Here is a 60948-nt window from a genome sequence, read left to right on the forward strand (position 1 = left end):
CTGGGAAAGAGAGGATGCCATCAACTGTTTCGTAAGAGATTTAAACTTAGCAGTCATTAACTTCTGACTTGCCATTAAAGCACTTTGATTATCTAACACCGGAGGTTCCTTATTCTTCATACCCTTGTCAATATTGGCATGGTACTCATTTTGAGTCTTATTTTCAACAAGATTTTTTACTTATGTTTGATACTTGTTCTTAAAAGTCCCTCCAACTGAAACATATAAGAACATTCTTATAGTTAGCGTTATCAACCCATCAATTCCATGTCTTGGACACCCCTTCAACCATAAGTTGAATCTTTCCTAGTAGTCATAACGAGACTTTAAATCACTTTGCTCAAAACTTGTAATATCAACCTTTTGCAATAAAAAATTGCGATTTGAAAGAAACACTCCAGGAATTTGTCTTCAAGCTTATCCCAAGTTTGAACAGTTCCACCTTAGAGAGCCATCAGCCCATCAGCCCGTTAAGTATTTGCAATTGTTATTGTCTTGTTGTAACTAATCAACAATCCCTAACAGCGATGCTGAAATATTGAAGGATAATTTAGCAAGTGTACTAAAATCGTCAAGTAAAAATATTTATAAATATCGTATCCACATGGACTATGAATTTCCTACTCCACAATGTCAATTGTAAATAGGTTGTTAAGTTGGGGCGATGCACAAGGCATACATTTGGTTTGCAAGAAGGTAATAAAAAGTGATAAAATCAAGTTTTAAAAAGGATTAGGTCATTTTTGATTTACTTTTATTTTTTCGTGGTCATTAAAGGTTTGATTGTACGTACATTAAAACTAGTATCGTAAAAGATGTTTAAAGTTATTACAGTTTGAACAACTAATTTAGATCGAGTCTCAAAAGTTATGGTTAACAGTCATTCGAGACCTCGGTTAATCCATAAATATCCATAGACATACAAAAAGCATTAAGAATAAATATTAATAGAATAAAGAATAAGAATTGCAATAGTATCCAATGGTTCAAAGAAGTTACATAGTTCAACCATCTACAGAAAAATCCTCGACTTGACCTAATATAGGAATCTGATGATAAAATTAACATATACTGTGATCTTATGAAGAATAATACAAGAATAAATAATGACTCAGATGATGGAATCTTGTTTCAAAGTCTTTCCACCAGCCTTTAGGAACCACTTTTTTCAGCTTTATATGGTCCAAAATCAAAAGAATGTGAAGAATGGGATAATGCCTTTTATAGATTTGTGTTTTCCATTGATTCAGTAACGAGCAATATGCGCAGTGCTCTATGTGTGATTTCTAACTTGACGTAGATGGTCTTGGATTTTTCTTCATCCTGCACGATCGTGCATGAGGTAGTTGGTTGTTCAATTCTTTTCTTCATTCCTTGTTAATTTTGGTGATTTAGACATGTTTCAAAGGATTTTTTCACACTTTAATCTCTTCATAGACGATTCTTCAGTTTGTTACAAAACCCTACTAAAACAATCATAAACTCACCTAAAGACTCACAAAATGACCTACGGAAGACTTTAAAAACTAGGGGTGGGCATTGATCGGTCACAGTCAGATTTTGAGTGAAAAACACCAATCGAACGTAAACCGTGGGTGAGAATATCCCACCCATTTCCTTCCATTTAGACATTTGGAGTTGGTTTATTTGGATGAAGATTTATGTATATGATTTATATCGGTTCCATTTGCATCAAAGATATTTATAAAAGAAGAAGATGAAAACAGAGACAAAGATGAAATCTCATGATTAGTTTTGATTAGTTGGGATCTTTCCTTTACCATGAATTCACCATTTAATCCCATTTAGAAAATTCATGAAAAAAGTCAAATAGAGATGAAAAAAATAGACATGGAGAAAGCTAGAAGGGAGAAGAACAACACACTAACGAGAGAATGAGAAGCGGTAGTTTGAACAAAATGTGTTTAATATTACCCTTCGAGTTTTGATGATAACAAGGTATTAAAAATTGTCAATTGGATATGCTAATATTTGTTCAAGTGTGCAGGACCATAGGCAAAAAATTTAGTGTCTCTTTAAAGCACAGAAACTGAAGAACAAATGAGAGCAATGGAATCAACAAGAAGGAAGCTTGAAGCATCTGAAGAAAATAGGTTCTAAAGACAAAAGGTTATGAAGACAAGAGGTTCTGAAGAAGCTGACGTCATCAGAGGTTCTGAAGATCATCAGGAGTTGAAGATCATCAGAAGCTGAAAGAATTGAAGCTTCAAAGTTTGTTCAAATGTTTTAATCACGCCTATCATTCCAGAAGACTAGAAGAATGAAGCAACGGCTAATTCAAAAGAATTTGAAGGCATTGGATGCTCATTCTTTGGAGAACGTTGGAAAATGACAATTGTACAAAGTGTACAACCACTATCTTCACTACTCTGTTTTGTGTCTGCAATAGGACAAACAGCAGATGTGTCTGCACCGGTGTTCCTCCATACTTGGAATGGATTTGAAATTGATCTTTCATAGGACAATAACCAAATCAGGGAACAGATCATTGGAGATTTGATCAAGCTTCAAACGACTCTTTTTGATGTGTTGGCAATCGACAACGTCTCTTTCACACCTTTATATAAAGGAGTGAAGATTTAGAGAATGGCAACACTCATACAACAATTTTACAGGTGTCAAAACTCTGCTGAAATTATTCCACATCAAAGTTCACATAGAATTTCTTAACAAAGTTCATATCTTAGAAATTCTAGAGTCTTAAAGAGTCTGTATCTGATTTGTATTGTGAACACCACTGATTGTATATTAGGTGTTCAACCTCAAACATATTTCTTTGTAATTTTGTTTGAATAGAAGTCTCTTGCAGTTGTGCTTGAGCATAGGAAGTCTCTTGATTTATTTCTTGAGCATAGGAAATCTCTTGCAGTTGTGCTTGAGTAGATTGAAGTCTCTTGCTAGTTTTAGCAGTGAGCAGTTGTAATCAGATATTACATTTTTAGTGAACTCTACTTGGAAGTGCAAGGGGCACAGGACTACTTCCGGTTTGTGGAAGGAACCTGTATAATTGCTTTGTGTCTTTCTTTTCTCTCTCTCTCTCTCTCTCTCTCTCTCTCTCTCTCTCTCTCTCTCTCTACGTGTGTGTTTTTATCCGCTGCATTTAGATTATGAACATCACTTCAGAAGTTCAACTCTATCTGCTTTTTAACAGTGACTTCAGTAGGAGAAAACGAAGAAAAAGCAAACACAATTCAACCCCCCCCCCCCCCCCCTTGTGTTTTTATGACCTTCAGTGGTGACAATGTATGAGGAAGTAAAATAAGGTTAGGGTTTTAGTCATGCCCGGCCTTGGGAGAGTGAAAACAGCTCAACCAAGTCAGACCTCCAAAATACATGGACCTCAGAAGAAAAAATTATAGTCTAATACCCACATTTGAATCTTTTTAGTGAGAAATCATGTAAATCGGAAAAATAAGACATCGCATGAAGGATCAAGGATATGAAGATTAAAGATTGATGGTTCTTAGAAGGTTTTTAAAGAAAATACAAATTGGGGAAAATTCATCCCATGTTGCAAGGCATTTCAAGATGGAAGAACAATTGGAAAAAGGACAAAAAAAAACTACAAAAATTTGCATTGGAGTTGTTTCCCCATGCACCCTTGCGCATGATCCATTCACCCTTGCACATGAGACGACCCTGGAGGTTGTCACATGCACATGTGCCTCAGTTTGTGCACCCCTTTGCACGAGTACGGTAAAATTGCAGTTTCTAAGCTGGATTGGAGGAAAAATCACAGATCTCATCTCTTAATCATTACGCAATGATGCACTATAAATAGAGACCCTTTTACACTATTATATTCATTCAGAAAGATAGCGGTACATGAATGGTTCAGGCATCAGAGCTTCAAGGTAAAGGATCTTCATTCTCCTCTTGTTTTCATTAGGGTATGTTTTTCTATTGTTTTGTAATGATGTTGGTTGCCATGTGCAACTAAACATCTTTGTATTACGGTTCCACGATGAACCCCTTCTTATTTGTTGGATTCAATTAAAAAAGTTTTCATTCAGTTTACGATTCGATTGTCAGATTTAATTTGTATATGTATGTTATGTAATGCATTTTGAAATCAACAAGGAAACTCATCTCTAGGTGGATTATAAGATTGACAACCCTACTTCCGTCTGACCCTGGCAGTAGTAAATTGCTTAATTTCTCAATTAAATTCTTTTAATCGAATCTAAGTATGAATTTAGGGTTTTGACTTGTATTAAGGGAATGTCGCAATTGTAACTTGTTGAATTGTGGTGATATATAAATAAAACTTCCACTTCTATATCATGTGGTCATGATCTAACTCTCTTGAATCAAAAGATAGGTCATCAACTAATGATTATTCGCGTTAATTCCAACAAAGACAAAAGAGGGATTCAAGGATTCCCTGATCGCTATTACACATCTGAATAGAAACAACATAATCTCGCATTGGGTCGAACAATTAAAACACTACAACCACGTTCATCTTTTCTATTTCTATTTACTTCTAATAAATTCCGTCAATTGCTAAGTTGAACAACAGTCTTTGTGGAGACACGATAACTTACTATTTTATTACTTGTTACGATTTGATTCACTTGCCAATTCTCATCATGACCAAAATAAACACATAAAATTGAGTTTCTAAAACTGTGCGGGTTCTCGCTCTGTAACTGATAGTTAACTGTCTTTCTGGGACGACAATTAACTCTTGTTGCAAGGAACTATAACTAACGATTGTTCTAAGGTTTTTTGTGTGATTCAGGTTGCATCGACCATTTTGTGAGGTCCCCTCCCCAACGGCGTTTCGATATCCCCGTCCCCATTTAGGAGGAGGGTTCACCATCACTCTCTTTACGAGTGTTACATGTCATGGTCTTCCTTCCTACCCTGCGTCTCTGTGGGTTGCTAGCCATCCACATAACCTGTGAACATGAATAAATATCAATGAACAACTCATTCAAATATTTAATCACACACTTGAAGTGTAAAATATATATTTTTGGTTGATTGTGTTATTTCAATTTTTAAACCACCACATTGCACTAAAATCTGGTCTAAGCAACGTTCCTCGTGCAAATATGCAAGCATTTGATCATTAACTACCAAAACCAAAAAAAGTCAAAAATTTCATAAACCCTAACCACTAACATATGGCCAATTTAAACTAAAAAAATGTAACATATAAAACTAATAATATGAATGGTAATGGATTATGAACACTTACTTTTTATTTGATTGATTAGTAGTTTGACTTTAAAGAAATTTGATGTTGATTGATTTGGTAGAGTTTGGAGGGAGAGAGGTTTGTGTATTTGTGTTTTGAACAATAAGGAGGTTGTTGTTGTTGTTGTGATATAAGACCAAAATGCAATGGCAGTTACCTGCTGTAGCGACAATTAGCAACAGTTGTTGTCTTTCCTATGTGGCTCGTTACTTATATCTTCCTTGTCTAATTTGATTGCTTCCTTCGAGCTTTGATATTTGTATTTCCTAATTAGTTTCATTCCTTTTTCTTTTGAGTTATTTTTGTTGCACAAGAGTTTTCCAAGGTGATTTCATAAAGAAGAAAAAAAATTAAATCAACGTCATTTTTTTTGCTTAGTAGGGAGAAAGATGAACATCAGGAGATAACACCGACATCCCAACTATATTGACACCCCCGGGAAGCCTCCATCTTATGTCTGCCAAACTCTAAATTTAATAAAAAAAGGGAAGAAAAAAATATGTACAGAGAAAGAGGGAGAACTAGGTCAAAACTCTCAAAAAAGAAAAGAAACAAAACAAAATAAATAAAAGACTAAGGAAATCTATAATTGGGTAGACCAATTCTATCTCGAAAGAAATCCATATGCAACTCAGCTTGAAGCGTGTCTAACCAAATAAAACCTTAAATCTCATGACCCATATTCACCAAATTATTCGCACAGTTGTTACCTTCACGAAATATATGAGAAGAAATAACATGAACACCTAGTTCTCAGGCGTTATGCCATCTATTCCGAAGTAACCACGGAACTAAGGAAGAGTTCAAAAAGATCATCAAACCACTAGTTGAACCTAGGTATACATCATTTGGATTATTTATTTAGACGAGGTCTACATTACCAAGGTGACTTGATTAATCAATCGATATTCGTATGAGGGCAATGTTTTAAAAATTGCCATGGATGTTGAATTGGTGAGACCTTTGTGTCAAGGTTCAATTAGTTAAACTGCAATTGAATTAAATAATTAATTATTTAATATGGTTATAAATATAGATTTTTTTAAATGTGTTATAAACAAAGTTATAAATATAGGCCCAAATAATAAATAAATCTAAAAATAAAAAGATTATTATTGACTGCACACCAAGTGTTATTGGGTCAAGCTATTATGGGAGATTTATATATAATTTTCTTTTTGGTATGCTTAAGATGTGGTAAAAGTTTGATTTTTGAGGGGTAACAGTTTGATTTTTCAAGAAAAAAATTTCAAATCTTACTTGAATCAATTGTAAAATTGGTTACAAAGTTACTTTATTACCACTGAGTTGACACCACTAGGACATTTGAACTACAAAGTTATAAAGTTTGTGTTGAGTAAAACAATATCAATATAATTTGTAAAAACAACTAAATATAAATAAATGCATAAAAAAATTAATCAATAAAATCATTAAAATTTTATTTAATCTTTCAATAGTGTGTAATAATTAAGAATTTAATAATTTTATTGTAATTACTATTATTATTATATCATTATCAAGTTTCAAAAATTAAGAAACATTTAGCTCAAACAAACAATTAATATTAAGAAAATATCAATAATTTTCAGCTGCTGATTAGACTATATAGCTCATGTGTCTCATGTGTTCATATCAAGAGTACCAGTCAAATTCATATTACAAAGAAGTTCATGAGGTGTTAACTCGGTTGTAAGAGCCTAACATTGACATAAAAAATTTGAATTATTATTACACATTTAAGAAATAAAACCTTTCAAAAAATCATTATCACAAATATTAAAGAAATTATTTTTCAAGAAAATATGAAAATATTAGTATATACTTTTTTTTTTAATTAAATATTAGTGTATATACATTATATCAATAAACAGTAAATTCCTTCAAAAAAAAAAAGTAAATTCCTTCACAAAAATCAAATGGTAGATAAAATAGATTGACTTAGTCTCCGTGACCTCCTCCTCGAGGTCTCGGATTCGATTTTCTATAGTGTCAATTTGAGTGAGCTAGTTTACCTTAAGAAAAATAAAATGTTCTCATATTAATATTTCAGTGCACTGCCCAGGTGTACAATGTATTAAGGAATATATTTAAAAAATATTAATAAATGTGATATTTATGGATAATTTTTTTAAAGAGGGTCATATAATTAGCAGCAATTGTTCTAATGGTATATTATTGATAATTTTTCCTAAAATTAAAAGGGAAAAAGGAGGGATATAATGGGTAACAAAATGTGTTTTGCTTAGCATATAAAAATACAACATCTTGTACGCCTTATAAATATATGAGAAGAGAGTGTAAGGTTTGATTGTGAAGCAGTGGTTGGTGAGTAGAATTTTTCTTTTTTACATACAATTCAAATATCCAAGTCTCTTTTATTTTTTTATTTTTTTTATTAGAAGTCTTTTGTTTTATTGAATAATTTTTATTGTGTATGGATATCCATGTCCTTATGCAGGAGCAGCACACTTAGAGAACATCATGGGTGATATAGAGGGAAATTACAACCATGTCCCTTTCCAAACAAAACCACCTTTGTGTCCTCCAACAAGTGGTTCGGTTTGGGGTGCTACCTTTAACCATTCTGCTGCAAACTTAAGAGCTAATTTGGGTCTTAATAGTGACCAAAACATGAATCCTAAGAGGATCAGACGGAGCTACATGTAATTTGGTTTGATTATCATGAATTGATTTAAATCACAACTGCAATCACCGTGCGATATTTGACATTTTAAATAATTGTTGTCACATTATTATTATTCACATATTATTGATTAGTCTCAATTTCAATGAAAAATCAATTTGATTAGTCTCAATATCAATGAAAAGATATATTCACTAATGTTTGTACCAAAAAAAAAAAGATATATTCACTAGTGTTACATTTACATAATCAACAATTTACACACTCATGCATTCACCAAAGTCGATGGTCGTAGATCGACATCAAACGGTTCAGCTTTTAAGTTAAAACTTCAATTTTATTTTTAAATCTAAATATGCTATGAAATTTAGATTATATGATTTAGATCTAATAGACATTGGCGTCTCGAAATGCGTAAAATGTTTAAATATGTCTTGATGTGGTTTTTTTTTTTAGAGACACCTTTACTCAAGATTACTCAGCTCATAGATCAAGACGGAAGGAAGATCAGTATTTTACCTATTTGAGTAAAAAAGTTAAAGATATTGAGGTAGTTAATGTCGTTCATATTTTATAATAAAATTTAATTTTCGTGATTTTGTGTTTATCAAACATATCTAACAAAATATTAGACATTTTAATTATTGCACTCATCATAATTATATGCAGGCTCAAGTAACTGATCTTCGCTCACAAGTTGAATCAAAACAAAACCAAAAGCACTCTTTGATGTTGGAGCGTGAGAGATTGATGGATCAAGTGGCGATTCATCATAAAAAAGCACTTCACAAAGATGGTATTCACTCTTTGTTTGTTTGTAGTTTTGATAGAATTTTAAATGAAAATGTTTATGTGAGTATAACTCAACCTAAATAAAAAGTAGAGAAAATTTTATTAATTTTCAATCTCATGAATTATCAGCTGAAAGTGAAGAACTGAAAATCCAAGTGAAGAAATTGAGGGAACTCTACGTCAATCAAAAAGCTGAGGAACTAGCACAGCTGATTAATGGGAATTATACTAATGTTCAACCAATGTCCAATGAACAAGGTAAGAACAATGTTTCTATGTTGTGTTAGATATTGAGCTCATTAATATATTTTTCCTTTTCAAAAACAAAAATATTGTTATTTTTTCTTCAAAAATTTTCTTTCTGTTATTTTATCATCACTATGTTAATTTATTCTGTTATTATCAACGATAAACACAAATTTTATGCATACATACATATATATATATATACTCATCATTTTATTTTATTTTAAAATAACATAGGACCATTACAAAGCCAAATGTGGACACCAGCTGTGTCGGATGAGCACGAAACAGAACCCAGCAGCATGGAATTATGGGTCATGGAATTGATGGATCAAAACCCTAATATAGACGATCTATTTTTATGAAACCGAAGATTTTGATGATCTATCGTCTCATATTATATGTGTTTGATTTATATTTTGTTTCTGGACAATTAAGTGATGTGCATGCTCTAAAACATTTCAGCTATCATTTTTTTTTCTTTTGTTTTTATTTTGAGATTTTATATTGCTTGAATATGTGACTTGGAGTTCACCTTGTTTTCATCTTTATAAACATTGTGGGTTTGTGTGGAGGATTCAAAATTAATGGTCTAGTTTGAATGAAGATTTTCAAAATATTTTCATTTTAATTTGATTATGAAATACTTTTACATAGGTTTGATTGATTTATTTATGTATGGGTATTCTCGTTTTTTTTTTTTTTTAAGGAGGGTATTCTCGTTCTAGTTTTTCCTTCCTTTTGCGGAATATTAAGCCATGGTATACTTTGGTGCCATTAACTATCGGTTTCAATTAGAAAATATGCTTTGCAAAATAAAGAGTACCTTAATTGGATCAATTTAACATGATTTTTTTTTTTTGAGCAAATTTAACATGATATATGTTCGAATATTTTGCTTGAAACTTAAGAAAAAATAAAAGTTATTTGGATCAATTTAAATGATGAAGAAATACCTAAGTGAAACATAAGTTACATATTATTTGGTGGGCACGGAACTTGTTGCGCTTCTCATCAAATTCGGCCTCCATTCATTTAGCCAAAATCCGTATTCATTTTTTGGTGGTAATGTTCGGGAATGTCTCTAACGGTAAGTGCTTGCCCTCGGACTTTGCCTTTCTTGATTCATTTGCGGTTTCTTATCATTGTCACAGAGTCAAAGATATTTCAACTGTTTTTTGGAAACCCTCAACTGCTCCTTGGTTGAAGGTTAACACGGATGGTTCAATTATCGGGGGCTATGCGGCCTGTGGGGGTATGTTCAAAGATCACTTAGGTACGTTCCTTGGTGCCTTTCATGCTGAGATTCTTGGATTTATTTATGATATTGACTATGTTGCACATAATGGGTGGAGAAACAATTGGCTAGAGAGCGATTCCTCCAGTGTTCTTATGATTTTTTCAAACGCTTCGTTAGTTCCGGTTTTGTTTCGTAACAAATGGCATAATGCTCGCAGTTTTGGGGTTCAGGTTATATCATTTTTTCCGCGTAGGTAACTGTTATACCCTGTTTTTGGACCTAAAAATACTGGGCCCAATTTCATTTCAAACTTTGTCAATTATCAAATTTCAACTGCACAGTTCAAATTGTCTCTGCCTCGCAGTATTTTCAATCACAATTTTACCTATGTTTTTCTTGCATAAAACTTTTCGAAATGTCTTTACTTGTCTTGTAAGTCATTCAAAAGTGTCTCTGAATCATTACATTGCTTTTTCTACAGTTTATTTCAAAATTTGCAAAAAGTCGTACAGAAGGGTATTTTGGTCATTTCCTGCAGTGGGACCTATTTTCATCCTTGTGACTGTCTCTGAGTCTTTTCAGATTGATTTTTAACATTTCATCAGTAAACCTTGTTAAATTCATTTCAAACTTGCATCTGAGTCAGTGTCAAGTCAATTTGAATCTGTTTAGGTCATTTTTAGCCCTAGGGGCATTTTGGTCATTTCACACAAAATTTTGGCATAGAGAGGTTACTTTGAAGTACCTCATTTAGGCCATTGGTTCGTTTTAGTCCGTTTTGTCAATTTTATTTTAGTTTCACTTTACGTTTTGTCAGGTTACCAATTTTATTCCAATTTTTTTTTTTTTATTATTTTACATTTTGGTCCCCAAAGAGGTCCAAAATTGCATTCCAGTCCAATTTTCTTTCCAATTTACATTTCAGTCCTTTTTGGTTAATTACAGTTTAGTCCTTAAAGTTCTTATTTTTGCAGAAAGGTCCAAGTTTCATTTTTTTGTCCAAGGCCGTGCCATTTTTTTTTTTCAGGTCCAGGTGTCACTTTCTCATTTGTTCAGAAGCACACATGTCAAGCTATAAAAGGTGTACAGTGCCACGCAAAGCCATAATCACACGCCAACTCATAAACACAATCAGATTCTCTCTCTCCATTCAGTTAGATCAGAAACAGAAAATTTCTCGGAATCATCAAGAACGCTGAACAATCACAAACCCTAACCGTTTTCCAGAAATCAAAATTCATCAGAATCAATAATTTTTGGATCAATTCTCAGAGATTCTGTGGAATCTTCATCATTGAATTAATCGTTTCTCTGCAATTCCAAACGCGAGCTCGCATTGAAGCAAGCTCAAGCGTTGATCACAGAGAAAGAAGAAGAGAGAAAGAAGCAAGGTTTACACCGGCAAAGAAGATGAAGAAGCAGAATCAGTGAAATCACCGGTTTATTTCCGGTCCAGCAGCCAAATCAACAACACAGAAAACACAGAATCAAGTTTTTTCCAAAGATTTCCTCCATTAAAGGTTTCAACCAAAACCTTAGGTAAAACTCAGAATCTCTTCTCAGAAAATAATATCATAGTTTAACCCTGTAAAAAATCACGCAAGCAAGCATATCAAAAAATTTCCAGAATTCAAAGAAAACCGTAACCGTAAGCACGAAACCTAGATCCATAAGGATCTAAGTTTTGAAAACAAGAACGAATACCAGAAGAGTAATCAAACGACGAAACGATGTAGATCTTTAAAGATCTAAACGTTTTTGTTCAAAAATCAAAAAATCATTTCAAAACCGTATAAAGTTTTTTCCAAGATCTACGTCGTTTCAAGCTGTGTTTGGAAAAATAATTGCTGGATTCGTGTTTAGGGTTAAAGGACGAATCAAAAGATGCAAGAATCTTTGAAATCTGGAAAATTAGGTCACCGGAAACTGCATGAACTCGCCGGAGAAGATGAAGTTTCCGGCGGACCTTCAAGGTCTCCGCCGTAGCTTCATCCTCGCCGGCGGCGAGGTTAGAGAGAGGTGAGAGATGAGAGAAGAGAGAAGAACTTAGAGAGAGAAAGGAGAGTGGAAAATGGAAAAAACCGGTGCTCCTTCACTTTTATAGCCAGTGAATCGGACCGGTCCAGGACCGGTCCATTCTCCTTTGATTCCTGGCCGTTTGATCTAGGGTTTCAGAATCCTGGATCAATCGTGTGGTTCCTGTGCATCCGGATCTTTTAAGGATTGGGCTTTGGTTTGGGCTTAGTTTTTTTACGTTTTTTTGTTATTTTCCTGCTATCTGCACCATATGTCTTTGCTATCTGCACCTGTTGCTTGCTCACTTTTTTTACAAAAAATTCCTAAAAAATCCTAGTTGTTTCTTGATATATTTTTGGTATTTCTATGGTGTTTTCTTGCATGTAAAAAATGTTAAAATGGCATGAACTAACTTCCATGTGTTTTTACACTTTTGGTATATTTTTTGCTATGTTTTTGTTCTTGATACTTTGATGTGTGTTATGAATAAATGATACCCTATCTTGTGATGAATATGCCTCTGGACATGTGCTTCTTCTTGCTGTTTTGAACATGATTTTATGGATTTCTTGTTCTACAAGCAACAAGTGTTTGTTTTAAAGAATAAAGTGTCAAAATTCTCTATGAATTTGGTGTGATACTTTGCTTGCATGTATCTCCATTAATTTCATGTCATGGCTTGAAACAAAATCTCTTTCAAAGTTGCTATGATGTGATGATTATGGGTTACAAGTACCTTTAAGTATCATATCAAATTTTTTAGGTTTATTACCACTTTATAACTTTCTCTTGCTTTTCCTATGCAATTTCTTTTTGTTTATTTCCTACTATTTTGTGCTTTGTGATTACTAACCATTTCATCTCATGTGTCATACATTTCATAGCATTCCACCACCCCCTTCACTTTCTTTAGCCTAGCATTTATTTTTTTTGCAAGTTTTAATTCATTTTGGGGTGTAATTTGTTATCATTGGTTTGTAGCTTGGCAAAGAGGCCATAGAATGTATTTAGGCGATTTTTGTAATATGGACTATGGACACTATGACGCACCGACACGCACACACTCACCCTAGATGTATGCTTAGGATTGTATGCATAGATGTATGGCTAGGATTGCATGATTAGATGAACGTTTAGTTTTGAACACTTAGAGAAAATCCAACTTTTTCCAAAATATGCAAATAACCTCACTTGAAAACATTTTTGCAAAAGAATAAAATAGGAGTCAAAACTCCTTATTTCCCTTTTATTTTCTTAAGTAAAATTTCTAACAAATCTTAACTATACTTGGACTTCATTTTGAAAAAGCTAATTCCACCTCACTTTTTTTCCAAATTTCATGCCCTTGAGGCCTCTCATCTCTATTCTTCAAAATCTCTTTTCAAACTTAAAATCAACCAACAAAAACAAAAACCATTTTTTGAGAATGAACTACGATCGGTTTTGATCCCTTAAAAGGGTACGTAGGCAATGAGTCAAAACTCCTCCAAGCCGAAATAAAATCAAATTCTACTTCTTCTCACCCCCATTCTTCACTAATCATACCTTCTTTTTTTACAAATAAGCAATAAAACTGAAGCGTAGAAATAAACTTAGGAGAACGGTTCTTATGGAATACCATAATCGCTCCGGGTGCCTAACACCTTCCCGTAGTGAAAACGACCCCCGAATCTAGAACTTTTTAAGGGTTTTTCTCCTTTTACCCTTCCCAAGAAAAAAGAGAGATATCAACGGTCGAAAGGTTCAAGTCCAATTAATGGCTTGGCACCCAAAAACCATGATAACAGTAACTGTTAGAAATTTAGGTCTTAATTAAAAATGGATTTCATAATACATGTTCAACAATCGTAAATCAATAGCGGAAGCAAACAAAACATTGAACATGATTATGATCGGATCTACAACATGTTTGATTTATCAAGATATTAAGAATTAGGGTATTAAGAATACATGGATAAAGCTTTTGTAGCAGCCCTCTCATCAACAACGATAACCAAAGAGAGGAGATGATCTGAAATACACAATAGAGTTAGCGGCGGCTGATTTGGTTCTTCCTCAACCGGTACCTTTATGCCTCAAGTTCTCTTCAGATGGGGAGAAGAGAGAGTATTGCCGTGTACGGTATATTGGGGACCATAGCCTCTTTTATACTGGATGACCATTAGGGTTTCCCATTATTCCGTTAATGGGCCATCCGGACATCCACTCATGTTGAGCCCATATCAACTAATTAAATAATTAATTATCCAAAATAGAAATCTAAAGCCTTATTACTTAATTTGATCACTAATCAATTAAGGCTCACAATTGATAAATAGCTAATATAATTATTATTACGATATTTGCCCACATAATGATATTAGAATATTATTAAATAATAAAACATTCCAACAGTAACTGCTGTGCGAATAAATTAGCAAACATAGGTCATTCAGTTCTGGGTTCGGTTTGGCTATCTTCTCTTCCTGCTGAGTTGAATGTAGATTTCTTTAGGGACAGATGTGGTTTACCCAATTATAGATTTCCATAGTCTATTTTTTGTTGTTTTTGTATATTGTTTGTGTATCTTTCTACTTTTCTTCTGAGGGTTTTGGCCTAGTCCCCCTTCCTTTGTAATTATTTTTCCACTTTTTCAATAATTTTTTAGAGTTTGGCGGCATAGGATGGAGGTATTACGGGGTGCCAACCTAGTTAGGATGTCGATGATGCCTCTTGATGTATGTCCTCTCTCCTTGTTTATAAAAAAAAACATACCTTAATTGTGTATTCATCAAAAAGAGTATAAGTTTTTTTTACTATAATATAAATATTCTATTTACATTACTTTATTTAAAATAAAAATTTATTACTGGAACAATAATTTTCAATAATAAGTAAACATTAAGAGAACTTTTTTTTCGGTTACAGAGCTAACAAAAAGGAAACAAAAACAGAAAAACAGAAAAAAAAAAAAAAAAAAAAAAAAAAAACAGGCCTAAGCTCTAGGGAACGCAGTTCCCATGGCGTCGAGCCGTATCAAAGGAAGAAGTTCTTGAGGAGGAGATGTATGTCTTGAAAATTCTGTGTTCGAATTTGCACCTAGCTTTGCCATGAAATCAGCACATTGATTCCCTTCTCGAAGACAATGATGGATGGAGAAGTTTGTTGACGAGAGTATGTCATGAATGTCTTGGATTAATACAGCGTAAGCATGAAAGCGTGAGGTATTGTTGGTGAGCAACGTGACTGATTGGAGTGAGTCTGTATAGCAGACCAGAGTTTCAACACCGTCTTCGATTGCCATGAGGAGGCCTCGGTGAATTGCCATTAGCTCTGCGAACAAGATGTCTGTTGTTGCCGCGATAAAGCCGGAAAATCCTTGAAGGAAAAACCCGGCTGAATTACGTAGTATGCCTCCATAACCAGCTCGAATTGGAGAACCCATGCAGCTGCCATCTACATTCAATACAGCACAATTGCTATCGTGATTATTCCAACGAACCAATCTTTCTGCTTGCTGGACCGGCGATGATTGGAAAGCTGAACTAATAGCAAGCATTGAACTATGTAGATTAAACATAACCCGAGGGAGAGACCAAAATTCATTGCTTAGGCACATTAAATTGCGGTGCCTCCACGTCCACCAGAGTCCGGCGAGGAAGGTTGAAGAAAGAGTGCCAGCCGAGTGCTTTTTAATCCAGTTATGCGGAATAAATTCGTTGAAATAATCATGTTCAACAAAGCCAAGCTGCTGCCAAATGATGGAAGAGAAACGACAGTCCCGAAGGCAATGCATAATGGTTTCTTCGTCTTCGCCACATCGCGAACAGGTTGAGGAAGGAGCCATCTGACGGTGGTGGAGAAGTGATAAAGTCGGGATCGCATTGTGGCAAGCCAACCAAATCAACAGATTGAATTTTTCTGCGGTCTTTAGCTTCCATATCCAAGACCAGGTGTAGGTAGATGGTGGGGGGATAGCATTATCCGAGTTGGAAAGTAACCAAGAGTAACCGCTGGTTGCTGTGTAAACCCCATTGACATTGTGGCTCCATATGATGGTGTCCTCCACTCTGTCATTAAACCTGATGTGGGTGTTGTTTATGTAATCTGCAATTGTCGGGGGCAGATTAGTGTAGAGAGCCTGTGAGTGTTGTCCGTTATAGGAGAGAACCTCTTTAACAGTGAGGTGAATATCATGTATGTCAATGATGGGAACCAAGGAACCAATCAGTCCGTGTGGGCTCCAATTATGAAACCAAAAGGAGGAGGAACCCGAGCCAGCACGCCATAGATATCCATTACAAAGAATATTTTTTGCTTTGATGATGGAAGACCAAACGGGGGAGCTGATACTATTGTTGGTGGCATGTAGGATGTTTGAACCTGAAGCATATTTGTTGGAAAGAATGTTGACCCATAATTTATTTGTTGATTGTGTCATATCCCAAACAAGTTTTCCAAGGAGACAAGTGTTGGCATCTCTAGCTTTCCTAATGCCTAGTCCGCCTAACTGTTTCGGACTAGTTACTTTCTGCCAATTTACCAAGTGAATTCCTTTATTGCTTGTGCCTTTCTAAAGGAATTGCCTGGTTGTTTGATCAATACTATCACAAATACTCTGAGGGAGCCAATTAATCTGCATATAGTAAGTGGCTATGGAGGATAATACAGATGTTGCTAAAGTCAATCTACCTGCCTTATTGAGAAGCTTGTTCTTCCAAGTTGCCAAGCGAGTTGTCATTTTTTCAATGATGAAATTGAAATCGGTCTTCTTTGGGCGTCCATGAAGCATAGGGAATCCCAAGTACTTACCAAGAGAGGTTGTGCTTTGGATTCCGGATATGGCTGTGAGGCTGATGATTTTTCCATGAGGAGTGCCTGAGGAATAATATGCTCTTGATTTAGCAATGTTGATTTTCAGCCCCGAAGCTCGACTGAATCTCTCAAACAAATCGTGAATAAAATGGAACTGAGAGCTCTTCGCTCTAGTAAAGAGTAGGACATCATTTGCAAAAAGGAGGTGGGATAAATGCGGCCCCGTAGGAGTGATTTGAATCGGTTCCCATCTTCCTTGGGTGACGGCGGAGTTGATAGCAGCGGATAGCTTTTCCATGCAAATGATGAAGAGATAAGGGGACAATGGATCACCTTGTCGGAGACCATGAGAAGGTTTGAAAGACGGCAACTTGTTCCCATTCCAAAGTATAGAGTAGTTTGATGAAGAGACACAATGCATGATGAGTTTGATGGTGATGTCTGGAAACCCAAAATCATGGAGGCAGTTGCTTAGAAATTCCCAGTTGACGTTGTCAAAAGCTTTCTCTAGATCAAGCTTGAAAGCTACGAAACCCTTTTTCCTCTTCGATCTCTTCATGAAATGAAAAATTTCCTGCAAAACAATAGAGTTATCTGCGGTACCCCTACCAGGCAGGAAACTGCTTTGATAGGGGCCAATAATGTTAGAAAGAATAGGCCGAAGTCTGTGAACTAGAACCTTAGTAATAATTTTGTAAATAATATTACAAAGGCTGATAGGCCTAAAGTCTTTGTAAGTGGTTGGGGGGTCAATTTTTGGGATAAGTGCAATGAGAGTGTTAGAAATCTCTGGATCAAAGTGACCTGTTTGGAAAGCTGTTTGGACCATGCGGAAGATGTCGTTACCGACAATATGCCAGTACTGTTTGAAGAAGATGCAATGGAAACCATCAGGACCAGGGGCTTTGTAAGGCTTCATGGAGTTAAGGGCAGCATAAACTTCATTTTTAGTGATTGGGGCGGTTAGGGAAAATTTCCCGTGGTCATCAATGGAAAGGTGGTTACCTTCAGTAAAGGATCGGTCACGTGGTGTTTGGCTTCCAGTGAATAAGAGTTTGAAATAGTTTTGTGCTTCTTGCTGGAGAGTATCACTATCTGAGGACCAATTTCCACATGGTAGCTGAAGTCTGTGAATCCGACTTCTCTTTCTTCTAATTATGGTTTGAGTATGGAAGAAAGCGGTGTTTTTATCCCCAAACTTCACCCATTTTTCTCGAGATTTTTGATACCAAAGCATTTCTTCTTGGAAGAGAATATGGTTATATTCTTTTTGAAGCTCTTTTTCAAGTAGAGAGTGCCGGATGGAATCAACTCTTTCAAGATAAATTTGAATGCCTTTGAGCCGGTTTTCAATATGCTTCTTTCTTTGGAAAATATTGCCGAATACTTCATGATTGAAAGTGGTAGAATTTTCTTTGACATTGTTCAAGGCCGATGTGATGTTAAGGGTGGGTAGTTGCCATGAATTTTTTACCAAATTCTCGTAGTCAACATGATCTATCCATGCTGCCTCAAAACGAAAAGGTCGTTGCCCTCTTGCTAATGGGAGGCCCCCAAAACGAAGGAGAAGAGGATTGTGGTCAGAATGAAACCTACAAAGAACCTCAACGAAAGCTTCCGGGAAGCTCATGCGCCAGTTTACATTGGCCAAACCTCTATCAAGTTTTTTGGAGAGTATGCGGATGCCATTGTTGTTTCTATGCCAAGTAAATTTGCCGCCCGTGGTTGTGAGGTCAAGAAGGTTGCAAGAATTCATAAAATTTGAGAAGGAAGCGGATCGGTTATGGTGGAAGACGCCACCTCTTTGTTCACTAGGGAGGAGAGTTTCGTTGAAATCCCCTATGATCATCCAGGGTGCATCCAAAGAGTGACTGATATTGATTAGATGGTTCCAAAGGTTGGGGCGTTGGGTTGGGTTAGGGCTTGCATAAATGCAAGTGCACACAGAGGAGGCACTGCCACGGTTGATGGTGAAGGTTATAGAGTGGTGGTTGAAATCAATGACAGTAGTTGTAATGTTTGTAGCAGAATGTTTCAGAAGCCAAATACCTCCGGAATGGCCATTAGCTTCTATAATGTGAATAGGGACGTAATCAGTGTTAGCCCAGAAAGAAGACAATCTGTGGTAAGGGACATGAGTTTCATAAATTGCCATGAAGGTTGGGTTATGTTTTCTCATCAAATCTTTAAGGTTTCTTCTAGCATTGTTATTGTGAGCCCCTCTAATATTCCAAGAGAGGATGGTAATATCTAGGAGTGCTTCCATAACAACGTAGGCAGGAAGGAACAAACGAGAGATGTTGCTAAGTAACCATGTCTTCATCATGAGCTTCCTCATTATCTTGGTTCTGTTGAACAACATTTTGATTATGAACTTCTTCCCTGGTTTCACACGTTGGGTCTATTTTGGAATTGTTAGCTTCATGTTCGGTTTGTAGTGAGGGGGTTGTAAGCATGGAACTTGAATTGGAATTAGGCTTAATTAGTGGAGTGTTGTTATCAGGGGGGATAATGCTTTGAGCCTCATTAGTGGAAACGAGACTTTAAAAAGGAAAGAAACAAAACCCACTCAAGAAACAAGAAAAAAAACCTGTCAGCATATTTTTTGTTTTTGTTTTTAAGATACTTGTAATAATTGTTATATTATCTACTTTTATAATTAATTTTTTTCCCTGGTGAAATTTTTAATTGTAAATTATTGTATGAGAATTATTTTGTCCTATTTGCCCTTCATACTTTATTTCGAATGATATTTTAGATTTAAATAATTTTAATAATTGTAATTATATTATATATATTTATGAGATTCATTTTACTCAATTAAAATTGTCTCTAAGAAAAATACTATTTTCTATTTTTTAATGATAAATCAATTATAATAGGAAAATTCGAAACACAAGAATAAAAGGAATACCAGAAATACTCTACAAAATATAAAATGACAACAAAACAAAAAATGCCAAAAATAATGATCAAAAGAAAGAAGCCAAAAATTACATTCAACAAAGCAAACCCTCCAAAGGGATAACCGCTCCTTATACAAGGCCTAAAATCAGCCAAAGTTAGAAGATCCAGCGGCACCCAACTCCAAAAAGGAGTAAATAAACAAGTGACAACTACCCAAAGAAATATGCAAGAAATTTGGCTTTATCAACCACACAAATCGCTACCGACCATAGCAAAGGACGACTTCCACTAATCGCTCATAATGAGCACGAAGAATGCAATGCGCTTACTTCAAACACCACTTTCAGGTGGAGAAAATTATCTTCTTGGCTACTCAACATTATTTGTTTTCTTGTAGATATCAAATCAATATTGTGATACTTCCAAAAATAGCAAAGAGACTTTTTAGGTATAGAGGCAGAACCATCTCTAAACATAACCACCAACAAACACTATACCATATCGAGAAGCAAAGACACAAGATCTGACACCCTCATTCAATTGAACCTCACATAAAACACATAATGTACCATTAGGGTCAGCGGTAAACTTACGCCTAAAGAGATTTTATAGGTAGACTGAAGAAACTACCCAAATAAGACAACAACATTAGAAAGGGCCCATACGAAATGCCCCAAACTACTTTAATGATTGTTGACTGACCCAACAAACAACAAGAGTCTTTTCAACGTACTTTGTCACTACTCGTACACTTTTTAGGAAACTTCCTGGAAGGTCACCCATCCAAATACTACTCTAATTCAAGAACACTTAACTATGAAGTTCTTATTGATTGGGCTACCATCTTATTTTTGGTAGCCCATACCATAAGAAATTCACACTTAAGCGTCCTTAACTTTGATAAATTTTCAGATGGGTTACATTTAGGAAAGTTTTCTAGAAAACGTGTGATTGAGAACAAAACATGCTGAAAAGACTCGTGTTGGTTTTTGGGGCAGTCGGCAAAGTTGAAAGAACTTTATGTCTTTTAAACCTTGTCCAGAAGATGGAATTGGTCCTCAAAACGATTTCCCTCCATATCAGGAGCAATCGAAATGTATATGTTCGTCAAACTAACCGTATAGACCCCATCGTGTCAAATCTTCCACGACTAAAAATCACCCTCATAGAAAAGCCTCCGGTCATCCAATTCCATCACAAGGCTTTCCAAAAACTCATGTCTCCAAACAAACATATTCTTCTTAAGCAAAACTCCAAACCTAGGCTCCATATACAAAGAGGTCTGATGATAAATTAACTTTGCAATAAGAATATCCTGCCAAAGACCACGACTGATAGATAATCCCCCAACACGACTTATCCAAGAAGGGAAAAATATTTAAGACACAAATCTCTAAAATGAAGATCTCCTATACATTCGACTTACCAACCTCCGACCTCCTGACCCATAAAATTTTACTCTTCCCTTTGGAACATCCATATAAGAAGTGCATAAAAAAAAGTGATAGAGTTTAATATTGAGTTTATGAGGAGCATCGTCTTCTCAGGCTAGCAAACTTATTTCTTCGGGAAATTAATTAAATGAAGAGTGTGTAAAGATGGATGATATAACTCTTCAACCTTTAATTTTATCACCTTTGTAGGCATATTTCCGTTTTATTCTATTATCTTCATTGTTGTGATTTTGATAGAAAATTCATCCTTTTCAATTTGAAGATGTTGAATTTGTGTTGTATTCAATGTATTTTATCAATTTAAATGAATAAATATCTTTTTATTATAGTAACAAAGTAAAATAGCATATATATATATATAAAATTTCATTTTTTATCCTGGTAAAAGATACCATCATAATAAGAGCAAACTTAAACATAAAAAATAAAAAAATAAAAAAATCAGATATGTCGTAATTCATATAGTAATAGAAAAAACATTGTTGACAATTAATATATTTTTTTTGTAACTTATGTTGTACTATTAGCTTTTTTATTCTCATACGTTTCCTTTTAATGATGCATGACCACAAAAAGAGATGTTACATCTCTACTAAAAAACTTAAGGTACTGGAAATATGATCACTTCTCTTATAAAGCAAACATTGAACTCATACATAGTCGATATGGAACTTACTATTCACATCTGAATCGAAAAATTCAAACATGCTCGACAATTCATCAGATTCTATCCCCTTCCTAATTAAAAATATACTTCTCTATATTTCTTATTTAAAAAAAAGTGTTGTTTACTGTTTAAATACAATTAGTATGATGTCATATATTTTGTTCCAATAACATTTTTGGTGGATGATGTGTAAATATTTATATTAACCGTTCGTTCAACATTGAGTTTTATCTTGACTCTGGTGAGGCCTAACTCATCTAAAAAAATTATAAAATTCTTTATCCGGGGCCTAACTCATCTAAACTTTTACCTGTAAAAAATAAATAAATGCAAAGTAAATTCATTGGTTAAAAATTTAAAAAGAAATACGGTTCAATAAAGAAAATTACAAAAAAAAAATATATATTGTGGCGTAACATTTCATAAATTAGTTGGATTCATGAATAAAGATTTATCACCAAGCAGGCTAGGATTAGTTGGATTAATTTGAGGTATTTTAGTTATATTATTTTTATAACTAATTAATATTTTTTATTTAAAAACAAATTAGTTTGTCATTTACAATAAATTTTTTATGAGTTAAGGGGAGAATTGTGTAAACTTGCAATTTATGTATTTGTCATATTGTGAAACTATGTAAAATAATTGATTAACGCCTTGCATTTTGTTGGTTAACTAAAAATTTATGTTTGTAAAAGTGGTTTTTACATCATATTTTTTCGTGGTTAATTAAGTTGTGAAATTGGTTTATGACAACTCAGTTTTTTCCTTACGAAATTCATCCTCTATAACAAAACAAAAATAAAAAAAAAAAGTATTTAGTGTTCATCGTATAAATACATTAATCAGTATTCAAGTGTTGTATTTGTTCCTTCAAAAAAAAAGTGTTGTATTTGTGTCTAATATGTGTGTTCATTATTATTTCTCAATCCATTAGACTCCCCTTCTTGGCCCAGCAAAATTTGAATAAACATGGTTTAATACAAAGAAGTATGAGGGAAAACTTTGTCAAAAAAAAAAAAGTACAAGAGAAAATACTTTTTAATGTAACATTTGATAAATTAGCTGGATCATTGATTAATGTTTTTGTCACCAAGTATGCTAGAATGAGTTCAGTTGCAAATTATGGAGTTGAGTGTTTTTGACACAAACAACTTTTTTGGCCTAATTAGCTTTTACATTTATGAATTTCAGTTCAAAATTTTATACAGTCATCATGACCATGATAAACCATGTTCACTTATATATACGGACAAAACAAAACAACTACTCAAAAAAATGTAGCGTGCTAAATAAGATATATACAACATAAATGTTAAAGAAACTATGGAAATTTTAATTTACCAAATTACCCAATCATATGACAACAAATTATTGGAGCTACTAATCACTATTATTAAATAATCATGATTATAAAATTATTGACTCATTTATGTTCTATGAATAATATATTTAAGGTGTGACTTTTTTTTTGTGTGAATAGAGTATCCTTGCGCAAAACTACTGAGACTAATCATTATGTTAGAAAGGATTGTATTTGGTAGTAAAACCCTTACTCTAAATATTTAACATTCCAGCATTTTAATGGTTGAATTTGAACTAAATATCTTTGATTACACTATAAGAGATATCTTAATATCTCATCTAAATGCTCTAGAGTACTTACAGTGTATCTTTGGTTTGTAGAAAATTAATGATTGATAATATATATAACTTTACTTGTATAGTATTTGATTTAAAAATTAATCATGAGGCTAAAAAAAATTAGTGGTAAGAGATTGAATACAAAATTATATTTGTCTTTCATTAAACCATGAGATATATACAAGCTATCCAAAATAACAAAATACTTTTTATTTTATACTAAGAAAATATTTTTTCCCCTTTTCAAAATATAAGCAAATATTAGCCAAAAAAATTAATGTATTTGATTCAAAATTTGTATCAAATACATGTTGACCCATTTTTCTTTATATTTTGGGACGAAGGGAGTATATATGTATAATTCATCTCTCTCTCTCTCCCTCTCTCTCTCTCCCTCCCTCCCTCCTCGTTATATATCATAAAGGGTTTTGTAGTAAATTTAATGTTGTCTTATTTGTGTTGTTTATTGTCCATCAAAAGTGTGTTATACATTGGTTTGTCCAACTCTTACTATTTTGCGAATCAAAAGGACCCTTGAGATATAATAATTCTAAATATTATTTACTTTCATCATAAAATGAGTGATTTATTTGACAATTTCACACAAATTAAGAAAAATGTATATAAATGAATGGGAGGGTGATATTTTTACTAAATTGTCCTTTATCATTTATTAGTGTAATCAATAATACAGAAAATGCATAGTGAAATATATTGAGATGAAAGTATTAATACAAAGGTAGAGTTGGAAAACAAGTAGTTAATATTGTCTTGAAAATAAAAAAGGTCGTTCATTTCGGATCAACTTGGTTTAACAAATGAATCATTCATTGTGGGATATCTTTTGCTTATAAGAAAGTGATAAATTAGTTACATTATTAATCAATAATTTTACCTTAAATTAAGTGCAATTAAGTGGAGAAGGATAAATTGGTAATCATCAAATTAAACATGTACTTAGCAGAAAAATACAAAACTTTACCTTCTTTAAATATGAGAAGAGGGTGTAAGGCTGGTAGTGAAGTTAGTAGTTTTTGTAAGTAGAATTTATCTCTTTCTCATAAGCAATGATCCATCCAAGTTCAAGTCTTTTTAACTTCATTGGTTTTTAAGTAAAGTTTATTGTGCATACAAATCTATATATTTTGAATTCATTTCCTCTTCTCATTTTTTATGCAGAAAAATGGATCAAGGGAACAACGTCCCTTACACACATATGGATACACATAATCTCTCTCCGAGTTCTAATTCACTCTTTGCAGAACATGTTACGATAATGAATGTCCCTTGTGTAACTTGGGATGCTACGATCGATACAGTCATAGCTAACCAAGCAAAAGCTTGGGCTGCATCAAGAACAAATTTTGGTCGAAATTGTGACCAAAACATGGATCCTAAGACGATGCGGAGGTACATAATTCATTTTGATGTGTGTGTGTGTGTTCATGTTGTTTTAAATTTCAATTATTGATATTGCAAATAATCCCTATGGTTATCAAATGTTGTTGATGCAATCTCAATTCCAACCATTGAGAAAATATTAAAAAAATTATGTTTCACACATTTTTTAAAATCTTTCATGCATGTTACATTTCACACTATATAATGACTTGAATCTATAAAATATAAAGTTTTGCTTATATATAATCTTATATTGTGTGCAGGCTCATGTCGAGACGTATTGAGTCTAAGAGATCAAGACTGAGGAAAAAGGTGTATATGGCCAGTTTGGAAGTTAAAGCCAAAGAAATTGAGGTGATCGATATTTATATTTTTTATTACTTCTATAAGATCAATAGTATATATTAATTTGTGATTGTATTTTACAATATATTTTTATATACAGGATGAAATAGTTTATAATCTTCGACCACAAATTGAATCAGAACAAGATCAGAAAACCTCTTTGTTGTCAGAAAAGGAGACAATAATTCATCGTATCAACAATCTTGAGAAAGAACTACTTCACAAAACAGGTAATTAACATTTTTGTTGTTGGATCTCAACCATCGTTGTTTTGCATGTGGTTTTTGTGAAAGAGTATTGTTCACTATTTTTAATAAAAAAAGTGATAGTATTTTGTCGTGTTGTCATTGCCACATCAGTTAATACGTTGAAAACACATGACTTGTCATATTCATACAATGACGTGGGTTCACATCAATGAATGACGTTGTGTGCATGCTATAAACCTACAGTGGAAAATATATTTATTAATTTGCATATCCTTTATCAGCTTTAACAGAAGAACTATTTGAAGAGCTGAATGTGCTGAATGATATATATACCATGCAACAAGAGCAACAAGCACAAATGCTTAACTGGAATGATTATAATGTGGAGCAGCTCTCCTATGATCCATTTTCAAATTATAATTCAATTCCATATGAACAAGGTGAGAACAAGTTACCATTTTTGTAAAAATATATTCATTTTAGGAATTGTTTGTTATTATTGCAACAACTACTAAGAAACAATTATTGTTTCCATTATGAGAAGTTCTTGATCTAAACTTATGGTTGCATAACTCGTTCATAGATACACATTAAATATAGTAAAGCAATACTAGGGTTTCTTATCACTTTTTTCGTGGGTCCTACTATTCATATGAAATATGACCAAAAAGGCAAAATAGAGATAAATGTGTTACGTAAGAAAAAGACTAAAAACATCCCATAGATGATGACGTAAATGAAAAAATTAAGAAAAATGTGAATGATGAGAATCTTATTCCGAAATTTAAGACTATATAATTACCATCTTTGTACTCTTTTGTTTTAACTTTTTAAGAACTGGAAAAAAAAGTTCAACAAATTATATTCTTTCTTCTTCCATTTTCGTGTCTTTGGTTTTGGATGGTAAAATAACAAAAGTTGAACTTTTCATCCAAAACATTTGATTTGTACAGAAGAATAAACATCTGCACAAGATAAAAAAAAACCTTAAATTAATACTAGTGAAAATCGTATAAATGTTTTTTTGGATTATTTATACATATGTATTTCCCTTCACAACCTTGGTTTATTTTTTAAGATATAGGACCAAATGAAAGTCAAATGGTGACATCAACTATGGCAGATGAGCATGAAACAAATGTGACTGATTGGGACAACATAGGATTGATGGAGATGTTTTCAACTCCTACTTCCAACAACCAATTTCCTTAAAAGTGCATGAAGTATGAAGAGGATTCTGGTGATGGATTATATCATATTATGTTTCATATGTCTTTTGTTTCTTAGGACAATGCATGCTTCTTAATGTTTTTCAGCTATGTTATGGGATTTCACAACAATGATATGTATAATCATTTAATGTGCAGTTTAAAAATTACATTATGTATTTGTATTAAGGATTTATTAATGGTTTATTTCGATTGAATATGTTTTCATGCTTTTTATGTTTGATTTGATGATACAATTTTTCATAACCCAATTTTCTTTTTTTCTTCCCTTAATTTCTATAGAATGCTTATTTTATGTTTATTTTTTCTTCCTTGTATGGTAGCACAATAGAGTGAAAAAATCCTCAATAGCAATTTAGTATCAAAATTGATTAATGGTTCTCAAACCTCTACATATATCAATAAAATAGGATAAATTTTACAATTTTTTTTTCTTTTTGATAGTTCACTTTGTTGAACTAAGGTTTAAAGAAGTTTAAGATTCAGATTCGAATTATGTAAAGGAAGAAAATACTAATATAAAAAGAGTAGTGTTAGCAATACTTTCTTTTCAACACTTTCTCTTTAAATTAATATGGGTCTACATTTTTTAGGTGGGTCCCACATAATGTTGTGTTGGGAAGTAGTGAAAAATGGTATATTCAACTTTTTTTAAAGTACAAAAATTATTCTTGATATTTATCTAAAGATTTTTTATCAAGAAAAGGTCTCAACCAATTAAATTTGTTATTTGGCGGAAATCAAGGGAGGTAATGGTGTGTAATTAACAAAAGGTGTTACCAAATACACTGTCTTGAAATTTTCTTGATAAATTTTGTCACTTCCCTAAAAAAAATACATTTGAATTCTTAACTTCTTTTGATTCCAAACTTATGTTATGTTTAGTCATATTAGTTTGGTTTCATTTTCTTCTTTCATCTCTCATCATTTTTCACAAAACCCACCGTTTGTGTAACCTATGTAAATCACCACCACCACAGTCTCTTTTCTTCGATAATCCTCAACATTCCATGCTCATATTCCCTCCTCAACTATCTTGCGCAAATCCTTTCTTCATGTTTTGCAACTGTGCCCTTCATTTCACTCAAAATAATTGTTTGTTACATTAAAAAAATCATAACATACTGCATATGCTTTATTGCTTGAAACTCTTGGTTGTGGGTTGGAAGGATCTGCATCTTATAGTCTATTCTCAAGACTAGATTCAATAGATCTCCATCCTATCCACTTCTCTAGGTTTTACTGGTTTTTTTTTCCTTAAAAATTATGTTCGTTGTTTATGGTACATTGTTAGAAAGAACACTCTCTATTTTATATGAAAATATTTTCAATTGTTTTTTTATTATATTCACACTCACACCCTTAAAAAGAAGAAGAAAAATGAAAACTAAGCTTAGAGGAACCTATTCCTATAGAATCAGCTAACAAATACTATTGAAGGAAGAAAGATAAGTATTGAAGATCCATAGCCCATTCGAAAGCGATGTGTCTAATTTGGCAAGTTAATCTGCACATGAATTTCTTTCACAAGGCGTAAAAGTGAGATAATTATTCCAATCCTTCAAGAGGATGGGATGAATGTTGTCCACCAGAGGAGCATAAGGATGAGTAGGAAGAACATCCTTATTGTTGCACAACTTTAACAATAGATCTCCCATAACATGAAATAATTGTGTGAACATTTTTATAGTCTTCAATTGTGTTTTTGTCTTGGATGCTTTGCTAAAAACTTAACTACCGATTCTCCTTTTATTGTTGACGTTATTGCTGCTCTGTTGGTCATAGAGATAGCTCTCTCTAATGATTGGAACAACTTATGGCTAGAAACGAACTCAAAACTAGGGCTTCTTGCTTTCAAATTCCACTATATAGTGCCTTGGAACTTAAGAAATAGGTGGATTAACCGTATAGAATCAACTAAAAGTATAAAGATTTTTGCGACTCACATAGATAGGAAACGGGAACACCTGTGCAGATAGTTTAGCTAATCTAAGTTTAACTCTCTCTTCATTTGTTTGGTTCTCAAACCAACCTGAATCCATTATGCTTTTTGTGTATCTCTTTTCTTTTAATGATTTTGGGCAATGCGTTGCCTTTTTTGTAAAAAATAAAATAAAATGATTCTCTAAATTCAATAATTCCAACATTTCTCCATTTAGAAAAATTTAAGACAATATTGTCTTTTCAACATACCACAATATTTTTTCTCTCTTGCCAAAATATAGCGAAGTTTTAACATATTTTTTAGAGAAGCTAAGTTTTAATATTTTTTTTTTTGAAAGATGCTAAGATTTAACATTGAAATGTAGAGAATCCAAATTCAACATTATGCCACACATACAAAGTTTAATTTTAACAGGTATTCTTTAACATTTGTAATATTTTAATTTCATTGAGATTCTTGCTTCTTTCAAAAAGTGTTTCTAGTTCTACTACAATAGAAAACAATAGGCTCCTAAAACATCATTCATAAAATGCCAGCTATAAAAATTTGGATTACACCTTAGTTGACAATATATTCTTAGTAAGATCTTTTTTCTCCTCCTAATTAACATATATCATCATATGATTGTCGTCTGAATCCCTTTTTTAATTAATCAACTATACAAAGTATTATGCATGTAGTGAATGTTGTAAAATTAAGCGTAAAATTATTCTCAAATAAAAATTAACATATACATATAAACATCAATTGAATATAAGCAAAAGAGAAGGATCGATAAATTTATCTGTCCTTACTAATTTTAGATAGCTAGAGTACTGACATAACTCTATCAATATCCTTCACCAACAACTCATATGTAACCTGCAAAATAATAAACGGATATATAACATGAGGCATGACAAAGTCACTGTCCTTAAGGATTTATCCGCCTCATAATCGTATATCCTGTCAAGATACAACATGTTCTTCCCTGATATGAATCATATCAGAGGCGACATAACAATTTGAATTTGCTAAACACAGGAGATATAACACAAGAAAAAATATTGAAAGAGTGGAAGTATATTTCTGGATTCTATTATGGGCACTATTTATTTTGATCAGAATGAAGGAAGTCAGTTTCTGTGTCAAAAATATGTTCTGATAATAGGATGGATGTATTGTATGAGTAATTTAGTATAGAAGTATTAAAGAAGTTTTTCACGTATCTGACTTGTCTGACAACAAAGCATTTATAGCCAGTACTGTTTTATTTCAAGAGAAAAATAAGGAACACTAAGTGGTGGTAGTTCCTAATTTTAAGTAACAAAGGAATGACCATAGTGTAATATATTACACCTCAGGTGTAAATATTTGACCAAGTAAGCAAGTAAGTAAACATGTGAAACATATTTTAGATGAGCTAAATTTTAATTAACTTTTGAAATAAAATAAAAGTCTAAAATTACAATAGTGAAGAGGAAAGCATAGATAAGGTGGTGATAAAAACTTGTCTCATGAGCTCAATTATTGAATATTTGTATGTAAGGGCGCGAGTTCAAATATGATGATAAAAACTTGTCTCATGAGCATAGCTCAATTCCAAAGCTCAATCGGCCTCAAGTCCTTCATCGACTTCTACAGCTGCCATGGGCGATTCCCTTCATAGTCTTGGGGTAGCATTGGCTACCCCAAAAGCATAAGAAAAACTTGAAAATTGGTATAGGTTTATATGTAGCTACCTCATTAATATATTATCTGGCTACTCCAAACAATTTTGTTGGTTTAAAAAGAGATATATTGCACAAATATTGATAATATATTTAGTTTGGTGTCAATTATGGATAAATTTAAGTTCTTACAACTCTATAAAGCTCAACTTTTATAAATAATTATTGTTTAACTTTTATTTTCTTCGTTGTTGATTCATTAAATATGAGTAAAAACTATTGTAAATTTATTTTATTTATTGATTAAGTTTAATATATTAATTTTTAAAATATATTTTATTTCTTTTAAATATTTGGTCCCCTCGTAAAAATTGTGCGAGCTTCGCTGATGGCTGCTACCCTTTTGGAATAAGTATTTTGTTCGTAGTATCCAATGTTGGAGGAAATTGGTTTTCATTTAACCAATGGCAACACTATTGGAAAATATCAGGGCTACAAGTGTTCAAAAATTGCTGATAAAATCTCGAACTAAAACCATCAGGCCCGGGGCACTTATCCAAGTGCAAAAAAACATAGCCTATTTGAATTCATTGATGTGAAAAGGTGTCGTAATTAAGTTCCAAATTATCACTATCATCAATTACCGGATGTTAAACATCAATATACTTTTTGCTTCCCTTGAAATAATTCTTCAAAGTATTCTCTGGCTAAATGGCACATATCTATATCATATCTATATCATCTGAAACTCTAGATGTGTAGGCCGCTTCAAATGCAACGATGCAGATCACTTTCTTACACGTTGATGCAAATGCATGAAAGAATTTTGTGTTGAGATCACTATTCTGATACCAGTATGTTTTTGCACCTTGTCTCCAATATTTAGCTGCATGGATCAACAATTTATTCATTTGTCATCGTAACGAAGCATTTCTTGGGGGTCATAAGTGTCACCTTGATTGCGTAACACATTCAATGATTTGCGACATTCATCGATCACTGATTTCAGCTTATTATAGTTAATTTTTCTCCAAGAGCTGCTAGTTCTCTGTCCATCATTTGTACTCTTGTGGCATTGTGTGATTGTGGTGTTCGTTTAATTCCTATTGAAAGATCAACTCCAATCAATTATATACTCAATCATGATATGAGCATCAACATGTTATACATAGAGGAATGAGTATTTTGGTCATTTTGATTATATCATATTAATTGTCGACATCATGTTCTTGTATGTTATTAACTTAAATGTTGTGAGCTTGTTCATAAATTTGTTTTCTATATATTTAACGATGTTGAATATGTGATTGTATTTAAGGTACTCCATCAATTTAATAAATAAATATTTTTTTTTAAGTTTTCTCCATGTAATATAATATAACAACTTAAGTTATCTTTACCCTCTATAAAAAAAACCTTAATATCTTTTTCCCTCGTGTACAATGGTAGTTCTTATTCTTTTCGTTGTACAACCTGTTAGTCTTATTCTATTGAGTAAACGGCAATGAATTCTCTAAATAAAATATTCCATGTTTTATGTTTTTCACGTTTAAAACTCTTTTTTTTTCCTTTCTCATTGAGCTTATTTTTTAAATCAAATGTACAATGTTTAGGTATACAAAGAGACATTTTTTTAGTAATAAAAAATAAAGTAAAATAAATTTTTTAGAGACAAATGCAACATTATGTGTGTATCTAAACTCATTTGTCCGCGTGAGCTTGGTTAAGTTGGTATGTACAATGCATAATATATACAAGTTTTGAGGTTCAAATCTGACCACCACCCAGAAAAAAAAAATACTATGCATTTGGTCTTGTGACCAAGTAAGTATTTCTCCTCACTTCTAACCCACATCACTTATTCATGGAGTGAATCATCAACTTCGTCCCTAAATTTGCACGAATCGGTCAAATTCGTTCCTCATTTTAATGAAATATCAAAATAGTCTCTGAATTTGTAATGAAATATCAAAATAGTCTCTGAATTTGTAAAATGTCAATCAATTTAGTCTCTCCATTCAATTGGAGTGTTAATGGTGCTGACGTGGTTGTTAACCTTTCACATGTCACATAAGCATGGACTAATTTGGCTGATAGTAACCAAAATTTCCAAGGACGAAATTGATTGATTTGCAGAAAATGTTCTTTCCTCCTCAACGGCTCCTTCTTTCTTCCCCAATGGCTCTTTCATCCTCAAATATATAAAATTGGAACCTTAATTTTACAATATTTTATCTATACTCCAAAACCCTAAAATTTCTTCCAATAATTAGTGGTAACGTCCTTTCTCAATTCAAAAAACTTCAAACCCTAATTTTTTTTATTGAATCTAAAAACCAGAATACCCAAAATTTCTTCAAGCAAAACTGTTCAAATTGAATCTGAAATGATGAGGGTGGGCATATGGGCACAAAGAGTTATCAAAGTCAAGCTTCACCTTCAAGCTCCATCTTTAATGGTGATGTGAGAGTGTTTGAATGTTGATGTATAAAAAGTGAGCTTAGGTTGATTAACTTTTTGATAGTCATAATTTGCTTTTTTGAGTTTTTTAACATGATATTGTGTTGGTCTAGGTGTGTGTAGAGTTATAATGAAAAGATGTTGAAGATGAATGAAATGTAGTCTTTCTGTAATAATTTTACCATTATATTGTCCCTGAATTATTTGTCTAACTATCAAATCGATCCCTATATTATATTTAAAAACCATCAAAAAATTCTTGAATTATATAAACAGAAATCAATTTGATCCTTAAAGTAGCATTTGCAATGTCCCACAAACATAACTCATCAACATCCATTTTTCCCAGACACAGAATTCACCACGAACATATTGCAATCTCTGAAACTCATCTCGCTCTACACTACCACCATGATGCAGGATTAACATGAAATTCTCTTCCATCCTACGGATTTTGGCAACTGAAAACCCTAAAACTAATAATCTAAACAACCGTCTCAAAAACACAACACTCACAAACAAACAACAAAGCAATGATCAAATGAAGTTTAAAGTTGAAAACGAAATGATAAAAACGAAAAACGAAAATAAAAAACGGACAAAAAAAATGGGTGAAAACGAACATAGAAAAAGAAAAGGAAGAGGAATGACGTTACCTTAACCACATACGAATTCTTCCTTCAAAAATCCAACCTTGATTGCCGGAGATGATGATGATTTTGGAGAGGTGAAGATGGTGAAGGTTTTAGCGGAAAGGAGAAAGGTCAGGAACGTGTTTGATGTGAAATCTGAGGGTGGAAAGTAAGGGTAAAATAGGGGTAAAACTTGAAAAACAAAAAAATTGAAGTTGAAAAGTGAAAATTAAAATTTTCATCATTTCCATCAAATTGGTCCTTGTCCATGTGGCTTCCTTGTTAACACGTATACAAGACAACACAACATGTAACAGATCAATTGGATATTCAAGGACTATTTCGATAGTTTGTTGAATTGAAAGACACATTTAACCGATTGTGCAAATTCAACGACGAAGTTGATGATTCACTCCTTATTCACATTAAAAAGCTAAATTTCTATAAACTACTCAACCCAAAAAAGTAAAAAGAAAAAAAAAATTATCTTTCTTTCACTTACATGAATGGTGGAGGTTTCGATAGATATTTACGTCACACAAGAGAATCCATGTCCGTAGCAAACGGTGGTGTTACGGTGTGAAGTGTGTAGTAGCGGTTGGTACACGTATTCTCTCTCACCTTAAATTCTTCTCTAACAAAAAAACCTTTGCAATTTGCAACTTTCGCTTTCTCTCTCTCACTCTTTCTTTGTTATTTTCCTTCATATTCAATTTTCATGGCAATTATTATTACCTTCCAATTTTATCTATTTCCTCAAAGTCACTTTCTTTCCTCCTACACTTGGCTGGATTAAGTTTTAAGCTCTACCTTGTTTGGATTATGAGAAAAAAAATTCTGCAATAATCACCTTTTTTCTTCATATTCTTTTAGTTTCAATTTTGACTTTAATTCGTTCAACCCAGATGAAAAAATTCAATCTTTTTTCTCTTAGCTGATAGTGGATGATGACACTGAATTGAATAGAGAGATATAGAGCTAGAGAGAGAGAGTTATAGAGAGAAAAAATGGCTTATGCAAATGGGTTTACTCCAGCAATGAAAATGGGTTTTGTGTTTTCATCTCAAATTTCACCAAAACAAAGATACCCTTTGGTTTATCCTTCATCAAAGTGTGGATTTTTACTCAAATTCAATGATGGGTCATTCAAATATCAAAACCCTTTATTTGTAGCTAAACCAATTTCAATTAAGAGGAAAAATTCAGTGGAACTTGACCAATTCGTGACGAGCGACGACGAAGAGGAGGAAGAAGAAATGGGAGATGGATTCTTAGAAGCAATTGAAGAGCTTGAGAGGATGACAAGAGAACCATCTGATGTTCTAGAAGAGATGAATGACCGTCTTTCGGCTAAAGAACTTCAGCTTGTGTTGGTTTATTTCTCTCAAGATGGAAGAGATTCATGGTGTGCTTTGGAGGTTTTTGATTGGTTAAGGAAAGAGAACAGGGTTGATAAGGAAACTATGGAGTTAATGGTTGCTATTATGTGTGGTTGGGTGAAGAAATTGATTATGGAAAAACATGGTGTTGGTGATGTTGTTGATCTTCTTGTTGATATGGATTGTGTTGGTTTGAGACCTGGTTTCAGTATGATTGAGAAGGTTATTTCTTTGTATTGGGATATGGGGGAGAAAGATGGTGCTTGTTTGTTTGTGCAAGAGGTTTTGAGACGTGGGATTGCTTGTAATGAGGATGATCCTGATGGGCATAAGGGTGGACCAACTGGATATCTTGCTTGGAAGATGATGGTAAGACTTTCATAATTGATATCTAAGTTTTTTGTTATTTGGTTGGAGAATTAGTTCTTGTTTGAAAATTTGAATGATTAAGTCTTTTGTTGAAGATCATATTGATTGTGTTGATTGTTGATCATTTGGTTTCCTTCACTTTGCATGTGTTTGGTTCTGCGGTGCCAAAGTTGAATATACTATAATTGGTTTTGATTAAAAGTTAGTTTACCATAACGCATTTATGTATGGATAATTTATGAGAAAAGTGTTCTTTATCAATTCATTGCAATCGCGGAACCAAACACGGTCATCGATGTTTTGTTAATTGGAGTCGTGGTGTTTATGAATTGCTTGTTTTGTATTGTTATTGGATTTGTTTTTCCTGCTTATACGCATCCAAACATAGAATTGGAGCTTTTTGATCATTGTCTTAAGTGGTGGAATAGCTTGCTTGTTCATTTCAGTTAGTGTGTAGTTAGGGTTTGACAAACTTGATTTTGAATAAGCTTGATTTTATAAAATTGATTTGGTTATGTTTGGCTGTATTTACTTTAAAAGCAAGTTTGATGTAAAACTTAGTTCAATTTTTTCTACCTAAAGCAAAAGCCACTTTTCTTTACTTATACTCAACTCAAGTCAAGGTTTGAAGGTAGAACCAATTTTCATTTACAAACTACAAAGTAACCAAATATCTAGATCCTAAATTAATATTACTAGATGTATATCATAGTTTTCCCAATCATCAGTTATTTGTTAGAAGGCTGACTCAGATGATTTTTCTTCCAGGCTGAGGGGGACTACCGAGGCGCTGTTAGATTGGTAGTTCGGTTTAGAGAAGCTGGCCTGAAACCCGAGATTTACAGTTATCTTGTTGCAATGACTGCTGTGGTTAAGGAGCTCAATGAGTTCGCCAAAGCTCTACGAAAGATGAAAAGTTTTGCAAGGGCCGGTTTGATAACTGAATTTGACCTAGAAGACGTCAAGCTGACAGAAAAGTACCAATCAGATCTTCTAGTGGATGGAGCGCGATTATCCAAATGGGTGATTCAAGACGGCAGCCCTTCATCACTCCGCGGAGTTATTCACGAGAGGCTCCTCGCTATGTACATTTGCGCCGGCCGTGGAATCGATGCTGAGAAACAATTGTGGGAAATGAAGCTTGTTGGTAAAGAGGCTGATGGTGGTCTCTATGACATTGTTCTAGCCATTTGTGCTTCACAAAAAGAGGCTAAGTCAACAGCAAGGCTGATGACACGGTTGGAAGTTGCAAGCTCGCCGCAGAAGAAGAAAAGTATGTCATGGTTATTAAGAGGTTATATTAAAGGTGGTCATTTTAGTGAAGCAGCAGAGACTGTAATGAAAATGCTTGAATTGGGATTCTATCCTGAGTATTTGGATAGAGTTGCTGTTATGCAAGGTTTAAGGAAAAGGATACAGCAATATGGAAATTTAGATCTTTATATCAAGCTTTGTAAGTCACTGTCTGAAGCAAATCTTATAGGACCTTGTCTTGTGTATTTGTATGTTAGAAAATATAAGCTTTGGGTTGTGAAAATGATCTAAGAAAAGTACTTGTAAAAAACCTGCCAATTTTTCAAACCTTTGGTTTTAGAGGCTTAGTTGTGTATTGTAACTAGAGCATCGATTTTGTTGGTGCTTGTATAAATTTGTATAGTTTTAATGTCAAAAGGACCAATTCTAGTGGTTGTTATAATGAGTATGTGTATAATAATATATAATTCGGATTATTTCCCCACGACATTCTCATGTAATATTATATTACAAGTTAGACAAATGATGTAATCATATTATATATAATCTTTGCTTCAACTTATGCTATAATTTGTCAGTAAAAAATAATACTTTATGCCATAAAATAAAATATTGCTTCAACTTGATGTTAGAGCATTATTTGAGATTTGCTTTTGTGATCTGAAATGTTATTTGAATATCAATGTGATTGACAATTATATGGACAATCATCTTTTTACAAAGAAAATCATGTATTGACAGGGAAATCAAAGCAATAGAGAGAGAAAGTAAAAATATAATGTGAGTATGAGAGAGAAAGTTGTAACAAAAGTTGTTAGAAAATGGTTGTATATATATCATTTTTTTTAAGAGATCCATTGTTTTCTAGAAACACATGAAAATGACCAAAAACACCCCAGCAATAGTTAACTACCGCTGGCTTATAACTAGAAAATCGGGGGTAGTTGTAGTTAACTATTGCTGGAGTATTTTTGGTCATTTTCATGTGTTTCTAGGAAATAATGGATGTCCAAAAAACAATTCTCGCTTTATTTTTGTCCTACTGGGCTTTGTGTGCTGTTGTCTCCCATCACTGACTTAAGGGTAAATGCTCACGGACCCCGTGAATTGTTAAAATTTCACATGGGGTGAGAAAAACAAGCATTGAATCCTATAATATGGTCCAACTTTAAAGAAAAAAAATTGTTTAGCAGAAGTTACGATCTGATAGGCTGAACAATGGAAAGGGGTGTGCCGATCAATCTTGGAGCTTCTAAAGCACTGGAACAAATATTTTGTTCTTAGCTGCTAAATTGTGGGTCCAAGTATGCCATGTAGGATTTAACAACCACTGAATTTTTTTCTCCAATGCTAGAACTCAACACACTTCCTATTTTACTTTATGTAGGCTCCTCATATTTCTTCTCTCATTTTCCAATATACCTCTTCTCTCTCTGCTTTTCTTACCTTTTCTGTACTTTTTCTAATGCAGTCAGTGCTAGAACATGTTCTAGTGGGAGAATTGTTCTCCACAGGGTCATCCAGCTCGTTGATCTCCAATACATAAAACATAAAAATATGTTCTTTTGCTAAGAAAACTAGGAAAGAATAGGCGTTGGAGATGCTCTTATGACTTAACATGTTTTTTAAGACCCTAGATGCAGTTCCCTCGTGTGATGTACCCAAGGGACTAATGTTGTAAGTCATCTAAATCCTACTTTTAACCTTAAATAGGTTACTTTGTATAAGGTTCTACTATTATTCTTTAAAAAAAGGGTTCTACTATTATTATTTTATTATTGTTATAAAATTTTAAGAAACACGATAACAAAACCTATTGTAAGGGTGTTTGTAGCTTTGGGCTTTGCCCGAATTGAGAAGTTACATAGAGGGTCATCTACATATAACCTAACCTAAAATTATCTATTCATGCTATCTAAACATAAACAAATAAATACTTAAAGAAATACATGGATTAGGATCATCCTTTGTAGATTCCTCGCTTTTGGGATGTCTTCAATCATTGGTAGCCTTCCTAAATTACAATTTTGCTCGTTTCTCCTCGTCATATCCTATTTTCCAAGTGAGGTAATGCCTCTCTAATTATAGGCAAGCAATTTCCAATATTTCCATAATAGTCATTGTGTGGTGCGCACAACCTGAACCTTGTATGCATCACGCATAATGCATTGATTGAATAGCTTCAACTATTTTCAAATTTTACGCAAGCAATTTTCAATATTTCTATAATAGTCATTGTGCGGTGCGCACAACCTTTTACACATCATGCATGATGCAGTGATTGAACACCTTCAACCTTGTTCCATGTTTCGTGATACACAACTCATTGCACACATCGCATATTGCCACTTAATTGTACACTTTATCTTTCTTTATGGTTGCGCGATGCGTGGCTCCTAGCACCCGTTCGACATAAGGCAGTAGCTCGTATTTTCTCAATTCTTCATCTCTTGTTCTATTTCTCATCAACAAAAGGTATGTGCTAACTATACATCAAGAAATCACTTGATTGATCTTATAAAAAGTGTAGCATGACCCCATAGTTGTTTGTTTTAGGTGATTTGTTGTGGTTCAAGGCCTTGTGCTTTAAATTACTATCACAAGCCCAACCATTGGATTATTTACATAAATTTGACTAAAATGAATTATAACTTGCTAGAAACACTCTAAAATGTCTCCTAAATTATGCTAAAAAATACTATGATTGATTATCATCACGACCACATCTCTTGTCTTCATATGTTGTCATCATTTTGGATTATTTCTTCTTCTTCACCATCAATTATCATTATGTCAATACTTTCATCATCAACGTTCACCATGTTGCATTTCTCATTCTTGGGATTATCACATCCACAAAACCTTCATGAGGAGTGGCCGGGATTTTGGTTGACAAATGGCCAATTTGTATCTCATTCTTGATACAAGCTTCTTTGTTCTTTTGAGTTGTTTCTTGGCTCACCTTCAGCTCCTTAAGATTGTTTTGTGTGGATTTCATGAACTTGCCCATAATCTCATCTAACTTAAAGGGTTTCCTTTAATGCTAGTTGGGTGGAGGTACTTGTGTTTGATTTAGAAAGTTGTTGCACCACTTCATATTATGATGATTTTTTCTTGCATTAATGTAGGTGTTAAAAAATGGGTTGCCTCTCTTGTAATCACCACGTAGTTGGCTTCCTCAGTTGTATCTTCAACAATGCCTTACTTGTTCTATTTCCCATAATTACACTTCCATACTTTTGTTTGTTGTGACTTGGAACAATGGCTTCCTCAGTTGCATCTTCAGTTTAACTTCTTGGTGAGAGTCACGAATTGGGAAGCCATAGGGTTGTGGTTGACCATAAAAGTTCTATAGGCATCCAGCTCCAAAACTTCCTATGTTTTTGCACCCGTATCAATAACGGTATAAAAGTTGTTTTGCAACTTATTTTCTTCTAAATCTCGGACCTCGGTATCTGACTTTGTCAGGTCAAATGCATCTAAATGTTCTTTTAAGTGTTTCCCAAATGCATCAAAAGTCCCAAACAAGTCCTTTAAATTTCAAAAGTCTCAAACAAGTCTTTTTAGTTTTTGAATCGTTTCAAACTAGTCATTTTAGAGGATAATGGTGATGATTCAGATGGTAGCAACAAAGAGCGTTATCCACCATTTGTCATGCCTAAAAAGATGACTAATTTTAAGTGGGTGTTAGGAACCAAATTTGGTACCAAAGATGAGTTCAAGGAAGCAATTACCAACTATGCTATCTACAACATGACTTGTTTGAAACGATTCAAAAACTAAAAGGACTTGGTTGAGACTTTTGAAACTTAAAGGACCACTTTAGGAAAAACCAAAAACTTAAAAACCTTTAGATGCATTTGACCGACTTTGTCATCATGGTGTTCCCAGCTGAAGCATCCACCAACTTTCTTATTAGGGCTCTCAACCTTTGAGGGGAGATTTTCATTTGGTTGAGCTCATCTATATCGTGGCCAGGACACCATTTCAGTAACAATAAAAAAAATGCTCTCATGTGTCATGCAAAGACTCTGCATCAGCATGCTTAAAATGAGTGATTTTAGCACGATTTTATCCATGAACTTGGTGACTGCAAACAAACGCTCCAAATTTTTTTCTTCCTCAAGCTCTAAAACTCCCTTCGTTTTTTCACACTTATCAATAACAGTATAAACCTTTTTTTGCACCATATTTTCTTCTAAATCTTCGACCTCGGTATCTGACTTTGTTTTCATGGTGTTCCCAACTTAAGCATCCAACAACATTCTTATTTGGGCTCTCAACCTTTGAGTGGAGATTTTCATTTGGTTCAGCTCATCTATACCATGGCCACTGGCCAGGACACTGTTTTAGTAACAATAAAAACTCTCATGTGTCATGCAAAGAATATGCATCAACATGCTCAAAATGAGTGACTTTAGCACGATTTCCCATGAACTTGGTGACTGCAAATAAACGCTCCAAGAATTTTTTCCTCAAGCTCGTCCCATGTTTGAATAGTATTGTTAGGAAGAGCTAGTAATCAATTTTTTTTATCTTCCTACTAAAGGAAGAAGAAATATTCTTAGCCTCTTCTAATCTTGAGTGATGCCATTGGGGCAGGAGTAACATCAAGTCCCATTATGTATTGGCATTGATAGTGTCACGTGTAGTATTTGTCTTTGGGGTTCAGTTCATAGTCTTACTCCCTTTCGGATGGGGTTAGGTGATCCTGATAGGAGGTTAGATGATTTTTTTCGTGTTGTTTTCGTTTTCGCTCTTGTTTCTATTGGGGGTCCTTTTGTTTTGTTATCGATTAACTAGAGTCTTCTTGTACTTATTATCTTTATTTTTTTTTTTACTCTTTTAGGAGATTTTTTCCAAATGCGGGCGCGCGGGCGCGTGCCATTAAAAAAATATAATCATTATCGTCAATGGTTTGATTATTGTTTTTAAGTAAAAAAAATGTTTGATATGCAACGGGAATGGGTCCGGTTTCTAACAAGAATCAAACCATAATTATAAGGGAACTTCTACGTACACTCATAAAGTGAGGTGAACCGGTACTCCTGCTTCATAATTTTATAAATTAACGATCATTTTTTATGTAATAAATAGCTATTTGTCAATATTTATATTTTATAGAACATCATTTCATAAGAAAAAAACATCATTTCATTGTTTATAAGAATTATAGTAATTTTTTTACATATTATCATAAAAAAATAACGAATGTTCTCGATTATGAGTGATAAAAATTCAAAAAATAATAATTTTATTTTGTTGACATTTTTGATGAATAAGATTTAGTTATTATAATTATAAATGATTAAAAATAATATTTTTCTTCAAAAAAACAACTTATTTAACTATTAATTTAAAGAGTGTGTGTACTAGTACACTCAAATATATTGGATGTACCGTAGAATTTGCCTAATTATAAACATGATTTGTGTAGAGATGGTAAATAGATTTAATGAGTTAAATTGTAATTAATGACCATGAGTTATGTTTATGTGTTAGTGTATATGATAGGTCTAGAACTAAAATTAAATGTAGTTTGGAAACGAATGGTAGTTAATTGTTGTTGGAGGTATTTTGGTCAACTTGAGGTGCCTATGAAAAAACACTAGGTGCCTAAAGAGAAATTTTCGTGTGGGTTTGAGTCAAGTGTATGAGCTTGCATAAATGAACTCTTATACCGATCATTTGGAGATCACAAAACAAATTGTCTATGTATTCCATTGATTATCATCGGTAATTTAAAAGTAAACATAACTTAAAAAAAAAAAGTCTACATGTTTGAAACAAACATGCACAAAGACAAACTTTCAAACAAAAAAGAAAAGACAATAAAACCAAATGATAGTGGAGAAGAGACTCCATATCATACAACAAAAGAGAAGAAGAAAAAACCATTCAAAACTAGTATTTTTCGGATCCTTAGTCCTATTCATAATCCCACCCCATTTCCAACCTCCTTTTGATCTTTGATTGTCATTTCTTTCATCTTCAGATTAACCTCCTTCAAATTCTCATCAATAAAAGATGAAAAATCATTGAGATCAGATTTGCTCATCGAATTTCCATTAAATTCTATGGTTTGAATATAATGATCAATGATATTGGTCATTTCCATCTTTCTGGTTTCCTCCCTTTGCTTCTTCAACTGCTCGTAGACTTTCCCAATGCTTTGCTTCAAGAAGACCTCCTGATCCACCATCTTTTTACATTGTTCATATCCAGGCAAACTCCTAAACCTAGATATCACACTTCTGACCCCTGAATCTGATGGCCAAACTTCTACTCGAGGGTTGTTTTGCTCTGAAATTATTGCACATGCTTCGACTCCACATAGGGTGCTAATTTCATTAATCTTCTTCATAATTCCTATTAAAAAAATATATATCAATAAACAATATATAATCGATGGTAAAATTTCAAATTAATTACTAAATGAAATCCAAATCACGAATTTTCAAAACTATAAATAATAATTTTAAAAAATATAAAAAAAAATGTTAACATGTGTGTTGATTCTAGGAAAAAGGCTATGTGTATGACATACAAAGATAATCTATACATGCTTTATTGAAATTATGGAGAGGCTAAATCTAACCATTTTTCCTCTTTCTGAATGTTATCCTCCTCTTCGAATCACCTGTTATGTATGCTAGTTTCACCTTATTTCTAGCCATGGTAGTGAGGATCAGAAGACAACACAACAGAGAAGTTGTGAAAATGTTTTATCTTATGTTTTTCTTATGACTCTAGTTGTCTGCTTAAATAGACAAATTTGAGATACATTATACTGTTTTAAAAATATAATATTAAATTTGGTCAAAAGAAAATATAATATTAAATACGCATTATACTCTTTATATAAATTTTAATGAATTAAAATATTAAATTTATTTCACTATAAATTTCAATATTTTGACTAGACATTGTAGATATATATTAATAAATGTTTATTCATATACTATTGATTTATCAAATATATTAAAAATTATTAAAAGGGAAATTTATTTATTTTTCAATAAAAATTTTAATACTATATAAAAAAAATATTATTCAAATATTATTTTGGACATCATTATTTACTTATTTTATATGCTAAGTATTTTTGTAAGTTTTCATTAAACTCATAAATATTTTTTTGTAATGTAAATATGGTAAAGTTAAAAATTTTAGTTTTATATTTAATAGTTATTATTTTATGAAACATAAATGACATTAATTATTTTAGATTTTTTTTATTAAAATATAATTGTTTGAAATTCATGCCCTTGCATATATTATACATTGTTTCTACCAATTAAATTAAGCTCATGAGTTAAAATAAGGGTATAATAGGAAGAAAATCTACAAAAATACATTTTTCTAATTTGGTGTTGCTATTCTAATAAAACATCGTTTAAAAACGAACAGAGGGAGTAACATCTACATATTTTAAGGAAGAAGTGTATACATTGTAATAAAAAAGAAGAGAAGAATAGTGCAATTCGATATTTTTCACAGGACTGTGGGTGAATTTTAAAATAATTAAAATTGGACGGATCATGATGTAGACATTGTTCATTATCTAGCTAGATTTTAATAAATAATCAAATAAAATATTCAAAAAATTTCATATAATGTATGAAACAATATTAAATAAAACAAACATCATAAAATTCATAATTAAATTTATTAAAAATTTCAAACTCATTAATTATAGTAATATTATGAAATTCAATATTTTTTATAAGGTTATAAAATCTAATTATTAATTAATATAGTAAAAACTAATTAAGGTTTTATGTTTACTTTTTATATAAATAATATTTATTTTCTTTATCCAAAGACAATAATAAAAACTAGCCTCAAATTCCTTTATATATGAATGAGAATTTCAAAGCCGCCCTTGAAAAGTCAACTCTTTTGATAAAATTGTTCATTGAACCTATAGTTAAATAATTAAATATCATTTAAAAAAAATTATTAACTAAATATAGTATTATGAATATATTATATTAGTACAAAATATACGGTTCCTAAAATAATATTCAAAGGTAAAGCAATTTAAATTTCAAACTAGCATTGTACAACATAATAGGTAGTCTTGAACAGGGGCCCACCTTACTTTGAGTCAGTGACACACTCGAATAAGGATCACTAGTGATGGCCTCGTATAAGGATCACAATGTTGCATCCGCGATGGACAATATATCTTTAGTATGTTTTTCCTATGACCCTCTTCGAAGTGGACTATATTCTAGAATTATTTACATGTGACATCCTCGAATATGTTTGATTATGATGGCCTCGTATAGTCACACTCAAGTAGAGTCTGTATTTCTAGGCTAATTGTGCATCATTCCATTTTGTATGAAGATTGTTTACCCTAATGTCATTTACCATGCCTGAATGTTATAAATGCCATATTTTCGTAAGGCATTTGTTTTTAGATCACGAACCTTTACTTTACCTTGGAAATCGTGGCGTGGGTGCCCCAAATTTTCCTTGTAGCTAAGCAATGGATGTCTACTTGGTGGTGAAGATGGAGCGAGGATGTAACATGGTTAGAAAGCATAAATCATAGAGTTTGACGTCATTACTAGGTTATTGTACCCTGTCATCTTAGCATAGAGTTAGGGACCAATTTAGATTTATGTTTGTAGAGTCCTATGTTATTTCGTATTGTATACTTTATGAACTATACAATATGTTTGACTCGAAAACTCTTTACCTAAAAATGTTTCATATAAAGATGGCAACTGATTCATATCATTATTTTTGGGAAATGTTTTTCAAAAAAATATGTTTACTCTAATTTTAAAATTTAAGACGATTATGAATATTTTAATGTTAGTTTTGAGTTTTTTTTTTAAAAAAAAAACAACCCCGCGCCTTCTAAAAAGTGAGGGTCTTACGGAATATTAACCCTAGCTTTGGCACTTGATCTTGTTATAATCGTTCAGTCTGTAATAGTTTTAGACAAATTCTATTACCATCTTTGTGACAATAGTTTGACACAATTTAAAATCCTTAATTAAAGTTTACATACTCACCTAATGCATTAGAGGGTTGTAACATGAGAAGAGTGCTCATCACAAAGACATTGGCCTAGCTAGTTTTTTTTTCAAATGTCATTAAACCAAATATGCAATTGTAGACACTAGACCCAATTACCAAGTGAAAGATAGGGAAATCCAATATGACCTAATCACCATTTTATTTGTTTTCTTTCGTTTAGTTAAACCAACCATTGTCAAGTGCAACCCCTCAAGTTGCATAATTCTAATCACACTCATATTAGTTAGTCGGAATTTTACAATCGATATAGAGATGAATTTGTAATTTTTACTATTTGACGACAATTTAGTACACTTGATGATAATCAAGTTTTTATGTTGTTTATGGGGATTGTTTATGAATTTCAACAAAGAAATTGCCATTTGGATTAGGGTTGTAGATATTTTTATTCATATTATATTTCTATTTTAATTTTTATCATTATTATTTGATTATTATGGATTCTTATCGTCTTTTTTTTTTTATTTTTATCAAAACACAATTAAGATCCTAATTTTGCTCCATAACTTACGCCTTCTCTCTCATTATTCATTACCACCACCATTGACAAAACAACACAACTGATCGTTACAACGTTGCCTCTCTCATTTCTCAAACACATCACACAATGTCTGACGACGAAGCCACCGCCACCACAACCACTACCTCCGCCGTCACCTTCACCCCAAACACCTTAGATAAAATCCAATCCGCTCTCCAATCCCTTTGCACCATCGTCAATCCAACACTCTCCATTACCTCATCAACCACCCCTCTCTCTATCCTCAACGAACCCGAAATCTACAACCAAATCGCCACCCTCCTCCGCCAACCCAACTCCGGCGCCGGTGACAACAATCTTTGTCGTTGGCTCTACGACACTTTCCAATCAAATATCACTGATCTCCAACTCACCGTCCTACGTTTCCTCCCGATTATCGCCGGTGTTTACCTCTCACGCGTCGCTGATAGAAAACCGCAAGCCGGGTTTGAAGCTGTTCTTTTAGCTCTCTACGCGCATGAAACAACGTCACGCGCTGGTGAAGCCGTTACCATTACTATCCCTGACATGACACACCCTAGCGTGTATCATGAATCCAAAGTAGTAAACAATAAAAACAGTGCAACTGATCTAAACATCGTTGTTTTATCGCCTTCGCTTGAGCCACACGGCACTGTTCGGTCAACACGAAGAGCTCGAATCGTAGGCATTGCATTCGAGTTGTTTTACAGCAAAATATCTGAAATGCCTGTTTCACCAAAAATTGATTTTTGTAACTTTTGTAAGATTTGGGCTGGTGAAGATGGTGACATGTATAAGAATTTCGAAGATGAAGATGAAGATGATGAAGAAGAAGACGAAGAAGAAGAAAATAATGAAGTTGAAATAGATAAAGAAGGTGAAGAGTTTGTTAAGACGGGTAGGGTTCCAATGCCATGGGAATTGTTACAACCAGTTTTGAGAATATTGGGACATTGTTTGTTGGGACCAAATAACAAGGATACAATGTTGTTTGAGAAAGCAAGTGAAGCATGTAGGTGTTTGTTTGCTAGGGCAATGCATGATGTTAACCCTAAAGCTATTTTACCTATGAGGAGCTTGTTGAGACTTTCTAAAAATGTTGTTGTTGATGATTTTGATCCAACTGAACCACCCAAGACTGATGTTATCACTCTTTAGTACTTTATGGTGTTTTGATTTTTTATTCTTTTCTTTGTTTTTTTTTCTTCATTGAGAAAATAATGTCCTAGCCAACTTGAAGGAGAATCTGTGTGATAGAGGGGCACTACAAGATTCCAATGAACATTTCAGCACATTATATGAAGTTCTTCCATTGCAAATATCATACTTCGTACAAAAAAAAAAACATGTAGCAAACTTGATTTAAAAAAAATATTGGAAATATGAAAGTGGAGACTGATTGAGAGATAATAATATTATGACAAGTGAAAGATAAATATTATGCCATAAATTCTAATTTAATCTTATTTATTGTAATTTGACTCTCAAAACCTAATACCTTAGGTTGCTAGTGGATAGTATATTGAATATGATTAGAGAGTAATTTTAGAGATATTATCTTTTCAACACTTTCTAACGCTTATTCTCTTATTAATGACTACTCTACGGTTAAATACTTGTATAATTAATTATTAATCAATATTGGATTCGTCATCTCTTGGTAATTAGTTTGAGCTCTAAGATAAAATTAAAACCATGGTTAGGGAAATTGAATGAATGAAGAAATAAGTTTCTAAAGTCGTACTATATGTTAACTTATTAGAGTTTGACAATTGTATCATGCTATAGAGTTAACAAGAGTTGTAACGACGAAAGAAAAATATTATATTGTTCTAAATGGTTCTTGAAAATAAAATAATATTTCATACTACATGTACGTTAAGGAGTGTTACTAAATGCCTACCTTAATTAATATATTAATTTGATTAATCTATCACCGATTTAGTATTGAACATATAAGGTCACACAATGAATGTTCTAGTTCTTGCCAAAAAATAATTTTATTATTTTATATGATTGGATTGGAGAATCTAATTAATCAAAATATAAATTTTTTAAGTGGAATATTAATGTTTCTTTTCTAGTAGAAAGAATGCAAATGATATATGAATAATTGAAAAAAGGTTTAAATATGTATTTCATCCTTGCAATTAAGGGTCGTTTAAAAATTGATCCTTGTATTCGGTAATCCTTGCAAATTAGTCTTGCAATCATTAATCATTTAAAATTTCGTCCTTTGACCAACTTAATCACTGCCATACATGAAATTCCAATTTTGCCCTTAAGAAGAGGACAAAATTTTGAAGAAAGAATTGGAAACCCAGGGGTAAAACTGGAATTTCATGTGTGACAGTGATTGCCATGTCATCAAATTAGTGACGTGACAGTGATTAAGTGGGGAGAGGGACGAAATTTTAAATGATTAAACAATACAAGGGTAAATTGTCAAGATTGACCAATTTTTAAACGATCTCTAATTGCAAGGATGAAATACATATTTAAGCCTTGAATTTTATTTTTTTTATTTTTGAAATAAAAAAATAATAAAAGGTGTTGTACGATACATATGTATATATGATATAACCAAAAAAATATATATGTATATATGGAAATGAAGCATGGTCAATGGTTGACCACTTAATAAAAAACGTACAACATTATATATATAATTATGGAGAATCATATGGCTCTATGGTCATCTTGGTGGAAAATGGTTTTTCGAATTAAGATGAGAAAATGGAAAAATTAAAATGTCATTAAGACGAGTAAACACCTTCTATTTAATAGTAATGTGTGACTTATAAATAGATCTTAAGTAATTTGATCACAACATACAATAAAATACAAATATGCTCTAGTATTTCTGTTCCACTACTCAAAAGTTGAAAGTAAGAATTTGTCTCAGTGTGGATACACGTAGAGTCTTCACATCCGTGTTATGAACACTATTTTACATCAACGTAAGCTTCATATTCTAACTTTAAATTAGAATTTACTTTAAAGACAAAATATATACTTAAAAACATATTAATCTGTCGAATAATAAAGATATTCATTCTTAATTGAAAAACATAAGTTTCCCTTGATCGAAAATTGTTATCAAGACTAACAGGGTTGTTGGGTCTGCTGAATCCCTTAAGCCCAGATAAATAAAGTCTAGACCCCATAAGGAAAAGACTATCAATTTTTCCACCTTACATTTTTCTCGCGTCCTATTTTTTTTCTTTTGAAAATGCCTTGATATTTTAGAATTTTAGAATCCGAACTGAGTTTATCCTTTGTTATGGGATGAAAAAAATGAGTTTTTCACATAATCGGATTTAATAATCCAAAAACCTTAAAAAAAAAAAAGGGCGCGCTTCTTACTTTTTTCGGATTATAGAGTCCGAACACCCTTTTTCTAGGAAAAACAATTCGGATTATATAATCTGAACTGTATCAAAATAAATTTTGTATCTGTTTGTAAAATGGATAACCAGTTTAAGTACGATATTAATCTTCTTAACTCTCATTCTTATGTTTTAGGTCATTGTTAGTTGTTCCCAATAAAAAAAATGATATTATGGCTATTCTTACGGGACTTCGCCCCTCAAAATCCAGAATTCCATTGTTTAGCACCATTTTTATTTTTTAATATTTTTCACATTTTCAAAAAAATCCGAAAAAATTTGCATTAATTTTATTTGATTTTTATAATTTTTTTGCTTATATTTTTATATTTTTATGATTTTCTTTGATAGATTTTTATCATTTTTTACTTTTTTTGTTGTTTTTAAAAGCAAAATCTAAAACTGCTGAAATGGGAGAGATTCTGATTGCTGATTTTACATAAGCATATTTCAGATTATAAAATCTGAACTCAGTTTGAATGTTTTTTGGATTTTATAATCCTTAAATCCGGAGAAATTTTTGAAAATTTTACAGAATGCATGAGAATGTCTTAAGGTGAGAAAAGTAATAGTCGAAGGAAAAATACCAACGGTCAGGAAGATAAACCTGAGATCAGATTTTGCATTTGTAGGTTCAGATTTTTGTTACAATCAATTTCTAATATGTTATTGCAAAGTAAATGATTTTGACCACTTGGCAATAGACCACTAGCATATGATAACAACACTATAATTAAACATTAAAACAATTTCATTACTCTTTCAGGTCTTAATTATAAGTAAAAGTTTGTTTTTTAAATTTATTAAATAACTAATGTTTTGTCTAAGGATCAAATACTTTAGTTATTGAAGGAATCTATAAAACTAAATTTTGCTTATAATTAAAGTCGAATGAGATATATGTTTATGTTTTGTATTTTCTCATTCTTATGGAGTCAAGGTCGATCCCCATTCAAAAGGGTTTATAATAGGATCTTCATCCTATCATAAAATTACATTTCTCCGCATATTTAACATGGGATAATCCATTCCAGTTTCATTGACATTTCTTCGATATATATGTTTTTTTTATTAATATCATTTTTGACCCACTAAGTATTATGAAGTTGCGATTTTGGCCCCCCTAACAAAATAAAATACAATTCAGCCCCTTAGATTTTGCCCCTTTTGCAGTTTTGGCTCGCAGGCTAATTTTGACCAAGTCAACGCTAAGCCTGATGTAGACGCCACATGTGTAATTTTTTTAATATTTTTTAATTAAAAAATAAAAAATTAAATAGTTTGGTCACAGGAGAAAAAAAAAAGTGTTTGGTCACACACACATAAAAAAGTATTCTAGCCATTTAGAATTGTCTTCAGAGAAATTCTAATATGGTCACAGGATAAAAAAAAAAAAATTTGGTCACACACACATAAAGAAGTATTTTTTAATAATAAGGAGAAAATTGATATAAAAAAAAACAATTGAATATTTTAAAAAGAATCTTTTTATATATGTGTTCAAACATTATTAATTTGATCTTGTGACCATGGAAGAATACCTCTTGTCTAAACTAAATTGCACCCCCACATAATTCATAAGCAAACATGAACACAAAATTGATGTGATAAAATTAATGAAATAAAAGTCCTCTCAATACCAATAAATGATCCTCGGTCACCTGAATACTTCCCCATATCTCCACTTGTCCACTTGTAATCATCACGTGATGATGTACTATGCTATTCAATATTGTACTAAGCATCTCCCCACATATTGAATATTGATGCACAAAATTGCACCCCCAAAGGAAGAAAAAAAAATGACACTAGTTAATTTGTAATCTTGGATCCCCTGACCCCTACAGAGTTTGTCAGAATCACTACAATACAACAATGCTCGGTTGAACAACATTTATTCCACATTCTACAAAATAAATCATAATTAATTATTCATCTAAACTTAGAGATTTGATTGCTTATATTTGAGTTCAAGAAATTTTGATTTTTTAGTTGTAATTCAGTTTGGAGTAGTATCTCCATTTGTGGGTTAAGAAACATTGGATAAGTTTGAAAGTCAAGGACTCGATGTCAAAAACTAACATAATCACTAATTTTTATGAAAAAATATCGATCATCAATCTCATAGAACGTTACTTTTTTTTCACAAAATAATTGTTATTTTAAAATATTGATGTATCATTTATAACTTTTTTTTTTCTATATATCATTATTTATTGAATTTCATCTAACTTAACTACTTCATTATAACTACAATTAATAAACATATTTTAATAAATGATATTAACTTATCATTAAAATCAACACAATCAATCATTTTCTTACGAATTGTATATAAACCTTAAACGACTATTGTAAACTATTATATGAGATAAGAGAGTAATAAGTTGCATCTCACATGTCAAGGTACTCCAAAAGCGTTTCCCTTATAGATGCTTGTTAATCAGTCACCAAAATCTTGTCTAAAGGATTTTTCCCATTAAGATACCAAAGATAGGATATCAACAAAGCATAGCTAGTTACAAAAACATCCTTCATGCCTTCATGGTCGGATTACATTGTCCAAGGGACGTGCCAATCATGTTGCCTATTCTTCATGTGAAATTATTGAAACTATGGAATCGTCTAGGCAAGTGGAGGATGACTTCACTTATAAAAGATTCTATGAAAATAGTAGAAAGATTTACAAAGTGTTTGGATTATTGTCACATTTTCAAACTGAGTTTTTTGTGATTATTGTTTTATACTCAAGATTTTAATCCAGACTTGGTTAAGAAAACTAAAGTGCATTGTTAGATGAGGTTAAAGATTATTTTTATAATTGTTTCTGATATTGAGACTCTTTTATCGTAGGATGAACAATGATTGGATTATTGTCACATATGAAGTCTCAAACTGAGTTTTTTGTGATTATTGTTTTAGATATAAGATTTCAATCCAAACTCGTTCAAGAAAACTAAAATGCATTGTTACACGGATCAAAGATTATTTTTATAATTGTTCTAATATATGGACTCCTTTATCGTAAGGTGAACAATGTTTGAATTATTATCACATATGGAGTCTCAAGCTAAGTTGTTTTGTGATTATTGTTTTAGACCCAAAATTTCAATCCAGACTCGGTCAAGAAAACTAAAATGCATTGTTGGATGAGGTCAAAGAATATTTTTATAATTGTTTCTATTTATAAGGACTCCTTTATCTTAGAGTGAACAATGTTCCACAAGACAAACACATCCTCAACACTACTATATATGAATCCCTTGTTCGATTTCAATCACAAAATTTCATATTATTCTCAAATGATTGGTTCCTCTCTTGGTCATCAAGAATGCATTATTGAATTAAATTGTGTCGACAATAGGTGATATGCAGTGCAACAAAGTCCATGGATTCAATTCACGTCGCTGTAATTTCAAATCTCAATTTTGTTCATGATATGATAATTCTTACCAATTTTTGGAATGTATGCATAACGTTTATTTAAATAATGACTTTATCTCAATCGATGACATGACCACTAATGATGAGTTTTACGTGGTCACATTTAAATCAGAAAGGTATAAATCGAGAAAATACGTAAAACTTTTTTTAAAGGCTACTCTAAGTTAAATGTGGTCTTAAATTCCTTTAGTATGAATATTTTTTTGTCCTCCCATATTTTTGTTCTTTAGGTTTCTACTTCCTTTCTTTTATTTTCTCTTTTTTCACTAATAAATCTTCATTTTGTTGTTTAAAGAAAAAGATACATACACAAATTAAATCATGATTAATTCAATGGTGTAAATTCATTGACTAGAGAGACTTTGTATTTCCTTAAGAGTATAGAATCTAGATCCATTGACTATGAACACAAAAAAGAAAGACTTGATTTGTGTACACTAAAAATGATGCCTTTTATCAAATCACATAAGGAATCAGCAACTATAAGGATGTAGATAGATTCAAGGAATAGTATTGTTAAAGCTTAGTTGAGTCTTTTTGCACAAGTTGCTTTAATGTGTTCTTGGTGGGTACAGTATTTTAGAAGAACATGCTTCAGTAGTGCCACATAGTGATCTAAAATATGTGATCCTTTTTCTCCTCATTTTGCTTTCTTGATATAGGTATATATTCCTCTAACATAAACTCCAACTTGTGTTGATGCACATATATTATTTTTATGATTATTATTATGACCATTATTATTATTTTGTACATGCATCATACACACACATATATCCAATAATTGATGGAATCTCTATGCATAAAGAGCCACCAAAGATGGTTCGTGATGTTTTGAGTTATTATAATTTATTTATAAATTATACAAAGATGTAGCTAGATCTACTGTCCTAACCCATCAATAATTAGGTATCTGACCTGGCTTATTTGTTCAGTTTTTGTGTTTCTTACTACTTGATTAAGACTTGTTCATGCATATCTTCTCTAATTCATGTGCGTTTGACATTTAGTGCCGTTTTTAATTCGAATAATATTATAATTTAATTTATATCAATGGTTGTTCATTCATAATGTGCCAAGTTAGCAGTACAACTTTAATTAATATTATAAAAGGACTATTAGTACACAGCTTTGGTCGATATGTCTTGTTAGTGTAAAAATGTTTGTGTAACTTTTTTTTGAAGGTAAATGTTTGTATAACTAATTTGTTGTAAATTTTCAAAATATCTCAACTACTTTTTTTTTATATTGCATACCAATCAAACTCAAAATATTTTGGATTATATATGATGTACAAAAGACTAGATAATAGTTCACTAGACTAGAATGAAAAGCATTCATAAAACACACCATACACTACACCTTTTCTACCTCAAGAAATAGAAAGAGCCACGTATGACTTGGACATTCAACCAATATGGACCAAATAATTTATGGTGAAAGTGATTATTACCATTGGACAATTTCTTAATTGTTTGTTGGGAAAACAGGGTAAACAGTAGTGAAATTTTCATAAATGAATTTCACTCAAGTAAAAAAAGATTAATGTAACAAGATCTTGAACATATTCACAATAATCCGGTGCTTAAAATTGATTTGTCAAATTTATAATATGAAGCATCTTATTTTACATTAATGGAGGTGATTTATAGGGGATTGCCATAACAATCCATTCAAGTTAGAAAAATAAAATTACCATACCCTTAGTTTTAAATTATCACTCGCTTTGAGAAAAATAAATTCTTTTAAATTATAAGTTGTTTTGCAATATCAATAAAACATAAATGTTCATTTTTTGCTATAATTGTAACTATTTTTATTTATTTTTTCTTTCAATTCCTTAACTTATTTTTTGAATACCATTAATAATGGATAAATTTGTAAAATGATTCATAGTTTCTCATTCCTATACAAAATTAGATTTCTTAATTTGTGTGATGATAAAAACGACTTATAAGTTAGAATAAAAAATTATTATTATTATTATTATTATTTTGGAGAGTGGAGAGGGAGAAGGGAAATATATTAATTAAATTAAAATGTTCTGTTAGGTGTTGATAAGACTACTTAACTTCAAAATAATAATTGGATTGGTTACACAACTCACTCCACCTTAGTGCACCTTTGCTTCACAATTCCACCTCACTCTAAATACATTGCAAGTTAACTGAATCTTTCTAATTAATTAAGGTAAAGTTGCCTAGCTATTTGTAAAGATTAATTCATTCTTAATTAAGGTCCCTCTTACTTTGATTTGATTTGATGCCAAAACAATTAATTAATCTCTTAGCCCTCCTTTCAATACATCAAAAAATTAAAATAACATAAAATAAAAATGAAACTAGTAGTTGACCAAATTAGCATGCTCATTTCCTAAATTGGAGTGGTTCTTTTTGAACAATCTCTTTCTCTCTCTCTCTCTAATGGATTTGTTAGTGGCACTTTCTGAGCATAGCAGGTTCACCTGATCAGTTATACAAGTTACAAACACTACTAGCTTCATAATTGTTACTTGATTTATATGCTTCTTAGATACATCAAATTTTTCATATCATTCTTTGATTCTAAAAACATACAATACATTATCTTAAAGCTTGAAATATTCTTCACTTTTTTAGCTAAAAAAGAAGATGTCAAGTTCAGATCATTCATCATTATTCTTGTAAAAGCACTTTTGTTGCTAGAAAGAGAAAAAAAAAGTTTTTTTTTTCTTTTATTTTTCAGTAACAAGCTTGAAACTGTTACTAAATGTCAAAATGAAAACCCTTTTCTCAAAGGTTCATATTTCACACCCCAAGTTTATTTTCATTCAAAGTTCAACACTTTAGCTTAAAGGGTTGTTAGAAAAGTGGTTAAACTCATCAAAAAATGCGTAGTTTGAAGATTGTTGAACGTTTTAAGAGTATTCAAGTTCATGCTCTTAGTTCTTCATCTGAAACTAATGGTGATAGCAAAACCAAACCTCACAACGTTAACAGACACAGAACAATATTGTCTTGGTCAAAATCAAAATTCAACAACAATAACACAACAACCTCAGAATTTGCAAATCTTGTTTCTCTTCAGTTACCTTCAACTGACACTATTGAACCATCTATAGAACCTTACCTTAAACCAATCAACCTTGTTGAGACTTTAGCAGAACTCTATCAAAGGATAGAGTTTTGCTCCACACAGAATGAGAAAGTGACACTTTTTGTTGAACTTTTCTCTGTTTTGTATGGTCTTGGAGACCAGAAGCTACTCAGAAGATGTCTTAGAAATGCGCGACAGAACGCCGAAGATGTGATTTCAAAGGTTGTTCTTTCTGCATGGTTGAGGTTTGAAAGAAGGGATGATGAACTTGTTGGTGTTTGTTCAATGGATTGTGGTGGTTATAATGTTCTTGAATGTCCAAAGAAGAATTTGGAAAATGGGTTTAGTCCTTTTTCAATTAATGATCACTGCAAGTGTACTCAAGAAGAGAAAAAGCATGAAAATTTTGATAATGATGAGTGTGTTTGTTTGTCAGATGAGGAAAGTGATGTTTTGTTTTGTGTTGGGAATGAAGAAATCAAGTGTGTTAGGTGGAGAATTGCTTCACTTTCAGAACCATTGAATGCAATGCTTTGTGGTGGATTTCTAGAATCCAAAATGTTGAAAATTGATTTTTCAGGTAATGGATTATGCTCAGAAGGGATGAAAGCAGTTGAATTTTACAGCAGAACAAAAAGATTGGATCTTTTTGGTCCCAATACTGTTTTAGAGCTTCTGTCATTTGCCAATAGGTTTTGTTGTGAGGAGATGAAATCTTCTTGTGATTCTCATTTGGCTTCAGTTGTTGGAAATGTTGAAGATGCATTGATACTTATTGAGTATGGATTGGAAGAAAGAGCAAAACTTCTCGTAGTTTCTTGCTTGCAAATTTTTCTTAGGGAGCTTCCAAATTCACTTCATAACTCAAAGGTGATAAATTTTTTATGTAGTTTTGAGTCAAAGGAAAAGTTGGAAAATTTAGGGTGTGCTACTTTCTTGTTGTACTATTTTCTCAGCCAGGTCGCGATGGAAGAAAGCATGGTATCGAAAACAACAGCGATGTTGTTGGAGAGAATGAAAGAGTGTGCTGCAGAGAAATGGCAGAAGGGTCTAGCATTGCATCGATTAGGGTGTGTGTTTCTGGAAAGAAGGGAGTATAAAGAAGCTCAACATTGTTTCGATGAAGCAGTTGAATTAGGTCATGTTTATTCTATAGCAGGTGTGGCTAGAACGAAGCATAAACAAGGTCAACCATATTCAGCTTATAAGTTAATTAGTTCACTCATATTCGAGTATAAACCAGTCGGTTGGATGTATCAAGAGAGAGCATTGTACAATATGGGAAGAGAAAAAGGTTTTGATTTGGATTTTGCAACTCAACTCGATCCTTCACTTTCATTTCCGTATAAATATAGAGCATTGGAAAAAGTCGAGGAGAAGCAAATAAAGGAAGGGATTATGGAGTTAGATAAGTTTCTAGGATTTAAGCTTTCACCTGATTGTTTAGAGTTGAGGGCATGGCTGTATATTGCATTAGATGACTATGATAGTGCTATAAGAGATATTAGAGCTTTGTTAACCATAGAGGCTAATTACATAACTTTACATGGGAGGATTAAAGGCGAATGCTTGGTTCAAATTCTTAAAAGTAAGATTCAGAAGAAGAATCAGGCGGATTGTTGGATGCAATTATACCAACAATGGTCTTCAGTTGATGATGTTGGTTCTTTGGCTATTATACATCAGATGCTTGAGAATGAGCCTGGAAAGAGCCTGCTCGAGTTTCGTCTGTCACTACTCCTCTTGAGGTAAGCAACTTTAGAATTATCTCAAAAGTATCTCTTTGTCCTAATCTTTCAATTTTGGCCTATGTATGTAGCACCGGAACTTCAGATTGAATGTGGTTTTAGTGTCTGACATCGACACGATTCTGACACGTGGTTAATTCAGACACTTTTATTTTCTTAAACTATTACAAGTGTCTATGTGTGAGTATCATGTCTGGCGTCTGTCTCAATTATTTGTATATTTTGACTAGATGCAAACTCACAGGTTGTGTGTGTTAGTAAATACCGATTGATTCAAATTTGATTTATTTACTAAACATGCTCTTATGCTGCACAGATTAAACTGTCAAAAGGCTGCAATGCGCAGTTTGCGGCTGGCAAGAAACCATTCCACCTCAATGCAGGAAAGGCTAATATATGAAGGATGGATTCTATACGATACTGGCTATCGTGATGAGGCTGTTACAAGGGCTGACAGATCAATTGAAATTCAGAAATCATTTGAAGCCTTTTTCCTAAAAGCATATGTTTTAGCAGATACAAATCTTGATCCTGAATCTTCTTCTTATGTTATTCAGCTTTTGAAAGAAGCACTTAAATGTCCTTCAGACGGACTTCGCAAAGGACAAGTTAGTAATATATCTCAAACTAACACTGTTGAATTGAAGAATAGTCTGTGTTGTGTTGTTTTTTATTGTCTTGTGCAATATTTTTCAGGCATTGAATAACATGGGGAGTATTTATGTGGACTGTGGTAAAATAGAACTTGCAAAGGAATGCTACAACAATGCACTAGCGATTAGGCACACAAGAGCTCATCAAGGTCTGGCGCGTGTTTATCATCAGAAAAACCAACGAAAGGCTGCATACGATGAGATGACAATGCTGATTGAGAAAGCGGAAAGTAATGCCTCGGCATATGAGAAACGATCAGAATACTGTGATCGTGAGATGGCAAAGGCTGATCTTGATGTTGCAACTCACCTTGATCCTTTAAGGACATACCCTTATAGATACAGGGCAGCAGGTACTTCATTTACTAGTCACTCTCCTATCTGCTCTTTGATTTATTATTGGAGACGTAGATTCAGGCCCTGTTTAGACAAAACTCAATTAAGGCCTTATAAAATAATTGTTTATCATATAACTGCTATTTCTACAACAAAAGATAAAAGAAGGTTGAACTGTTTTCTTGTAAGGTATAAGCTGTTTTAATAAGCTATCTTGAAAATTTTATGGACAGTAGATAAGTGTGTCTAAAACCTCTCCCGGAAAGTCTTACAACTGCTTATGACAGTAGATAAGTTCAAATAATTCCAATCCAAATAGTCCCTCAGATAATGACGTCATTTCTTCAAGTCATATGCTACCTTTGAAATAAGTGATTATTATACTGACATGAAGTCTTGCCATATATGACTAGTGCTGATGGATGAGCAAAAAGAAACAGAAGCAGTAGAAGAACTCACTAAGGCTATAAAATTCAAACCAGATCTTCAAATGCTTCATCTACGAGCCGCATTTTACGAGTCAATGGGAGATCTATCTTCTGCTCTTAAAGATTGTCAAGCTGCTCTTTGTTTAGATCCAAGCCATGCAGCCACACTTGATTTATATCAAAGGATACAAAAGCTGAACTTTTGATCTTAAAACAAAACTCAAGAAGCTATACATTGGATGAATCAGGAGAAAGATGGATAATAGAAATTTACTTGTGTTTATAGTATCAAATATGGAGGATGATTCATGTGTAAAACAGAAGATTTTCACAATAGTATGTATATACATTGGTATATATGATGTGGAATCTTGTGAGTTGTGAGCAATATTCACAGAATTAGTCTTGCACACTTTACACATCCTCTTGTACAGTTACAATACATGATTATAAAGAGATTCATACCTCTGGTTTCCAAAAATTCATAATTTCTTTTCGCAAATGCTTTATGTCACGAACCTGTAACTCACGAGTACTGATAAAGCATTTTCATCGACTGTTTAGCATGTCATACCATGTGATTTCTACCTAATCATCTAGATAACCGGTTTTTTGTTTCTCGGAAAGGAAGACAAGTCAGCATCCGTGTAACTTGTCGGAAAAATCGGTGCTATATAGCATTACTGGTTATTTTTCTAGTGTTTTGTTTTCATCCAAAGATGAAAGAAAGAACAAATAGTCTGTTCTCAGATTTCCATATTTGAAACTACAACATGGAACTAGAAACTCACATGTTTGTTTTAAAAATTATAAACAACATGTTCACTGGAGATTCCACTGAATGACCATCAATGAAAATGACTTTGTTTGTTCTTGCTCCACAAAAAAGAAGAAGCACTTATCTTTTCATTCACACCCCACAAATCACCTACCTTCGTTTCCTTTTGAAGAGAAATAAAAAGAGCTGAGGGAAGGAATTGCATAAGGGTGCATTTCCTTCCCACCCACATGCCCCCCCCCCCCCCCCAAAAAAAAAAAAAAAACTCGTATTCTCTCCATTCCCCACCTTTCTCACCACACAATTATTAAACCAAATTGTTCCCCCACAATGTCCTTCCACCACCTTGGTAAAAACCACGACCACTCATCGACTCTCCCATCAAACACTACTCCCACCCGCACTTCATACTTGACAACTAGAACCTGTTTTCAAAGTGGATTTCCACGTTGTAACAACCTTCATCTTCACTTAGCCAAGAGAATTAAATGCATTATCTTCACATTCCTAACTCCTAACCCCCCTTATTATGTGGTTGACACGCCACCTCCCATTTTATCCAACTAATCTTCCGCCCCCATTCACCCCCCAAAGGAATTCTTGAATTCTAATTATCCTCTTCCGAGCTTTCACCAACACCTTCATATATGATAGTTAAAAAATCGGGATTGAATTTAACATTGAATTGAGAAGGACAATACGACCTCCAAGGCTCACATATTTATTCCCCCAAGTGTTCAATTTTCCACTCAAATTCTCCAACAAAGGCTCCCAACTTGCCAACTTCCTCATATTCACTCCTATCGGTGGCCCCAAATATTAAAAGGGATAGCTCCCTCATAACAATTCAAAAAATCACAAGCTCTATCCATAAAATTTCTACCCACATTCACACCTATCAAACAACTTTTGAAAAAATTAACCTTCAATCTGGATACCATCTCAAAGCTTCCACGGTTGCCTCCCCTATGCACAAAGTATCATCAACATATTGGAGATGTGAAATTACAACCCCCTCACTCCCCACTGCAA

The 60948-nt window shown here is 32.7% G+C and overlaps 4 protein-coding genes across 4 annotated transcripts; 3 read left to right on the forward strand and 1 right to left on the reverse strand.

Annotated features, from left to right (window-relative positions):
• The first annotated feature begins 34038 nt into the window (after positions 1-34038).
• LOC25490971 (pentatricopeptide repeat-containing protein At2g30100, chloroplastic) lies at positions 34039-37052 on the forward strand. Its single transcript, XM_013604884.3, has 2 exons — positions 34039-35252; positions 36021-37052. The coding sequence occupies exons 1-2, from the start codon at positions 34512-34514 to the stop codon at positions 36795-36797; spliced, it is 1518 nt and encodes a 505-aa protein (XP_013460338.1). The 5' UTR covers positions 34039-34511; the 3' UTR covers positions 36798-37052.
• A 5147-nt stretch (positions 37053-42199) lies between these two features.
• Positions 42200-43223, reverse strand: LOC25490972 (agamous-like MADS-box protein AGL80). Its single transcript, XM_013604885.3, has 2 exons — positions 43105-43223; positions 42200-42875 (listed from the first exon to the last, which is right to left on the reverse strand). Exons 1-2 carry the CDS (start codon positions 43181-43183, stop codon positions 42439-42441), a joined length of 516 nt encoding a protein of 171 aa, XP_013460339.2. The 5' UTR covers positions 43184-43223; the 3' UTR covers positions 42200-42438.
• A 2947-nt stretch (positions 43224-46170) lies between these two features.
• Positions 46171-47330, forward strand: LOC25490973 (hyccin). Its single transcript, XM_013604886.3, has one exon. It carries the CDS (start codon positions 46171-46173, stop codon positions 47221-47223), a length of 1053 nt encoding a protein of 350 aa, XP_013460340.1. The 3' UTR covers positions 47224-47330.
• Positions 47331-55053: 7723 nt separating this feature from the next.
• Positions 55054-59626, forward strand: LOC25490974 (ethylene-overproduction protein 1). The gene is made up of 4 exons (XM_013604887.3): positions 55054-57721; positions 58038-58329; positions 58418-58727; positions 59124-59626. The coding sequence occupies exons 1-4, from the start codon at positions 55767-55769 to the stop codon at positions 59342-59344; spliced, it is 2778 nt and encodes a 925-aa protein (XP_013460341.1). The 5' UTR covers positions 55054-55766; the 3' UTR covers positions 59345-59626.
• Positions 59627-60948: the final 1322 nt, after the last annotated feature.

Source organism: Medicago truncatula, chromosome 3, assembly GCF_003473485.1.
Source record: "Medicago truncatula cultivar Jemalong A17 chromosome 3, MtrunA17r5.0-ANR, whole genome shotgun sequence".
Lineage (NCBI taxonomy): Eukaryota > Viridiplantae > Streptophyta > Magnoliopsida > Fabales > Fabaceae > Medicago > Medicago truncatula.

Excerpts from the sequence above, each read along its gene's own strand:
- LOC25490973 (XM_013604886.3), top strand. The coding sequence starts at position 46,171 with ATGTCTGACGACGAAGCCACCGCCACCACAACCACTACCTCCGCCGTC.
- LOC25490972 (XM_013604885.3), bottom strand. The coding sequence starts at position 43,183 with ATGGCTAGAAATAAGGTGAAACTAGCATACATAACAGGTGATTCGAAG. Across the intron at positions 42,876-43,104 it reads ATTCAGAAAGAGGAAAAATG|GAATTATGAAGAAGATTAAT; the intron begins GTTAGATTTAGC and ends TTTTTTTAATAG.
- LOC25490974 (XM_013604887.3), top strand. The coding sequence starts at position 55,767 with ATGCGTAGTTTGAAGATTGTTGAACGTTTTAAGAGTATTCAAGTTCAT. Across the intron at positions 57,722-58,037 it reads CTGTCACTACTCCTCTTGAG|ATTAAACTGTCAAAAGGCTG; the intron begins GTAAGCAACTTT and ends TATGCTGCACAG. Across the intron at positions 58,728-59,123 it reads TTATAGATACAGGGCAGCAG|TGCTGATGGATGAGCAAAAA; the intron begins GTACTTCATTTA and ends ATATATGACTAG.
- LOC25490971 (XM_013604884.3), top strand. The coding sequence starts at position 34,512 with ATGGCTTATGCAAATGGGTTTACTCCAGCAATGAAAATGGGTTTTGTG. Across the intron at positions 35,253-36,020 it reads ATCTTGCTTGGAAGATGATG|GCTGAGGGGGACTACCGAGG; the intron begins GTAAGACTTTCA and ends TTTTTCTTCCAG.